Genomic DNA, 60,948 nt, shown 5'->3' on the forward strand with positions numbered 1-60,948 from the left:
GATTTGATAAAAAGGGGTTCACCTAATATGTGTGTTGGGGTATTTGCACGTGTTCGTGTGGTCATCTGTTTTAAGCATATTATTTACTTACTGTGCTGAAGTTCAGGTGTAGTGTAAGATGTTTCTTACATATTATTATGAACATTTTGTGTAAAAAAAGTTAACGATGGACATTATTTCTTGGCCATCTATTACCCCTGGACATATGACTCACTTTTGTAAACAATCCTTAGTTTGTTACCTGGACTACTAAGGGAATTGTAAACAGGTGCTATTAAGAATAAAACGTGTATGTGTTAAAATAAATCCACCAAACTCCTTTTATAAATAACCCATATATAATACAACAAAATGAACCCACATTTCATCTTAGTTGTAACCAACGTAACTTAACGTTGCTGACGTAGTTGACCAGTATTGAACTCGACAAAAGAAATACATATACAATATATATATATATATTAAGATTTCTCGGCGAGCTTCGCTTTGCGTCCTGTTTCTAAAGCTCATACAAATAAATTTTTATATTTTCCGACAATGTACATATATTGTTTTTATCCTGAAATGTACACCCAACACTTGAAACTTTAGTTGTTAAAATCTAAATCATTGTCTCTAATTTTTCAAAGAAATCGACATAGTTTAAACGCGGACCGCAAAGAGGACCCCAAAATGAACTGGTACGCAAAAAGAAATATCCACTTTACCGCTTGCTCAACATGGAAGCGGGGTAACAGGAGACTGTACAAGTACAAATATTGCAAACATTTATTTGTTTACCTGCTATTTGTACAATAGGCCTAGTTAGCTGATTGCAGGATAAAAAGAACTGTGCGCACGTTTAGAAGACATAAGAAGTTTAGCATAAACGTGTACTCGGGTGAATGATGGATAAACGTAACATAGATTAACTTTTTTCGGGCGTATTGCATTTCCGCTAATTTTTCAAAGTTCCAATACTACGTTTCCGGAAACTTAAAGTATACGTTTCCAGAAATTGTATTTATTACTTTTCCGGAAATTTACCTGGTAGTAAATTATTAATATTTGAATATATGTTAGATAAATTATTTATTTCATATTTTTATACAAAAAAGGTTTTGATCTTATATCTACAATATACTAGATACAAAAAAAATGAAAGTGTCACCTTAGTGAAAGATGATGATGTCGGAATCGTTATATTTTTATGTTTCACCAACTTGAAATGTCTATGATCGTCCATGTAATGAAAAAACTGATATTTTCACAGATGGCACAGTTAATTATTCGATATATGGGTGTAAAATGGTAACTACATTCCTCTTGTGTTTGCTTTACTTCCACTTTTTATCAAAATGTGGGATCTGCTTATTGATGTGTGCACTATCCGAAGACTAACTCTGCAGCCCGATGTAGATCATATTGACTTTGAATTGTCAATGCATACTGCTGTTACAAAAAATTTCATGCTGCTACAATCAGTTGTTGCAGGTTTCATTTAGGACAAAGTTCAAGGTACTGCTTAATTATTTTTTCGAAAAAGTAATAATTTATTTTTTTCGGAATCGTTACTATTTTTTCGGAAAAGTAAGGTATTTATTTCCGGAAACGTAGACTTTTTTTTGTGGAAACGTCATCTTTTTTTCCCGGAAAAGTAATGCCAATATGCGGAAACGTAAAACGCCGAATTTTTCCATATGACCTATGTATCATATCGGCTTATTGATCACTTTTATTTAGAAAATCTCTAAATTAGACCATCCGAGCATTAGTTGATAACTTAAAGTAAATTTTAAAAGTTTGTTTTTTAATTTTGAAACAATAAGTAGTAATAACATATTTTACGATGGAGACTTAACGGAGTAACCTTAACAAAATTGTCAAGAGGGATTTTTAAAAAGCGTAGTACATGAAATAATACAGTTACCTGTTTTCTTTTAATTTAAAATACCTTAAAACGAACAGAGTTGTTAATAATTTTTATTTAAAGTTCTGTTCCACTGTAGAACAAACGCATTTTATTCCATCCTAATGAATAGCTGGTGATAACTTATGAAAGAATCCTTTGGATATAAAATATGAATAAGGCAGAAGTTGCCTTCATTTTAAGCAATCTTGGTGTAATGTTTTCACTTGCAACGATTGGATTGCTGATAGCATCACAAATAAAGCAAAACTGGATATTATATGAATTTGTGATTAATGGGTCAACCCAAGCATTTATTGCAAGCGTTGGGATTATAACCATAACTTATACATTTACAACGACAGCGGATATCGGAATCTGGAATTATTATTTTTCAACCGTATCAGTCTTTTCCCATCAAGTTCCAGGTGTAGCAGAAGATGGAACTATAACTGGAACTAAAGATTCATCAACAAGTGGCTACTTTTCAGAAGGTAACAAATTACATAGAGTATGTATTATGAATTCTGTCTAGTTTTGGCATGCTCTTAATAAAAAAAGGAAAAAGAAAATAACGAAAGAGTTATTCTTAAAACAATAATTATACTCAGAAATCAAGGAAAGAAGAGGATAAAACTGCTACTAGAACTTTTAATCGAGATATATATAAAAAAAATTTTTTTTTAAGTTAACGAAATGAAACTTTCGGAAAGATATGTTACGTGGCCTATGGATCTAATTCATTATCCCACAATAATATTTCTTCAAATAACTTCAAATATTCGAAGAAATCTCTATATATATGAAAAATTGTTATCCGTGATAACACATTTTATTAATTCGTTGTGACGAATGAGTTGCATCCTTCATGTGCAATGTAAATAGGTTATAATGTGAAAAAAGTGTATCTTTCTTATTTTCTTGAACAGTGTTGTGCTTCATTTTTTATCGTTTTTGGTGGATGTGGTGTTAGTGTTTGGGAACACGAGGCTCAAAATCTTAAGACACATGCATTACTGTTTAAGAATATACAAGGAAGGGAACATTTTCTTACTTAATCCTTTTTAACTGAAAACACTGTGCAGTTCGAGTCAACGAAACTTCTTATAGGTAACGTTTCTTTTATGACAGTGTATTCTGGAGTGCTTTGAATGATTGAATTCATACAGTTCATATCTATATTAACCTACCCGACAAGTTGGGAAAGTTAAAAATATAACTTGAAATTTCATACTTATTGTTTGTGCTATAATCCGTACAGTATATTTAATCAGATCTGTTAGACCTATCATATAACCAAAATAAGACAATTATTGGCATTTTTCTTTTATTCTATAGAGTGCAAAAATATCCTGTTTTATCCGTTTGAAGTATTTAAAAGTCAATCTTACATTTTTTTTATCACAGCTCCGATAGTTGTGATCGTACATGCGGTCTGCAAGAATGATATCACTAGCACTGTGCATGGTTAAGAAACGGGGTTGAATCTTTCACGTAGAATAAAAGTTTTAGATCAGTTTTCCTTTGCAAGCGTATATTTTTTCTGTTCATAGTGATAATTTTGCAATTTTTGTACTGTTGTCTTGGTAAGGAAAAAGAACTTGTTTTGTTAATGTTTACTGCATTTAATATAGTGTTAGTTCAATGTTGACGTACATGTCCGTGGTATTTATTATGACGTCTTGTATTCAAACAAGCCCAAACTGAGAGATAACATGTATATCAACTAAAACAATTATTTGTTACGTTGATAAAGGAAAACGAATCATTGAACATTACCTGTGACATGTATCATTGGTTTACACTGTATGGATATGCGGATGATTATTTTATATTCTAAAATGACGTGCTTAGTCCGCTTTGTAAACAACAACTTGATAAAATTCTCGCGAGCAGACTCATAGATGTACATATTAATGGCTATTACAGTTTACCTCCCACGAAAACCGCATCTGTTGTAACCTATTTGCAAACACTATCTCGATTTCACTGTGTAAAAATTAAAACTGGAAGAACTACAGATCTGTTATTCTTATTCTAATGCATAACAAAATGAATTATAATGCATTAGAGTTTTGAAAATGTATAAAATTGAAATAAAATAAAACTCCGCAAAATTCCATGAATAATCTTGGTATAAACATGAAATACTGGAAAGTTTGTCAACATAATAGTACAAAACCAAAAGAGGTAGGGCCAGTTTACTATAAATGTATTACATCCTAAAGACCTTTTTTAAAGGTCTTTAAATCTGTACAAAAATCATCGCAGCTATACTTTGAGGGTGACACTGCCTGATGACGTATCATAGAAAAAAGCACTAACCCTTGAAAAATCCATTTGAAATAATATCAAAAAGGTAACATTGACAATGAAGACAGACAGTAAGAAGTAATAATAATTCTTGCATACCAAAATTTAAAGTAACACATATCCTTTTTTTTTATTTAAGAGGCAGTTAAAGCATGCAGAGCATTGGCAATTATAGCCACCATATCCACTTTTACTAATGTTGTTATCACAATTGGAACTCTAATAATGACAACCGAAAACGATTTGAAACTTAGACGATCAACAAAACCGGACATCGCAATATTATCCACGGCAGGATTTACAGGTAACAATAAGATATTAATATGTTGTATCCTTATACTAGTAATTAAATCCTTTTCGACTTGTAAGGCCTTCTGTTCGAAACAGGCGTAATGCTTATACTATACGATACGAAAGCTATATTTAGATTCGGTATAGTTACGATCTACAAAACATAAGCTCTATAGAACTTTTAACCGAATACATGCAAACATTTACAACAATATAAAAAGCATAATCATGCAAAAAATGATTTATTACATTATCTTTGATGTATGACTTTATATAGTGGAAGCTTTCTAAAGTTGATATAGATTAAGGGACATAACTCTCAAAGATCACTGGTGCGTTTATGACAACCATTTTTATACCTATATTCTAAGCCTCTATGTAAAACATATCATTTGAATAATGTTATGAGATGACAGAAAATAAATCGATAATTCGTATTTTTTGTATCATATGATATTTTAAAGCCAATATCACAGGTTAATCAAAAAGCGTTTAATATGTCCTTTAATGTGTGTTTTATTTACTAAATCTTTAAGACATGTTGTTTGTTTTTAACTTGTTCTTCTGGGTATAAACGCAACCATTGACATAGTTAACTTTGATTGAATAAAAGTATTGATCAAATTGATAGTTGATTTTATCTATATACCGATGCATTGAATTATTTAAAAATCAGTTTAATTTAGAATCAGTTAATTAACTATATATCACTGTTAGTCCAGCAGTCTGCTGATACTTTAGCTTTGGGAGGTAACACTTTTGTCTTGATCAAAACAGAGTGTTTTGAGACCTATGTCTACATGTATCGATATGGTCCTGCTAAAAATGAACATTCAAACTGATGAAAATAAGGAGATGTTGTATAATTGCTTATGAGACAATTATCCATAGACAAAAGGACAAAGTTAACAATTACAGGTTACTCAGTGTACAGCCTATAACAATGAGGAAAACCCATACAGTATAGTAAGCTACTAAAAGGCCCGGTATGACAACATATGTAAATGTCTTATACTACAATATTAAACGAAAAACAAAAATGACAGACATCAACCAACGACAACCACTCAGTCTGGTATACAGGTTCATAGTTTATAACAGGCACATAACACATGTAACGGGGTTAAAGATGTTTGCCCTAACCGGGGTCTGTAGTATGACAACACAATATTGGAACAAACTGAAAAATATGTATATAATGAACACTAAATTTTTCAATACCTGGACAAAATTATTTTAATCTACATTGACTTTTAAATATACGATTTTTACACATTCTTTATTTTTATTTTTTTCAGTTTTTACAGCTACATTAGCATTAATTGTTGTCCGAACCCAGTTTAAGGATGGTATGAGCATAGATACGTCCTTTTACATCGCTATAGCTGCGAATATCACGTGTGCGTTAGCGTTTTTCATGTTTGCTACAACATTCTTCCTTACACATAAATACGGTAAAAGATCTTCAATCTCCCAAGTTCTTCCTATTAAAGATGCCAAAGAACCAGTACTATAAGAAAATAGTGGACAGAAATTATAAGTCTTAAATATATACAGAAAGGACCGCTTTTGTTACTTGATTCTGTGATGTGTTACCATTGTTAAATTAAATTAAAGTTTTAACAGCTTCAATCAGACACAACCATATTTGTCAATACTATATGTGTAATGACGTAACTTTAACATCATTCACTTTATATATATAACCTTGTCCATTGGATAATTGAGAATTATACAAATAGCATATAATTCTTTTGAAATTTAGACCTACACTTATATCTCCAAATTTGTGGGAGCGAATTTTTGTCCTTCCTTAAAGCAGAAAAAGCTGATCTAACATTGTTGAGCTAAATATCAGACGAATAATGTGATTTGTATAATTCTGAATTATCCGATGCACAAGGTAATGTGTAGAGCTGTCATATCAACGGGGGCGAACACATTCAAAATCGCACGATGTTTAAACGGAGCTTGCTCACATGCATAAAGGTAAACATCTCTTGCTATGCACGCGACACTTGTTTCAAGGTGACAGTCACAATCGGAAATAAGTGTTAATGTCGGGGACAAAAATGTTAATGGTTCCATAGAACCCTGCGTCGCGCCTGTTATTGCTGTTGTAAGAATAAAACTGTAATGTTGACTGCCAAAAATTAATCAGTAGAATACGATTTTTTTTTTTAATTGAACTTTTTCTTCATATTCTATTTTTTGGTTTTGAAGTAGCTTATGTTAGAGTTTAGAACATTCCTTCAAGGTTTGACAAAGTTATTGATGCGCAGACAGTATGCAAATGATAACAGCAACAACGAAGGTCCATTTTTCAGTAAAAGTGAAAATTCAGAAAAAAAATCATTTTAACATTTTGCACTGCATACAGTCTTTTAAAAAATCTTCTGTCCAATTTTCGTAAAATCAATGTATCTTAATGTTAACTGCAAAATAAAACTAAGTCGTTTTATCAGTAAGATACGAATAAAAGAATAAACAAAAAATGATTATTATTAACAGAGTCATGGAAGTTTTAAAAAAACTTTAACCACAGAATGAACCTTAATGTTGACACCGACGACGGAATGTATGATTGTTCTCGCTTCCGACACAAAATGTCACAGGCACAACAAAATGGAAAAGGATACATAGAGCAAATTAAAACTAAAACTAAACTAAAAAAAAAGCAAAATAACAGCATCTTCAAAAGAAAAGAAGAACTAGAGGCTCTAAAGCCTGTGTTGCTCACCTAGGTCTATGTGTATAATCAACAATGAACTCTCTCAAACATTGTAGACAAGAATAAAATTCATGACAAAAAAATCTCATTTAAGGGCAATATCTCCTATGAAGATTGACAGTCTACTAAATTTATCGGAAAAATTTGACTTGTTTGTGGATCTTGACTTGCTGATCATTTTTGTTATTTAAAGTTTCTATTTATCTATTATAATTTTTTATCATATCAGGCAAAACGCAAAAAAAAAAGATAAAAGTCGTCGTTAAAGGGCAATACCTCTAATAAGGAGTCGTCGTAAAATTTCCTCCCTATTGTCTTAAATGATGACCTTGTCTTGCTGATCATTTTTGCTAGTTAATTAAGTTTCTATCTATCTATTATAATTTTCAAGATATAAGGCAAAAACGCAAAAAAATATGGTAAAAATCGTCATCAAAGGGCAATAACTCTCATTAGGATTCGACTGATGATTTCGACCATGCATACTTATTCATAGATCTTTTCTTGCTGATCATTTTTGCAATAAATTCTTTCGAGATAAATAAAGGCAAAAATGAAAAAAAAAATAATGATAAAATGTGTCATTTTAAGTCAATAACTCCTATAAGAAGTCGCCTGACAGTTTTGACGTCAATAACAATTGGTAGAGGTCAACATTCTGAACATATTCTTTATTTATAACGGTTTTCAAATAATAGACAAAAATTGCATTTTACCATTATGTCCCATTTTTAGCAATGTCGGCCATCTTGGTTGGCAGGCAGGGTCATCAGACACAGTTTTTAATCTAGATACCCCAATGATGATTGTGGATAAATTTTGTTCAGCAGTTTCAGAGGAGAAGATTTTTGTAAAAGTTAACGGACGATGGACGACGACGACGACGACGGATGACGGACGACAGACGCCAAGTGATGAGAAAAGCTCACTTGGCCCTTTTTACTTTAAAAATAAATAGCATTCAATACACGAGATTCCAATTTTGATTTTATAAATGAACTGAAAACGGTGGCGTACACGGGTCCTCAGGAAAGGTTAGCATTTTCTGCTCCATTAAACTCGTTGAGTCACTCCTGGCACAAAACTGGCATTGTGCTGGATAAACATAAATGGACATATGAAACTATGACAGAGTTAAAATGTCACAACTGAGTTAAGAATCCTGGCCACCATTTATATTCTTATATGATTTGCATATATACAAATACTTCAATGTGATTGGTCCGTAAGGATTATTCCTTTGTTTACACTCGATAGACCATGTTGCAGAAACTGCTTTCGTGACCCATTTCAACACTATTTCAATTTTACTTTGATTTATTCAAGCGCAATAAAAATCATTCGAATCCTGGGGTACCAAGAAATTTGAAATTGAAAGAACAAATAAGACATGTTTGAGTTGAGAAATATAAGTATTAAATACATTTTTAGAGGTTATTGATGTTTAAACTCGGCCTGTGACTGACTCACAAGAGTTAATCGATCAGTTTTATTCACATCAATAGTCTTTAAAAAAACTGTTAAATCCTATAAAAAATTAAACTTTCTGACGAGATACATTTTTTTAGTATGCGCGTCATATATATATGATACAGCTTTTGTAAAATGTATTGTTTTTATTACTTGGACAATCTTATTTGTCCCTAAAACTAAATTTATATTATAAAAGACAGCATAAGTAAATCAACAATGGGTATGCGATAAGTAAAATTGACATGCTTTGGTTTTTTTTTAATTTTTTTAAGCTTCTGGAAAACTGTTGAATGTTGAATATATCTATTTTTGTAAATGACATTTTGCATGTACTTTGTAATTATCATATGTTAAAGTGTGTCAAACTACAATGTAATTACTTTTATTGCTCAACATTCATTACTGTCAGAATTTCATTCCGTAATAATTTGTTTGTCAAATTTTAATCTTTAACAAGAATCTTCATATGACAAGTATATGAAAATTGTGGTGTAAACCCTGTATAACACTAGGTTATCCGTTCCACGTATTTAGACGTATGTGCATAAAATAACTTTTGTAAAAAATTACTTATATTCAAAATTATATTATAATCAAAGCAGCCTTTATTCGTTTATATAAACAACTATAAGCACTGCGTGCATGTAATAGCAAAGTCTTGAATAAAATACAGTGTGTATTTCATGGAAAGGAACATTCTAAAAGAGTGGCGAAAGATACCAAGAAGACATTCAAACTCATAAGTCGAAACTAAACTGTCAACGCCATGGCAAAAAAAAGAAGTAAAAAAACAAACAACAGTATACAAAACACATCATAGAAAACTAAAGGCTGAGCAACACACACCCAACCAATAACCGGGGGTGAACTTAGGTGCTCTGGGATTGTGGTTACGATGATTGGAACATATCCGTCGTCATCAGTGAAACAGATATTCCTTAACGATCAACCAACTCGTGATGGCGTCCGTAATATTTTCGAAGGGATGATTTCAACTTCACCACTTGAAACCCTTGTCTAATTAGCTTCCTTGTGAGCAGAAACCCTCTATCAAAAAATCATGAAAGGAAACACAAGCCCTGTAATATCGTATCAAATCATCTGTTTTGTCGTAAAGTTTTGTTTTCAACCGACCCTCATTGTCTAGATGTAAGTCATGATATGAGGCAGACTTAACTGTATTTGTTGTATCCTTTGTTTCAAGTTTCAAGTTCGATGGGATAATGCATTCAACATAGTCACCGAACTTTGAATTATTTAGTGATAGGACATCATCTATATAGCGGAAAGTGAAGTTAAAGGAAAATGCTAGCTTCTTATCATTTTTCCTAAGAAGCTCCTGTATGAAATCAGCCTCATACGAAGAAAGGAACAAGTCGGCAAGAAGAGGAGCACAGTTGGTTTCCATGGGTATGCCGATCATTTGTTAAATTGCTATGTTGTCAATTAAGAAATCCAGTATAATTATACCAGTAAAACATAGTCTGAAATAAACAGTATTTTGTTGTCCACAGGAACAGGAAGAATATAAAAGTATGTCCTTACCTGGTACTTGTATCCAATCGTTTTTTAGATAACATTGTCTGCGTTTTACAAGAGCTGTTGTATATCGCTACCGTGTATTCTAATGTACATACTTAGTCGCCTGAAACTGCAGTATAATCAGTATATTGTGTTGTCTTTCTAATTAACGTCAATTATTTTCATGATTGTGCTCACTTGTTTCCGTAAGCAAATATTTACATGCGCGATCAGTTCTTATCCTACAAATAACTGAATATTTCTGCCCTGCTGTCAGACGTCGTATGCACTCATTACAATAATCGCGGACGAGGAAGTTGGCGGGCAACTTCGAGCGAAATGACACAGCTGAATATGATAAGCAAATAAAGAACACTAAACACTGAGGGAAAACAACATGACATTATAATATTCAAGAACTATCATTTGGAACAGTAGTTGAACTTTGTAAAGTTGAATATAGAAAATATTTCACTGAAGGAGATGAACAATGTCCTATATTTATCTTACTAATCTTGGCTAATTTCAATGATTCGACGTTTGAAGATTTTATTAAATATGTGATAAATAGATTATAGCATGCCCTTTGCCACATCGGTCCTGGTATGATTCTCATACCCATATGCATATGAGCCCTTTACTTCCGCCTCGGGTTGATATGGGAGTCACTGTGTTTTCATAAAATAACATATTTGACTTAAATGACAATTTTACACATAGCTTTTGGACAAACTTATTTGACTTAAATGACAATTTTACACATAGCTTTTGGACAAACTAGATATGAGCAACAAACAATTATATTTTACAAACATAAACATCGGTATAAATACATTTTGTAGCAAAATACCTTCTTGGGTTAAATTGATGTTTACATATAAATTTTAATGACAAAATCTCAAAATTAAGCTATTTTGGCAGTTTATGAAATTGAACACTGCATTCAAGAAGTTTAAAGCCCTATTGCAAATATGCAAGTCAAATTTCAAAAATATAAATACTTATATCTGACAGATTATCTGAAGAATGTTATTTGATAGATTTATAATACTTTTAGATTATCGAATTGGAGGGACCAAAAAATGACCTTATAATACCTCCCCTTTGTTTGAAATATTTTGGCCTTACATTGTATATTAGTATGGTAATTAATTGTCCACTTTGATAACAAAATAAACATAGCTATATATTTTAGATCCAGGTGCAATACTATTATCTATCTCCTTATATAACTATAATACGAGATTTCTGCGTTCTATATTTTTTTTAGTTATACTGGTCTCCACACTTTTCGGAAGATTAGAGAATTTTTTTTATTGTGTTGTATCTCCACTATATGTAAGTAATACTTTGTCTAAATTGTTCAATTGATTTCAACTAAATACATGAGTAGTTCGCAGGAAATCATACATTGCAGAATTTGGGAATAATAGAGAATTCTAAAACCCATGGTCTATCTCCAATAGAAACACAGGACGTATGTATATTAAAACTAATTGTGTTATAGTGTTCAATCTCCAAAAAGATCTTTTATTTTTTTATTTTAGGTGATTTTTAATTCAAAATAAAAATTCACACCGAGTTGCCTTTAGTTTATATAAATTGGATTCCTACATTACTTTCTATTTCTTAGAACACAAGTTAGGATCTGGCTCCTACAACTTTATATTCGACTGGTTAATGTACAGCGGCAGATAGTTCGTGTTTGTGGAGGACAATATTGTACTATTAATATTTGAGATATCGCGTGATTTGCTTGGATTAGAAAAAGCAAATACCAATTTCTAAAACTTTGGGCTAGCATGGGGATCGAACCCATAACATCAAGTATGCGATGCGGGCACGCAGAATACATACTGTTTGAACAGCATTATTTATTCAACACTATTGAAAATGTCTCTTTCTCTCTCTTTCCAATTGAAGTGCATTGAAGATAAATTATATATACAATTATTACTACAAATTCTAATTCTAATCTAATTGATGTTTTGATCGTTTCGCCGATAGTACTTATTATCACTCAAAGTAATTATAGGTATAATTATGTATACATAAAATACAAATTTATAATTGTTACAGGTTTATAATGAATAGACCTTTGTGACCTGCACGATTTAAAATACATTTTCTAAGTGATCAATTCACAATAAATGAATGACACTGATACAGATTGTAGAATGTCACTTTGTTCCCTGATAAGAAAATTGTCAAAATTAGTATGTATAAATGAATAGATGTTTTTCTTTTAGAAATAAGTTTAATCTCCACTATTATCACTTCATTCATAATTACTTATTCTCCTCAAATTATGACTTTTCAAGGATTGTTTCTTTTATAAGTGCACTTTAAATCATTGTATGGTCAAAACAGGTAGTTGAAGTTCAACATACGGTTGTTTTGGGGGTTAACATACTTTTAATGTGTCAAGTAAGCTAAAAGAAGTCAATATTGAAAATAAGTTCGACGCTATTTATTACATTAGAGGTCGAAACGTTGCATATATTATGTTATTTAGACACGGAATGATTTAGAGCTGCGAATATTGTTTAGACACATGTCTTTTGTTATGTTGACTTCTAGATGTGTCGTTCGGTTGCTGTCTCATTCATGTTTACCCCAGGTCTTTTATTACTCTTGTTGTGTCAGTCTGTACCCATGCCGCATGATCATGATAAAGGCCAGACAATAATTGCAAGACTAGCAAAAGAGTTAAGGAAATTTGCAAATCATATGTGAAGTTTGTGTGTCGGTTCCCAGTTTACACATGTGAAAAAAAGATATGTTTACATAGGTAACGAAAATATTTCAGGAACATGGTCTATCGAAGAGTAACCCAAGGAAACAAATTCTAACGGACTAATCACATCCAAGTATTTGTAACTATGCAAATCATATAAGAATTATATTGGGATATGGCATTTCAGATATCCGTTGTCAAAAATTTGCGAAACAGATATTCCGTAACGGTCAACCAACACCTGTTGACGTCCGCAAAATTTTCGAAGGGAAGACTTCAACTTCATCAATTGGAACCCTTAGTTTAATAGCTTTCTTGTAAGCAGCAATCATCTATCAAGGAAATCATGATCGTAAACGCAAGTTCTTGAATATTGTATCAACTAGAAGATAGATACTCCATATGCAGGCGCTACTGGAACGTTGCTACATAGACATGGAAAGATCACAATTTGGACGCTGACACCATCTCTTTTATCCTAAATTTTGTTCTCAACCGACCCTCATTGTAAATTTCTAGATATAAGTCAAGATATGAACTGATTTTTATAGTTTGTTCTTATGTTGTACTGTTTCACCACTGTCTCGTGTTAGGGGGAGGGTTTGGCGGCGGCCAAAATGTTCAACACCGCCGCATTCTTTATGTGCATTTCCCAAGTCAGGAGCCTGTTGTTCAGTGGTTGTCGTTGGTCAATGTCTCTCATATTTGTTTTTCGTACATTTTTTTGTTATAAATTATTCCGTCAGGTTTTTTTCTCAATTGAATTGTTACACATTTTCCATGTCATGGCCTTTATATCCGACTATACGATATTGGTTTTTCTCATTGTTGAAGGCCGTTCGGGTTCCTATAATTATCTACACCCACTTCTTTGGACTCTGGTGGGAATAGTTGTCTCATTAGAAATTATACCAGATCTCCTAATTTTATATTAATTGTATCTGTTGTATCCTGTATTTCTAGTTCGGTTGGATAGATGCGTTTAACAATGTCATCAAAGTTTTTAGCGAGAAGACATCATCTATATAGCGGAACGTGAAGTAAACGGATCATGATAGCATCTTTGTATTCTTCCTTAGAAGATCCTATGTGAAATCTATCTCGTGTGAATAAAGGAACAAGTCGAGATGAAGAGGATCACAGTTGGTTCCCATGGGAATACCGATTGTTTGTGGAAAAAATGTCCTTCCAATGTAACAAATATTTTGAAAATCAAGAAATCAAGCATCTTGATGATGTCATTTTCAGAAATTTTATTTGTTTGAATCAGAGTGGTTATTTACAGATAGAATTGGGAATAGAAATGGGGAATATGTCAAAGAGACAACAACCCGACCAAAGAGCAGAAAACAGCCCAAGGCCACCAACGGGTCTTCTATGATTTAAAAGTATGATTTATCCAGCCTCAAAGAAGATATTTGTATCTACGTTTGGCATTCTTTTTTTAATTATTGTAGGACTAATTCTTTCAATTTTTCTTCAAGCTTTAAATGGGAAATACTTGTGTAAAAGGGTAGACTAGTCAACTGTTTTTTTTTATACTACTGCAAGGACAAGGAGAAAAAACTTAGATTTTATGTACTCTAACAGATCTTTGGTATTCACATTTGATTGACATCAACTCTGGAGTAGGTAGGTTCACAATAACTCTAAGGCCCAGCTTTGGTTGCTGATAAAATTTATGTTTATAGCTGAGAAAGAGTTTTCGTGGAGTTCTTGGAAGACCCAGCAATATAACGTTGTTTGTAAGGACACTTATGTAATTTAGATATTCAATAGAGTGATAGGAGATCCAGTTCTTCATCTTTAATCAAAATTCCAAAAGAACATAGAACAGGCATATGCTTATTTAGGATTTCCTAAAGAGAAGCTAAAGATACCAAAGGGATATTCAAACTCTTAAGTTGAAAACAAACCGACGATGCCACGGCAAAAAAAAAACGACAAAAAGACAAACAACAGTAAACAAAACACAACATAGAAAACTAAAGACTGAGCAACAAGAACAGCACCAAAAACCGGGAGTGATCTCAGGTGCTTCGGATGGGTAAGCCGATCCTGCTCCAAATATGGCACCAGTCGTGTTGATTGTGTAAGCATTAACCCGGTGATACGTCTAAATCAGTAGGTCACATTTGAGGAAAAGAGGACGGGATTATGATTACAACAATCGGAATTGGTAAGTGTCCTAGAGGCATATGTTGAGTTTCCTAGTGAATTGTCAATATCTAATTCCTTTGTCATGTGATTCAAACACAAACATGATGTTGTTTGTTTTTTTCAAATACTTTATAACTAAAGTAGACCATGACATACTTAAATAGAAATGATATTTCAAAAATCAGTCAAAAGAAAATTTTACTATTACTAAATGTAAAAAGTCGTAAAGTAGACAAAATAACCATAAAAATACAGCTATGCCTAGACTGAAAGAAATATCAAACTTCTGTGGTAGCTGATATAAGTATCACGTATCAGAAGACGACGGTTTCAGCTGATACGACTAAACTATTCTCCCAGTAAAAAGATATAATGTATTTGTTAATTTCAATTTGATAAAATTTTATCATTGTGCTTAAGTAAGATCGCCAATCACTTGTACAAATTTTACCGTAGACAGTTCGGATTTTTTATTCGGGCCTTTGGTATTTATCCTCTCGAACGTTTTATGCCTAAAATGCAAAATGTGTTTCTAAACTTTGAAAAGCGCTTCGGACGGATGAAATTTATAACGTGTTGTTTTCATTTTTTGTGTCACGACCGTAAGTTGTTCGTGAAATATGTGCTGTACGCCTGGCAATAATAGCATAGAATATAATAAAATAAGTAATAAAAAAAATGGTGTAGTCTGCTGTACAAGTTATATAGATTTCCAAAACGTTAGCAATATTTGAAGCAAAAATCATTGCATTTTCTGCTATGAACGTATCGATTTTAGACTGCATTAGAAAGAATTTATCACGTTCAATCAAGATAAAAATTTTGGGATCCCGAATATAAAAGTTAAAGATCTGGGTAAAATACAGTGATAGCGGTAAATTGTCAAAAATAATTTCGGTCAGTATGAAGTAAAGCAGGTAATTTTTCGTGACGAAAGAAACATTAATATTCAGATTGGAAATAAGAAATATCGAAATAGAATAGTATAAAAGATACAAAATCATAAATTGATAAAAACAACAAAAACAACCCCCTGAAAAACAAAAACAATAAATAATAAAAACAAACAAACAAACAAACCGCAACAACAAAAATAATAAAGCACACACAAATAAATAAACATCGAATAAAAACAGATACCCTAATGACACTTAATCAATCCTGAACTTTTTTTTTAATTGAGATATGGGTGAGAAAGAATTTAATACAATGTAAACAAAATACGTTGGGCATAGTTATATCAAGTGTTTCTTCTATGTTTAAAAAAAAATAAGAAAGGAAAAAAAATAGATATTTTAAATGTTTGGAATGCCACTTTGGTCTTTAACAAAATCCTTGCCAAAGTTGCATACTATAATTACTATAATAGGTGACTGTTGATTGTTTATAATTACCACTTTGTTGGTGTTTTTGTACTCAAACTGAAGTTTTAAAACTGCTTTTGTAATTATATCTTACTATATCGTCAAACATCTATTTGAAAATTTTAATTCTTTAATCTTATCCAGTAAAACGACGGACAGCAATCGTTATCTTTTTAAGTTACCCTCTCCTGATCCCCAATCCTACTCTTATTTTTGGTCGAGGATCGACGAAGATTGTCTTTTCGCCATATTTCTACAAAGTTTTAGTATCGTCGACAAAATGAAACACAACATTTACAAATAAATTGTTATCTCTGGATAATAGTTTAACATGCGGAGCATGGAAATTAATTTGATTATAACTGAGCGAGGTATAGGGAAGCCTCTGAGATAGATAGATCATAGTAATGTTCTTTAGTACACCCCGTGTCACAAAAAAAAACTTAGGCATGAAGAACTGGAGAACACAAAAGAAAGGCTACAGAAATTTTTAATTTCCAATTGACAAATAAATCAAGGCATGAATATTTGAACGACATTTAATTTATTCTATTTGTAACAAAATAAAACTATATGTTTTGATGATGAAATCTATTCGCAAAGGGTAACCACGTTACTTTAAGCACTTGTACATCATCTGTTCTTTGAAAGTAATGGACGTAGAATGGCTTTAAATTCAAGTACACTGTCCTCTCTAATAAACAAAATGCACTTGGCTACTTATTTCATGAATATCGGTCGGAAAGATTATCCGTGAACTTTGGTTGTTTGAACCCTTTGAAAAGATTAAGTTCTTCGAAAAATTTTGTTTCTCGGCATTCGGTTGTAGTTTTTAAATATGCAAAGTTAATTCATGGTTCTCTTACTGTACACCAGATTGGGTGCAAGCATAAAGAACTTATTTTTGCAAGTAAATGGACAAAAGATAACTTCAGCAAACGCCAGGTTTTATATGTGCATTACATACCTTGAAAATGAATATAGTGTATTGATAAGACATTTAAATAATATCGCACTTTAACTGAAGTTGCAACATTCAAATATGCTTTATATTAGATGTGAATAAAAAAAAGTGATTTTTTAGTTGTTCTTTATTCCTTAATCTTAATTTTTTTCAGTCCTTAATTGAAAAAATCTACTACAATTTATTTTTATTATATCTCTATATTTTTTTTTATGTTGACAATGTATTGACTGGTCTCATTTAAATTCATGGTTTACTGTACGACATATGTTCATATAATTTTATATATGTCATTGAGGACATCCTTCTCGGGTCGAGAAGAAGAAGCAAAAGAAATTGCGTATTTTCTCCCTTCAAAGTTTGTTTAGTTTTTCCAAACTCTAGTCCATTATCGTTCTAGATATTACTTGTGTACAAAACCAGAAGTACATTTCATTTTCACTTTACAAGGAAGACCAGAATAAGTGACATTCTGATATAATTTTCAAAATATCTTCTGAATTAATTTAGATTAATTTATGGTTAGATTTATTTACGGTCTTCTAAAATAAACATTGTTGAACAAGTTTTACAAATTTGTTACATTTGAGAAATAAGTTTGTAATCGTTAACCATGAAAATCGAAAAAGATCAATACTTTTGGCCTCTTAGCAATTTCACATTTCTTTCAGTGAATACGCAATATACTATTAGTCCTCGTTATTGATTTGTAACTTGTTCGAAGGAAAATTACAAAAAAAAAATGTGTCTCTTTAATTTGCCCTAAATTTTGTTTTTAATGACCATTGCACATGATGAAGGTGGCTCATTTTATGCAGAAATGTTGCCAGTGTGCACGTAAACGTTGTCGTAAAAGGAATAATTTTATCCTTAAGGATCTATTCTTCTGATGTTTCAGTCTCGTTGAAATCTTGTTCGGGAATTATTTCCAAAACATGTGATACAAGTGGAAAATATCGATGCATTTAAAAACTTTTATAATCAAACTAAAGTCTGTGAAAAAATTGCGTACTTACAATAAGTTTTTGAGTTCTGAAATCAATCTTCAAAATTTATGACCAATCCGGTCAGTGTCCTCAGCCAAAATGTTGAGAAATGGGGTGAGGGTTACAAAGAAATGATTTAACCAAAAATATGTGCATTCCATATCAATTATTTCTTTTCAAAAATCTTAGATATGTATTTTTTCAATCATTTATAACAAAGAAGTTGAAATAATATGCTTTTCAAGTTGTTCTAAAAGAAAAAGAGAAAAATCACAAATTTACAAAATTGACAGCAAGGTCAATTTGACACGAAAAAGCAACAAAATTATATAAAACTTTCTAATATTAACACCAACCTATAGTTTTTTTAAGTTAAATTTATTCAAATTGGTCCACTACATCTTTTAGTGATGGTATGAAAAAAAGTTTAATTGTGAAACTGTGATTTGTTCATGATAATAGCCCAAAAATGGGTAAAAATTGATGAAAATGGAAAAATCATTTAAAATGGGATACTTTCAAATGGCCGTAGCAAAAAAAAAAAAATTATTATATTTCTAACTCAGGAAAATTGATTGAAAAGTTTTATTTATTTTTTTGTTTGTATAAAAATAAGGAGATGTGGTATGAATGCCAATGAGACAACTATCCACCAAAGTTCAAATGAAGTGGATGTAAGCAATTATAGGCAACCGTACGACCTTTAATCTTATGCTATGTATTATACATATATAGATGATTTTCATGTATTTTCTATATGATTTAAAGCATCAAACGCCATGGGGGTAAATTGCTAAAGAGTAAAGACAGTTTTATTACTGGAAATGCATGCCTTGTTAGTATTTATCAGAACCTTCAACCTTAGTCACGTCCCCCTCCCAAACAAAAAAACAAAACAACATTTAGTGTGAATATTGATAACGATTTTTTTTTAACCAAGAAAAAAAAACTAAACTTAATAAAAACGGGTACGACACGAAACATGTTTGTAGGATTTGCAAGCTAGACTCAAGCTAGCAGCCACCCCGCCAATATTATTCCGCTAGCAGCAAGTTTTCAGATTTGTGACATAATTCTGTGTCAGTAGTATCAAAGATTATAAAATTAAGTTATATATTCATCTTGTAAACGGAAATAATGTCACAGTACAGTATAAATGTATATAATTATAAACCTAATATTTCAGTTTTAGAGGCTTCCATGAAATAATGTCCGCTCACAAGAGCAAAAGTTAATTTCATTTTTGAATTTTATCCTTGTGAAGTATTTCTACTGATTGTGTTTGATGCTCCAATCCGGATGTTGTATAGGAATATTGATCTTTACTGCGTCAGACTTTGGAAATGTTTAGGTCCATATATAATGGATAAATACTCTCTGTTGAACCACACTGATACCACAGGATAACAGACCGGACCGAATACGGGTAGGTACTATAACCTTATAATTTAATTGTCATGATATATTGTTACATAAGTATTTCCATAAACATGCAGTAAATACCTTTTTTCTAAATATATTTAAAAAAAAAACACGCACACGAATAAAGTAAAAAAATCATATTTGGTTATTATTTAGTTTAGAATCATTTTCAATAAGTTTGTATATTTGGTTTCTTAATAAACTTTTGCTTAAAATACAAAGATGTTATATCGACAAGCCTTTCAATTGATTGGAGACGGGGAATAATATTATGGTCCTTTTTAGAATAAATTTATACACTCATTGGTCTTAAAAGTAATCCACATTACCGGTAACAATAAGACTCCAAGAACATATGGTGAATTTGATTTGATACGTGTGTTTTAGTAGTGTCCGTCCTCAATATAAAGGTATGTCTTTTTATTAGTGTATAGTTGACGTTTATAAATCATATCGCCTCTTCTAATTTTTAATTTCAAATTGGACAATTATCATTCAAGTCTGATATTGAAGACTAATGTTTAAAAGATAAGTTCCCAAGAACGCTATATGAATACGAAATTTCCAGTAATTCTACATTATAAAAATATGCTGGAGTTTCAATTTTCAAACCGGGTCTCTAAAAATTCTTGAATTGTTTAATAAGTCCTAGCGAATAAACCGTGCCCACCGTTGCTCTAAATGTATGTCCGCATAGTTTATATGTCAAAGTCAAAGTCAAAGATTTTATTGATAAAAAATCCAAAATATGGATTGTCATCAACACACAAAGAACAATCATTAATCATTACAATCAATTATATAACAATACAGAACATAAAAAAAAAAGAAGAAAGAGGTGTATATATAAATATATAATGAGTATTTTTATTTTCCCCTTCTATCTATGTCTTATAATATCCATGATGATAATAGAATAATTCAGTTGTGAAATATTCCCTCAGCTCACAATGTAAAGTTCTTATGTTGTGCTGTTTCACCACTATACCGGATTGAATTGTTTCATATATTTTATGTCGGGGCCTTTTATAGCCGACTATTCGGTATGGGTTTTCTCATTGTTGAAGGCCGTACGGTTGACTATAATTGCTCACATCCACTTCATTTGAACTTTGGTGGATAGTTGTCTTATTGGCAATCATACCTCATTTCCTTATTTTTATATAGACCAAGATAAAGAATTTGAAATTTTTGAATCAAGGACAGTTCAAATTCTCTCCTGGATCTGACTGATTTTCTTTTCGTCTGACTTCTCAATTAAGTCACTTGCTCCAGGGTTTGTACTTTAGTATACTTATTGTTATGGTTAAAACATCTGGTGCTGATAAATACATGTATAAGATTTGAACTTTGTCGGAAATTGAAATCGATACACATGTACATTGTATATGCTCTTGCGTTCGTTTCTGAAGAGAGCCCCCAATTTCCCCTACATACTGCATACCACAGCCGGATTTTGTTTAAGTAATCAGATAGATAACTCTTATAGTTTTTTACTGAATCACACTCAGAAAATTATAGGAAAAATGTTCTACCATTTTTGACATTGAGAATGTTAAAGGGCATCAATATGTTATAAAAATTTAACGTCTTTCTATAATCTGAAAGTTAAATTTTCATTTTCCTTTGTGTGCTATATCAATGACCATTACTGGTTATTACGGTGCTTATTCAAAAGGTTTGTTCCATCTCTATATCAATCGACCAGTATATTTTCCAATTTGCAGTTTGCATAGTCGCTTCAAACTTATCAACTGCTGGATTTATTTGAGTCCATAGCTAGTCAAAGACTGTTAAAATTGTGAAACTGCAGTATAATGGTAAAAAATATATTCTTTCAATCCAATTCCAGTGTTTCACTCTCTTCCTGTTTATACATTGTAGGGATGATTGGACACGTTCTTATTAGGGACACAAGTTAAAATAAAAAGTATGACTTGGTTACGAAAATTACCATCTTAATTACAGTTTTTAACCCGTTGCATTTGTTTGCACCTGTCCTCAGTCAGGAACCTGTTTCAGTGGTTGTCGTTTGTTGATGTGGTTCTTAAGTGTTTCTCGTTTCTCGTTTTTTATATAGATTAGACCGTTGGTTTTCCTGTCTGAATTGTTTTACACTAGGCATTTTGGGGCCCTTTATAGCTTGCTGTTCGGTGTGAGCCAAGGCTCCGTGTTGAAGGCCGTACTTTGACCTATATTTTTTTACTTTTTAGACATTGTGACTTGGATGGAGAGTTGTCTCATTGGCACTCATACCACATCTTCTTATTTCTATTTATAATTAATTTGCTTTAAAGATTGTTTTATTGCTGTTTGAACTATCGCTTCATGTGTGTTATGAAAAGACAGTTGGAAAAAATATTGAAACATGATATTAAACGGAGAATCTTATTTGTGTTCGATGTTCAATAACCTGTCCTTGATTTTGCTGAAAAATTATCCCCCTTTGATGTCAGTTCTTCAGTTATTACTACAGGAAATTATATTCAAATTACAAGTACACGATAACTGTTTGTTAGAAAAAAAGCAATATTTTTTCCATCAGTAAAATTATGTTAAGACCATATTACTTATAAACTGTAATTATGGTGAAAGTTTTTGATATCCTAGTCATACTATTTTGATTTAACTAGTTTTCACGCTTTTTAAAAAGAAGTTGCAATTTTTTTTGGCCCAAATTATATTGTTTTTAGAACGTATACTTCAAAATTCTTTATAAAATATTTTCATTAAAAAAATAAATGTTTACTGTGTAAATACAAATAGCAATATCACATTAGATTTATATACACTTGATAACAATGACAGGATATTCTTCTGTCGGTTTTTATTTGAAAAATGCAGAAAAGATCAAAAGAAAAACAGATGTTAACAATATTGTAAAATACGATGACAAAATCATACTGGTTGGGTACTAACATGCTCCTGTGGGGGGTCAATGTTCCCGCTGCATTAGTGACATAACGGAAAACGCTCAAAGGCCATATATGTTTGTAGTCTAATTAAACTAATTTGAAATTGTGACCTATCAGGATTTGATAATGAAATCATACCCTTAAAATATCGCCTGAAAACCCCACCGACAACATAACTTAGTTGTGCTAAAATTAGATGCAACTATAGATTTTCGTTTTTCTATAACAAAGGTATTGCTGCTAAAAGTGACTGACTCTCAAATGATATTGACATTTAACATTTAGCACATAGAAACAAATCCTTTCTCCTAACCATATTATTTATTACACAATTTCTAGCAAACTTTATATATAAGGTGTTAACAAATATGGCATGACTCGAATATTCAAACCAGTATTCAAAATTGAATTGCAGCTATTCAAAGTTAAAGTTTTATTACATCATGTTCTATCTTTTAATTTAACCATATATCGCCATCTGCGTGAGCTTTCTGAAGAATAGCACTTAGCAAGGTTTATATCCTTTTTGATTATGCTTTCATCAGCACTTATATTCGTTGTTCATAGATCAAATATTTTTGAATTTATTCCATTCGATACAAATTTGATTTTTTTTTTACTTCTCAAAATCGAATATATTTTGAAAATGAAATTTTCTTACATACACACGAGAAGCATATTTTTCATTTGCAGGGAATGGTTTATTTACTTTTTGTTTTTAGTCATTCACAATTTTGGAAAAAGAAAATGGTTAAATTTCTAATTATTTATTCAAAGCATTATTACATTTTAAAGAAAGTCTGTCCTACTCATTAGAAAAACACGGAGTATCAGAGATTCTTAATTCACGATGCTTGATTTAATTTTTGATTTACATACAAAGATCTTTGTACTGATCCAGTTAAAAGAGAAGCGTTCTATTTCCAGTTTATATTAATTGAGCTTGTTCAGACGACCGTATATTGTTACAAGCTTGTTTAACTGCATTTACTATTTAATATAATTTGCTGCATGATCGATGCATTGTTAAAATATAATTATGTTCAATTCAATTCTTTTATTACTTTGAGCAAATAATGCTCATCAGTACAAAAACATGTAATATATATGCAAATACAATAATGATAAATAAATACATAATACATACATAACTGATAAATGAATACATCCGAGAAAAAAATGATCTATATTAAGTATTGGTTACTTATAACATGTCTTGTCTACGTTTAAATGCATGGAAAAGAAATTTACAAAGGTTACATATGTCTTTTACATTTTCTGTGCTCAACAACTGTATAAGCTTAAATGACGATGGACGCCTATAATAATATGGCTTACGTTCTCAGAATTAAGGTAGTGTACCAAGTCAAGAATACTAATTTTACTGCAAACTAATAAATTTCAACATTTGAAGTTAGAATTTCTCTTCAAATAACAGTAATTCTAACAGTTTACTTGTCATTGTATTTAGGTTTTACTTCAATCGGTATTAAATTATTGTTAAAAATAGTTTGAAATAAAAAAAGAAAAAATCCCCTACCACCCCCCAAAAGATATACGAAATAAAATTGATCATCTTTTTGATATATATCCTCTTTTGAAAATTTATCTGGTAACAGATGTCAACAATGACCAAGATGCTTAAGATAGACCTGAAGAATAAAAACCCAGGTGCATTTTTTTTGTCACAAATATTGCACAACTATTGGTGGTCACTGTATGATTAAATTGTGCTCAAGAACAGTTTTGGTGAAAGTTTTTTTTATGATCATCAATTTTTACATTTTTTTTTGTATAATTTCGTTGACCAAATGGTAACGTTAACTTACAAAAAAGAGAAATAGCACACTTGTTTAACTGATCCTTAAAAAGGCTATATTATTACTTTTGATTGGCTTATTCCTGTAATGTCCCTCCACATCAGGATAACATATATCAATTCCTCCTTGTTGTTAATTTCTGTTGCAGTTTCATAAGTGCTACCTTCGGAATTTTATGGTCTTTTGAGTCCCTTTGGTAAACGATTATAATTTACATATATAATCAAATTTACATTTAGAAATTGATTTAGCTGATCAAGAGTTATTATAGCATATGATTCTAAGTTAAAACAAATTAAATGTAATAAAAAGTACAAATTTAATAATTATTTTATTACATTTTCACGTAGGTTAATAAATATATTTGAACCACGTCTCGTTTCATCACCTAGCAGTTTTTAAGTCGTGGACGGTAAGAGCTGTAGCCGTAGTATTTAATTGCTTTTCATATTAAGAGACTGAAAAGTAGTAATGAGAACTATACTTAAAATACAATTTTAAGGTACTAAAGAGTACCAAGATTCGAAAATGTATACCATGAAATAGAAATGAAAACAGTTTAAATTGTCCATAAACTTGGTACAAAACTTAATTATATTATCGCGATATTCAAATATTGCCAAAAGGAGTTAAATTCATTAACCACCTGAATTGAGTTGATGATGGTGTAGATTTACAAATGATACAGTGATTGTCATGGAACATAAGTTGTATACAAAATAATGAACTCCAAAAGTGCATAAACTTTGTATAGACAATATCAAACAAAAAAATGGATATGGACCAACCATCAAATAGTCATAAAGTTTAATTGCATGAGATTATTAGAAAAATGTGATGTTGTTTTTAGAGACCGTACATTTAAATACGATCCGTGTTTCCAAATTGATGACGTCTTTACACCAAAATCTATTGGATGAGTACTGACTGATATTTTAGTCTTAGAAACATGATTTTTTATTAGTTGTTCTTGACTTTTAACTAGCTTTTAATGACTGCGAGATCTCTAAGATTAGTACTTTGTGTCTTAAGTCCGTTTGTTAGTTGTTTGTTTGTTATGTGTCGATTAGATGAGTCAAGCCTTTTCAACTGATTTTTATAGTTTGTTTTTTATGTTGTGCTGTTACACATGGCCACTATCCAAGGTCAGGGGGGATTGGGCCATAGCAAACATGTTTAACACCGCCATATTATGTATGTGTCTGTCCCACGTAGTCTGAAGCATGTAATTCAGTGGTTATCGGTCGTTGCCTTATATCATATTTGTTCTTCGTCTATTGTTTTGTACACAAATCAGGCCATTAGAGTTCTCGTTTGAATTGTTTTACTTTTGCAATGTCGACTTTTATAGCTTGCTTTGCAGTATGGGTTTTGCTCACTGTTGAAGGCCGTACGATGACCTATAGTTTCTAGTTTTTACGTCATTTGGTCTCTGGCGAAAAGTGTTCTCATTGGCAGGCTTACGACATCTTCTTATTATTACAGTACTTATGCTTTTAATATTCGCTCCATTCAAATTTGTATTATTAAGACTTTAACTTGTGTACCAAGAGGCTAATTGGACTGTGTGTTGTTTGTTCGTCTATTTCCTTCAGAGGTGTTGGAGTGGTCGTTGTGCTGTCCAGTATTAATGGTAATTCCTGTTATCCTTTTGATGTATTATTCAAGGATTCAATATGAAAGACAATCTCATTAGTTTCTGTTCTTACATCAAGATAAAAAAAAAAACAAGAACAGGTAATATTTTAGCCATTCTTTTTTCCAATTAAAATAACATGGCCGGAAATAAAAATTACAAAAAGACAACAATACAAAAAAAATATTACACAGAAAACGAACGAGCAACACGAACCCCACCAAAAACCGGGGTGAACTGAGGTGCCCCGGTAGGCTCAGCAGTTCCTCTTCAGCATGTGACTATGCAAGTATACGAAGCTTTTATAAATTTGAGGGACTTGGGCATTTTCTTATTGCATTATGATGAAAGGATAAAAAATATCTATTCCTAAAAGATAATATTTGTTTTGAAACCGCAGTATTCTATTCACTTTCTTCTGTGCTTCTTTTTTTTCTCTCGAATTAATCAAGGCAAATTGACTCCTATGGTTAATAAACAGTAATTGTGTGATGAATTTGTAATAAATATGTCAGAGGTGTTTTGAATCAAGGGATAAAGTGGCTATTATACCTTGTTAAGTAGTGGTTTCTCTGGGTTAACATAGAGTTAGTTAACCGATTATCCCTAAATCCATCAATGTCAATTTGTTTATTTCTCTCTAAAGCATTGTTACAACGTAAATTGTCAATTGTAAAGTTAATATCGAGGTATGCACATATTTTCATGAGGCATAGTTAAAAAAGTTGTAATAGTTCTCGCCGCGATATAGCGCTTTTACAGAGTAAAGCATACATCAATCAAGCAATCAGTTCATGAGGCATACACTAAAATAGGAATACAGTGTTAGCTTCTTTTTAAAATATACCATGGTAAAATATGTGTTTGACGGCTATCAGATATTTCATTTTCAAATCACCTAATCAATTTCCAATTTTACATGTTTTTGCCAAGAAAAAAATCTCTTAGTAATGACAAACGGTAGCCCTGCTTATCAGAATCTCTTCGAAAGAGAATACATTGATGTACGTAAGCTGTTACAATGTATGAACCCACATAATATGTCACGCATTTACAAAGTCAAAATTATTATAAACTCCTGCACAAAATACAACATGTTCACATCAACAAGGGTAGTTTGTCCTTCCTAGTAGTTGTTTCCCTTTGAAAACAACTATTTAAACGTAATACAAAATCGGGAGTTTGAAAATAGACTATCGTACAAGTCAAAATGTGGATACAGACTTCTCTTCAATCAATTATCCTCATCATTATGTTGAAAACAGTTTCACTTTTACATAAGCACATGTATCGGATGTTCTTGTTTCCTTCTTATTCAAAGTTAGATAGTTACATTGTACATCTTAACGATATGAAAAGCACTAGTAAAAATAATCAAAGAAGCATTTTGAAAATTGCATTGTATTTAAAATCTGACATAAAAACAAGTTAAATAGATATTATATATCAACAAATTTATACTGACTATGTTTATTAGCTTGACATTAACAAACTAACATTTGCTACATATGAAATTGCATTTGTTAGGGAATTCTATAAACAAAACTAGGCACAGAAAATAAATAAACCGAATTATTGAATTTGTTATAAAAAAAAATATAACTTGCACTATAGCTTATAAAGCTATTATACTGAAAAGGTGGTGTTGTCTGGAATGTTCTTATTAAAATGTAATTAGAGAATTGTAATATATCAAAATATAAGTGGTAATGATCCATTGACAATTTGAACATGCTGAACCAAAACATTTCTAATATAATTTCCTAATCCCGAGTTACTCATTAAACAAACGTCAGCACGGACAATGACATAAAACTACACTTATGGAGCTTGAATTTGATTTCCAATGTCTCGTGTCATGTACTGAATGACAAACGATATGAGGTAAATGTCAATGTAGATTGATTGACTGAGTGTTGTTTGCTTAACGTCCACTGGCAAATAGACAGTAAGCCAACATTATACAAAAATAAAACAAAATTCATCACTTGCATGGCACCAAGCCGGTAACATTATTTTTTTAATCGATTGCACATGTCAATGACTACGTATCTAATATGTTGGATGTGAATTCGAAACTGCCCGTAGGTTCCAAAGGTAAAGTTTTCAACTTATCATTCTTATTTTTTTACTATTAAATCTTTCATCTATTCATCTATTTTATCATCTGTAGCTTGTTTTCATCATTTTCTGATATATATAAGAACACAACATATACATGGTGTTAATTAGATAATTGTGGATTCCTTTATTTTTGTGGGTACCAATTTTCGTCGATTGATGAAAATTGTATTTTCGTGTATATTTTATATCGTGGTTTTGACAACGCCAGCATACACGCCTATAGAAAATTTGTACTCTGTTGAAGATTGAAATTCGTGGTTCACCTATACCAACGAGGTTCACGAAAATTGGTAGCCCACATATAATAATGAATCCACAGTACATCAAATGCATGTGAAAAACTGGTTTTTCAAATCTGCAGACTGTGTGACTTACAATGATTTATCATTTTAATGCTTATTATTTTCAGACATATACCCAAAATGGCTTGCCAAAAAGTATTATTTGTTTTAATGGCAGCAATGATAAGTTGTGTATACACGACAATGGGAATGAACACTATAGAAGTTAATTCAATCTTACCGTGCGAACCATGCAAACATGACGAACTTCCGCTTTGGCATTTTAAGAAAATGTCTCCGATTTGTGGACCATGCGGAGTATTGTTCGGAGCAGAATTTGAGTATTGTTGTATGTGTGATGAAGATGTCCGAAAAGACTGCATGGCAGCACTAAGAAAGTAAAACAAAAAGCCATGCGAACAATTTCAGCCTTATATGTCACAAAACCGTGTACGATTATAGTTATTAGTGCTTATGTGATGACGACAGCAATAGCAGACCAGAAGAAAAAGAAAAAAAAAACAGAAAGCAAGCTTTGAGATATCCATAGTTGAAAAAATAAATATGTTTTAAAGTTTATTTAACCTTGTTAGAAGTTGTTTGAGTTCCATTAGATCACCGCAGACCATTATATATTTATGTTTATGGAGATTTTCCCAATTTCAATGGCATCTTTGGGGAACCGCCGATTAAATCCATTGAAAGTGTACTGATTGATATTTAAGTCTTGAATATATGATTTTTTTGTTTGTTTGGCTTTGAACTAGCTTTCGGTAACTACCAGTACTCCCAGATCTGTATTTTGTGTCATAAGTTCTTTTGTTAGTTTTTTTTTTATTTGTTTTGTTTCGTTTTAATGAGTCAATGACCATAACGGTACATATTTTACTGCATTAAATGCGCATTTCCACAATTAATGTCTCTTCGGTGATGCTCGAACTCCGAAAAAAAAAAAAAATCCAAAACCAAAAAACAAACATTGAAGAGCTGATAAAACCGAAGAGCCCCCCCCCCCCCCCCCCAAAAAAAAAGAAAAGAAAAGAAATCCAAATCGCGACAAGGAGTCAGAATTATACAATCACAAGAGAGATACATCCCTTAATTTAAAATTATTTCGAAATTTCATAACAGCAAATTTGAATAAAACAATCAAGTATTTTTCAACTGATATAATTTGTTCTTATGTTGTGCTATTACACTATTGTTCCAAGTCGGTGAGGGTTAACTTATTTAGACGAAGCAGCCCCTTTTGTTCCAGAAGGGGATTTAATGTTTAATTCACTAAATAAATGATATTTAGAATATCTTTAAATTCAGTAATATCTATTTATATGTACATCATAAAAAATGACATTTATACAAAAAGTGCAAATGAATACAGAAGGGACAACGTAATTGGTACACCATTGTATACAGAAGAAATAACGATATAAGTACATACTTTACACAACGTACTCCTGTAGTGAGATACTAGACAACAAATCAACAAAAGGAGCATTATTATGTACATAATTTAAACATCAATCATTTAGACAACAATCTCCTTTGAAACTGGGCAACAATAATACAAACGGAACAGCACTAAAATACTGCCAAAAATGGCGACAAGTGTCTTCAACAATGAGCTGTATTGGTCACCTCTTCAGGCAAAATCAATACGGTACCCAGTAATGTGGTAATATCTAATATGTATTGAACTTAGTACATATGTCAAAAGTTTAGTATGTAAAAAGCAACGTGCAAAGTCATTCTGTATATACGGTCAAAACTATCTCTTTATAATTGTTATGCGTCCACAGCCATCTCTGGATTTGCCATCATCAGGAACACCCAACACCTGAAAAAACTGAAAGTCAAGGATGAATAGATAATTTAATACTTGAGAAGCTAGATGATGACTGAGGAGAATCAAAACGAATAGTCAAATCAATCTAAGGTCTTAATAATGTCTAAATTTATCAACAGTGAATTAAGAAAGGTTTGTCATAAATCATGTTGGTACTGAAGCACTGACGACTGACTACCACCATACCATCAGGGACTAACAGTCTACCAGCAGCAGTATTGGCACAGTTCTCGAAAATGAAAATAATTATAAATTTGGTGCGTCCATTTCGCTTTTCTGTGTATACCTTCACCAGGAAGGTTAAACCCAAATATTTGAAATTCAAAGATAAATAGATATTAGAAAGAGCTTTATGATAAAAAGGGTCATACATGAATAGCCAAATCTTACTGAGATCACCTTTGCCTGAGGTAGTTGGAAACTTAGTAGGCTAATATTTTCTACATTTATCAACGGAGAATATAAGAAAGGTGAATATAAGGTTCACAAACTGCTTGTCAAAGGTCTCCTTTTTTAGCAGTAGACTTTTGATTTTACAAGCAAACAAGACATTTAATAATATACATCAACCATTTGCAGACACTTAATTGTTATTTTTGTTTTTGCTGGTAAAGAGCGATGAGAAATCGATTTGATAGGTACTGACTTGGATAAAAAGAATTGTCTCAATTTGGCAACCCTCCCTAAACCTATTTTAAAGGTAAGTAAACAATAATCACATATCTCAACACTAAAAATAACAAAATTTTCAAATACTTGAGAAATATATTTATCTTGTAAAAAGTAAAACACTTTGTAGGGTAGTGCAAACTTTATGGACAAAAATAGCAATAGCAAATTTTATTTCAGCCTGCAACTAAGGGAAACATCACATTACATTTATATACCCCTTTACTGCTTAAACAAGCCACAATATTCAGAACAAGGAAGATGCATTGGGCAATATGAACTGCCATTGGAGTGATATCAGATTCCCCGAAAGACAGAGTACGTATGTCCTGCTTTGCAAATGATATCCGTATTATCATAGAGATTTCTTATTTGTAAAATGTTGTAAAAGAAAGAATATGAATAAGATTTTTGAAGCTTAGAAATTTCAGTCGTATCTTACTCATGCTGCTTCCTATAACCAAGTGGCCTAACTGACGGAACTACACACACCTTTTTCAATAAGGCTTCAATATTATGTTGCCTAGTATCCAAGGCAATTTATTTTTAGATCTAACATTGATGGGCTGCATTTAAGACAAACATTAATTCAATGCGTAGAAAATTTCTGTCTTAAAACTATGTCTTAATGTACTCAACATCCTATTCATGTATAAACATCCGACGTCATTAAACTTATATAAGTCAAACCCTTTGGTTTACATTGACTTGTAAGCAGTACGTTACAATAGACATACACAAACCAACCTATGGCAGTATCAGGTCTTCTTCACATTGCAGTCTTCGGCATTTTATTTTGTCGAATGCAGGTCATCTGTCAAACTAGTCCACCAACATTAACGGATGTGAGGAAAGATTTGCTCGACCTTGATTCATATGTTGACCATAAACTGAGAGCCATCAATACAAAGATACAACAAACAGCATGCTACAACCAAGGTATTTATTCATTTCTTTCTACAAAATGTCAAACAAACATGTATACATAAAAATAAGATACAAATGAACTAGACTTCCCACAATTAAAACTAAAACAGTATTTGCATTTTAATGCTGATTTACGTACAGTAATCATACGCGTACGGTTTATTTTTCATATTTTTCTCGGATCTCTTTACTAGCCGTATATTTTTTGTTTCCTTTCATATTCAATAAATGTATCAATTATTTTTAGCGCGATCTCTCTGTACTACGGTGTTCTCAGTAAATGTATGTATTTTCATGCCCTATCATTCTGTTAATATAGTGCTAAATTAACACCCCATTATGTCCAATTGTAATTTATTCCACTGGATGGCGAATATTAATCTTCCAAAGTCGATCATTAGAAAGCCTTCATTTGTATCTGGCATTTACAAATCTAAATGAGTAAATTATTTAAATTTTCAGGTCACTCGATAGTAACATTTCTAGCACGTCTGATTACTCCATCCTATGGCACTATTGCGGCTAAGGCTACTGTCAAGTTTGAAAAAACAACAGAGAATATTGGGAATGGATACGATAACAAAACCGGAATTTTTACAGCTCCAGTGATAGGTCTTTATCATTTCACTGCTTCAGCTAGACAAAGTCGGAGTGGATATTTGCACTTGGGATTGTTTAGGAATGACGAAGAAATGGCAGTCTCTGTTGGAGTTAATTACAATTCTCTAACAATTGGTGCAACATTTACACTGCAATCCGGCGATCGTGTTCACGTTGCGAACATATGGACAAAATCGTCTGGTATTGTTGGTGCTGGACAGTCATATTTTTCTGGTCACCTTGTACACATCATGTAAAGAAAAAAATATAAGTACATGATATGACGTTGTTTTTCCATCTTCTTTTATTTCAATTTGATGAAACCACAATAAACAAAAACCTACCTATTCAACAATATAATTAACAAAACGCCGTACAAACCATTTTCAAATAAGAAAATAAAAAGAAGCATTTTAGTCTTGCTTGAACGAATTCATAGAACAGTTTATTTATAACCTTTATCAATAGTTCCCTCCAGAATATCATATGGTCGTCCTCTTACCGGACGTGTTGAGCATGTGCGGCTTTTTTATGAACTATATGTATGCATGTATCCAATTTCTGTTTCAGCTACATGTATTCCGGATGAATACTTACAAAATTTACGTACATTTGATGATATCCATATCATCATCTGTTTTCATGTTTAGTATTTTTAGTTTTTGTAAAAAAAACAGTTACTCTGTTACTTCAGCCCAATGCAACTTTGGCGAGAGAGATCATTGCAGTGACATCAGCTATACCTTCATCGACCACGTCGATCTAAAACTTTACAACTCTATCTAAAATATTCATTGTTATTTTACACTCGTCAAGAATATGAAGGAAATATTTGACCGTTAAACCAAAGAAAAAAATAGATGTTATTTATCAGCAACTGGGCGAGTTTGGAGCAGTTGAATTAACTCAGTTCTTTATTGATTTTTCACTTCATATGATAGACATTAAACTATGACAGTGTCTAGACATTGGTGATATATGTTTACCAATAAAAATATTTAATTATTTTAGTTGTTTCATCTTCACGCAATGATATGTCATATTCTCCAGTGTACAGTTGTATGTTATCTCCATTTTGCTGTTAATAAAAGAAGATACGAAATATACATCAATACGACAGCAACCCAGCGACACACATTTTAAAAAATGGTATATTCTAAATTAAGTTTTAATATTCAATTTATGGAAATGAACAAACAAACAACAAATATCTAAGCAGAGGTACGTACAATGTATGATTCGCCAAAAGTTTCTTTAAATATCATTTCATTACCAATTGTAATGATTAATGTACACTTTGATATTTCGTTCCTGCAGCACATTTTTGCTATCGTAAAAAATGATAAAAATATAAATAATCATACAACATGACATCTAAATGTCATATACCATATAACGCAAATCAACTTAAGTATAGTACATTTTTTAAGATCACTTCGACGATAAGAAAGTTCATCCACTTTTTACTTTTCATACATCATATTGTTCTTTGAAATTAAACGATTAAAGTGTTTACAATCTTTAAATATTGAAATACAAAATAAACTATTGTTAGATTAAAGAAAATGTCGACCAGTAGTGCTAAATCATTGCCTAAATATGTCATTTCGAGCTTTAAACATGCGTTTAAAATTAATCGACCCAATTTTTATGATCAGTTGTAAAGTTTAAATGATATTTTAAGTACTTACTTGATATACACAATGTAGGCCTAAATTGCAAAATGTCCCTTTGGCTTATACTTTTTATAAAAGAGATGCAAAAGATACCAAAGGGATATGAAAACTCGTTTGTCGAAAAAAAACTGACAAAGCCATGGCAAAAAAAAAAACAAAACGAAAAACGACCAAAAGACAGACAACGGTACACAAAACACGACATGGAAAACTAAAGACTTAGCAACAAGAACCCCACCAGGTGCTCCGGAAGAGTATGCAGATCTCTGCTCCACATGTGGCACCCGTCGTGTTGCTCAAGTAGGTACAAACCCGGTGATAAAAGTCTAATTCGGTAGGTCATTTTCGAGGAAAAGAGGACGGGATTGTGGATACGACAATTGGAACATATTCGTCTTCATTTGCGAAACAGATAGATATTCCATAACGGTCAACCAAAATTTTCGAAGGGATGATTTCACAACTTTGAAAGTTTGGTTTAATAGCTTCTTTATAAGCAGCAACCGTCTATCAAGGAAATCAATATACGAATTTTTGTTTGTTTAAAGCTGTAAATAGTTCCATCTAATATCGTTAGACATATTATACGTTCACAATTGAATACATCTAGCCTTTGTTAGTCTTGTGTGTGTGTTTTTTTTTTAATTTATTTTGGTTAATTTATATGTTTCGGTGTTGAGTGTGACGTCCATTTTCACTGAACTAGTATACATTATTGTCTAGGGGCCAGCTGAAGCCCGCCTCCGGGTGCGGGAGTTTCTCGCTGCGTTTAAGACCCATTGGTTACCTTAGGCTGTTTTCTACACTTTGATCGGGTTGTTGTCTCTTTGACACATTACCCATTTCCATTCTCAATTCTATCTAATAAGACTACATTACCACTAAGTAAATGTGGGTTGTAATCAGCTAAGTTTCTAAAACTTATTGTGTATTTGTATATATTGCCTTTACCTGAAAAAATAGTATTATTATTATTATCAAATTTATATTGTATAAGATGTATTTAATTTCATATGATAATATTGTTTACACTAGTTTTTTATAGCATGATTTTCTGTTTACCCTAATTTGTTGCCGGCTAAGTGTAAGGGGAAAAACACCAAGTTAAAGTTTAGGTTACAATGAAGTAATTATTTACTTAGGCGACAATGGAAGCCTTTTTTGGGTCCTGCGTTTTCACTATAAAAGATCCGTTGATAAAAATGTCAAATTCTGAATTATCAACACCTTTCGGTGTAAATCAAACTACAAAACACATATGGTGCCGCAGCTTTTTTAATAGAAAAATGGCATTTTTAAGGGTACTCAACAGTTCCAGAATTTTCGAAATAGTATAAATCAAGAACACCCCTTGCATAATTTGGCACAGAAAATGTTGCTCGTCACAAAGAGTTTCCTCTAAATTTCTCGCTATTTCTACACCAATGGCCAACATTCATTTCTCACCATTTCAATTTTTATTTCTGATTACCAGGGCAGCAGAAAATAAATTTACCTCTGCCTATTATCTAAATCTAGGTGGCGCCAGTCATCTTTAATCCTTACTTGACAGTAGGAATGCGCAGTGATTATTTTATTACTAAGAAATGATAACAATTGTTGCTGCAAAATATGTAATGGTGCTTAAATTTCTAGAATTTTTAAAGGGTATTTATCAAAGTTTCAATTTCTTCAAGTTTTAAGTGAATCTGCAATGTAAACTGCAGAAGATTAATTTAGTAGCTGGTCCAAATTTTATATTTGATTATAATGAGGAAGTGAAAAAGTGAATGAAGTGACCATATTCAGACTGAAAACGGTTTTATTACAATCTTAAATGCCGGTCACGGCCTTTCAAATATTCACTAAAAACCATATAGAAGGTCTCAAATATGATATTGGAATAGATATATATTTGGCAGTTAAATTAAGAAATAGAAAATTTTGAACTTTCATGAAGATTATATTGTATGGTCCTAAAAGGGGGAGCAGATAAGTGATGTTCCATTCCATATCTAGTACGTTTGCTTTCAGTGACTGCAACCATTTTTTGACACGGTATTGTCTTATATCATTTGTAGTTTGTACTTGTATTTTGATCTATTATATCATTATAAAGTTGAGTACTTTTCATGTACTAATTTATATTGTACATTTTCATGCACCTGTTTTATTCCATTGAACGACATTAAAATGGAAAAGGGTCGAAGTCTAAAAACGCTAAAGTATGTCGTTATGAATGTCTCAAATCAGGAACCTCGTCGGTGGTTCCTTTTGGTTATATATCTTAATTTTTTGTCATTTGGGGAGTTTAGTTATAATAGAAGATTTTTTGGTAGTCTCTGTTCAAATTTATTCGAAACTAGTTTTTCGATACGGGGCTATAAAGAAGTTGACGACAGACAGATGCCATTTGTTGAAGATCGTATGCGGCCCTCTAGGTGCCTTTTTGGTGCTTACTGTGACGTTTTTTTTTACGTCTCATTGATGTATATTCACATTTTCTTTCATTCATGTCTCAATTTATTCTTTTAATTCAATACTGTTCAGAAATAAAACAACTATCATTTGATGTACTAGAAAAACTGTCAAGAGATTTAAAACAACAATATCTAGTAACTAAATATGTTTTCTGTGTGCTGCAATCTAATTAATCTCTTCATAATTTTCACTTCGTCCTGATCTATGTAAAACACTAAATGACTGTTGTATAACTTGATTTGTAAAATTTAATGAACATTAATGTCTTATGTCTAGTTTAGAGTAACATGTAACAATACTGTGGTTTTAATATAAAGTAACATTTTCCATTTCTTCCAAATCGACATATTCATCTGGAGTATCAGTCTGCATGGAAGGATCACTTTGAAAATTATTCACGAAATTTTTAATTACACTTGGAGTATGAAGATCAAAGCCAACTACATCGAGCGCATTCATATCTATAGGACTGGCTATGGTGTATTCATTGTCGGTCATACCAACAACAATAAGATGGTACTCATCGATAGCCACGAATTGCATGTATCGTTTGAGCATCTCAGCTGGATGCATATGTCCGCAACTGGTTAAAGAGTCAGTGAGAACAATAATAACATCAAATCGTTTTTTTCTGCTAGCAGCCCATTTAAATGGAACAGCCAAGTCTTCGCTGACTCTTGTTGACGGTTGTTGACATCGCCGTTTGACCTGTGCAATCTTAGAAGAAATAGAATCTAAATTATCGCCCCTGGCTATATTACTGATACATGCATCTTCTATAGAATCAGCAAAGATAATGACTTCTACCTCCTCCGTGTTTACGGTTGAAAGAACCATGACAGCAGCTGCTTCGCACGCTTTTATAGACGATCCGCAAATATTTTTCTGCATACTTTCCCCAACGGAAACAGCCATCAAGTATGAATGTCCTGGTGATGGACATATTTTGGTTTGTTTCTCAAATGCCTCTTTCAGTGCATTTACGATCTGTGTGTTTGGTGTCCACACCAACCTCCTCGTTTGTCCATGTCCTTTTTCGTAATGTCGCAAAGCAATAAGAATTGTCAAGGGGTGAATCTTTGGACATTTTAGCTCATCACTGTTCAACTGATCGAGTCTTTGTAGAATAATTTTGATCCACAAGCCTGACGATGTATTTATGTTTGGATCCATCATTCCTAAACTAGTTATTTTACCTAGATTGCGGAGCATAGCGGTAAATGGCATTGTTCGTAGGAGTACCTCCCAAACAAGTATATTATTTAAGAATCGAGTAGGAATATGTTCCCTCGATAAATGGTAATTTGCTATTAGACTGCGGATTTCTTCAACATCGTTACATCGTTTTGCTCTCTTGGCCGCGTCTAGAAATTCACTGATACTAGCTTGATTTGGAGTATTGTTTACAGTTATATTCTCGCCAAATATATATTCTATGATAAGTCTGATATCCGTAGTTTTGGGGTGAACGTGAGCCAGACGAACTGCATCACGGTGCGTCCAACCGTGACGGCGTTTGTACTTCGTAACAAGATAGGCCAATTTCTTTGCGCTTTTATGATTCTGTGGATCTTCAGACTTGAAACTATTGTACCAGTTACTGATGCCCATGCGATGAGCCCTGCCCCATCCACTGGCGATTTCAGACAATTCTTCGCAATATTTAACAAACTGAAAAAGGTGTGTAGGAATACGGCAAACGTCGTTTAATATTTCATAAGCAGATTGTTTAGTCTTTATATCATTACTTCTTGCGCATATGGCTAATGCGTACAGTGTTGTGTCATGCTTATATGCTCTTCCTTGGGTGCTGACATCCCGAATACATTTGATTACCTCTGATCCCCTACCATCCTGTATGAGCCTAAAATAAAGGATCATACATGTATAATTGAATGCAAGTAGTCCATGTTAGATTGGCAAGTTGTCCATTGATAGTAAATATTTGTATTTTCAGTAAATAAATGGAATATTGATATATGTACTGTACACATTATACGGTACAAATCAATGATACATATTGGAAAAATACATTTACGATAATGAAGGAGATATATGGGTTAAAACTAAAACTAAAACAGTATTTGCATTTTAATGCTGATTTACGTACAGTAATCATACGCGTACGGTTTATTTTTCATATTTTTCTCGGATCTCTTTACTAGCCGTATATTTTTTGTTTCCTTTCATATTCAATAAATGTATCAATTATTTTTAGCGCGATCTCTCTGTACTACGGTGTTCTCAGTAAATGTATGTATTTTCATGCCCTATCATTCTGTTAATATAGTGCTAAATTAACACCCCATTATGTCCAATTGTAATTTATTCCACTGGATGGCGAATATTAATCTTCCAAAGTCGATCATTAGAAAGCCTTCATTTGTATCTGGCATTTACAAATCTAAATGAGTAAATTATTTAAATTTTCAGGTCACTCGATAGTAACATTTCTAGCACGTCTGATTACTCCATCCTATGGCACTATTGCGGCTAAGGCTACTGTCAAGTTTGAAAAAACAACAGAGAATATTGGGAATGGATACGATAACAAAACCGGAATTTTTACAGCTCCAGTGATAGGTCTTTATCATTTCACTGCTTCAGCTAGACAAAGTCGGAGTGGATATTTGCACTTGGGATTGTTTAGGAATGACGAAGAAATGGCAGTCTCTGTTGGAGTTAATTACAATTCTCTAACAATTGGTGCAACATTTACACTGCAATCCGGCGATCGTGTTCACGTTGCGAACATATGGACAAAATCGTCTGGTATTGTTGGTGCTGGACAGTCATATTTTTCTGGTCACCTTGTACACATCATGTAAAGAAAAAAATATAAGTACATGATATGACGTTGTTTTTCCATCTTCTTTTATTTCAATTTGATGAAACCACAATAAACAAAAACCTACCTATTCAACAATATAATTAACAAAACGCCGTACAAACCATTTTCAAATAAGAAAATAAAAAGAAGCATTTTAGTCTTGCTTGAACGAATTCATAGAACAGTTTATTTATAACCTTTATCAATAGTTCCCTCCAGAATATCATATGGTCGTCCTCTTACCGGACGTGTTGAGCATGTGCGGCTTTTTTATGAACTATATGTATGCATGTATCCAATTTCTGTTTCAGCTACATGTATTCCGGATGAATACTTACAAAATTTACGTACATTTGATGATATCCATATCATCATCTGTTTTCATGTTTAGTATTTTTAGTTTTTGTAAAAAAAACAGTTACTCTGTTACTTCAGCCCAATGCAACTTTGGCGAGAGAGATCATTGCAGTGACATCAGCTATACCTTCATCGACCACGTCGATCTAAAACTTTACAACTCTATCTAAAATATTCATTGTTATTTTACACTCGTCAAGAATATGAAGGAAATATTTGACCGTTAAACCAAAGAAAAAAATAGATGTTATTTATCAGCAACTGGGCGAGTTTGGAGCAGTTGAATTAACTCAGTTCTTTATTGATGTTTCACTTCATATGATAGACATTAAACTATGACAGTGTCTAGACATTGGTGATATATGTTTACCAATAAAAATATTTAATTATTTTAGTTGTTTCATCTTCACGCAATGATATGTCATATTCTCCAGTGTACAGTTGTATGTTATCTCCATTTTGATGTTAATAAAAGAAGATACGAAATATACATCAATACGACAGCAACCCAGCGACACACATTTTAAAAAATGGTATATTCTAAAATAAGTTTTAATATTCAATTTATGGAAATGAACAAACAAACAACAAATATCTAAGCAGAGGTACGTACAATGTATGATTCGCCAAAAGTTTCTTTAAATATCATTTCATTACCAATTGTAATGATTAATGTACACTTTGATATTTCGTTCCTGCAGCACATTTTTGCTATCGTAAAAAATGATAAAAATATAAATAATCATACAACATGACATCTAAATGTCATATACCATATAACGCAAATCAACTTAAGTATAGTACATTTTTTAAGATCACTTCGACGATAAGAAAGTTCATCCACTTTTTACTTTTCATACATCATATTGTTCTTTGAAATTAAACGATTAAAGTGTTTACAATCTTTAAATATTGAAATACAAAATAAACTATTGTTAGATTAAAGAAAATGTCGACCAGTAGTGCTAAATCATTGCCTAAATATGTCATTTCGAGCTTTAAACATGCGTTTAAAATTAATCGACCCAATTTTTATGATCAGTTGTAAAGTTTAAATGATATTTTAAGTACTTACTTGATATACACAATGTAGGCCTAAATTGCAAAATGTCCCTTTGGCTTATACTTTTTATAAAAGAGATGCAAAAGATACCAAAGGGATATGAAAACTCGTTTGTCGAAAAAAAACTGACAAAGCCATGGCAAAAAAAAAAACAAAACGAAAAACGACCAAAAGACAGACAACGGTACACAAAACACGACATGGAAAACTAAAGACTTAGCAACAAGAACCCCACCAGGTGCTCCGGAAGAGTATGCAGATCTCTGCTCCACATGTGGCACCCGTCGTGTTGCTCAAGTAGGTACAAACCCGGTGATAAAAGTCTAATTCGGTAGGTCATTTTCGAGGAAAAGAGGACGGGATTGTGGATACGACAATTGGAACATATTCGTCTTCATTTGCGAAACAGATAGATATTCCATAACGGTCAACCAAAATTTTCGAAGGGATGATTTCACAACTTTGAAAGTTTGGTTTAATAGCTTCTTTATAAGCAGCAACCGTCTATCAAGGAAATCAATATACGAATTTTTGTTTGTTTAAAGCTGTAAATAGTTCCATCTAATATCGTTAGACATATTATACGTTCACAATTGAATACATCTAGCCTTTGTTAGTCTTGTGTGTGTGTTTTTTTTTTAATTTATTTTGGTTAATTTATATGTTTCGGTGTTGAGTGTGACGTCCATTTTCACTGAACTAGTATACATTATTGTCTAGGGGCCAGCTGAAGCCCGCCTCCGGGTGCGGGAGTTTCTCGCTGCGTTTAAGACCCATTGGTTACCTTAGGCTGTTTTCTACACTTTGATCGGGTTGTTGTCTCTTTGACACATTACCCATTTCCATTCTCAATTCTATCTAATAAGACTACATTACCACTAAGTAAATGTGGGTTGTAATCAGCTAAGTTTCTAAAACTTATTGTGTATTTGTATATATTGCCTTTACCTGAAAAAATAGTATTATTATTATTATCAAATTTATATTGTATAAGATGTATTTAATTTCATATGATAATATTGTTTACACTAGTTTTTTATAGCATGATTTTCTGTTTACCCTAATTTGTTGCCGGCTAAGTGTAAGGGGAAAAACACCAAGTTAAAGTTTAGGTTACAATGAAGTAATTATTTACTTAGGCGACAATGGAAGCCTTTTTTGGGTCCTGCGTTTTCACTATAAAAGATCCGTTGATAAAAATGTCAAATTCTGAATTATCAACACCTTTCGGTGTAAATCAAACTACAAAACACATATGGTGCCGCAGCTTTTTTAATAGAAAAATGGCATTTTTAAGGGTACTCAACAGTTCCAGAATTTTCGAAATAGTATAAATCAAGAACACCCCTTGCATAATTTGGCACAGAAAATGTTGCTCGTCACAAAGAGTTTCCTCTAAATTTCTCGCTATTTCTACACCAATGGCCAACATTCATTTCTCACCATTTCAATTTTTATTTCTGATTACCAGGGCAGCAGAAAATAAATTTACCTCTGCCTATTATCTAAATCTAGGTGGCGCCAGTCATCTTTAATCCTTACTTGACAGTAGGAATGCGCAGTGATTATTTTATTACTAAGAAATGATAACAATTGTTGCTGCAAAATATGTAATGGTGCTTAAATTTCTAGAATTTTTAAAGGGTATTTATCAAAGTTTCAATTTCTTCAAGTTTTAAGTGAATCTGCAATGTAAACTGCAGAAGATTAATTTAGTAGCTGGTCCAAATTTTATATTTGATTATAATGAGGAAGTGAAAAAGTGAATGAAGTGACCATATTCAGACTGAAAACGGTTTTATTACAATCTTAAATGCCGGTCACGGCCTTTCAAATATTCACTAAAAACCATATAGAAGGTCTCAAATATGATATTGGAATAGATATATATTTGGCAGTTAAATTAAGAAATAGAAAATTTTGAACTTTCATGAAGATTATATTGTATGGTCCTAAAAGGGGGAGCAGATAAGTGATGTTCCATTCCATATCTAGTACGTTTGCTTTCAGTGACTGCAACCATTTTTTGACACGGTATTGTCTTATATCATTTGTAGTTTGTACTTGTATTTTGATCTATTATATCATTATAAAGTTGAGTACTTTTCATGTACTAATTTATATTGTACATTTTCATGCACCTGTTTTATTCCATTGAACGACATTAAAATGGAAAAGGGTCGAAGTCTAAAAACGCTAAAGTATGTCGTTATGAATGTCTCAAATCAGGAACCTCGTCGGTGGTTCCTTTTGGTTATATATCTTAATTTTTTGTCATTTGGGGAGTTTAGTTATAATAGAAGATTTTTTGGTAGTCTCTGTTCAAATTTATTCGAAACTAGTTTTTCGATACGGGGCTATAAAGAAGTTGACGACAGACAGATGCCATTTGTTGAAGATCGTATGCGGCCCTCTAGGTGCCTTTTTGGTGCTTACTGTGACGTTTTTTTTTACGTCTCATTGATGTATATTCACATTTTCTTTCATTCATGTCTCAATTTATTCTTTTAATTCAATACTGTTCAGAAATAAAACAACTATCATTTGATGTACTAGAAAAACTGTCAAGAGATTTAAAACAACAATATCTAGTAACTAAATATGTTTTCTGTGTGCTGCAATCTAATTAATCTCTTCATAATTTTCACTTCGTCCTGATCTATGTAAAACACTAAATGACTGTTGTATAACTTGATTTGTAAAATTTAATGAACATTAATGTCTTATGTCTAGTTTAGAGTAACATGTAACAATACTGTGGTTTTAATATAAAGTAACATTTTCCATTTCTTCCAAATCGACATATTCATCTGGAGTATCAGTCTGCATGGAAGGATCACTTTGAAAATTATTCACGAAATTTTTAATTACACTTGGAGTATGAAGATCAAAGCCAACTACATCGAGCGCATTCATATCTATAGGACTGGCTATGGTGTATTCATTGTCGGTCATACCAACAACAATAAGATGGTACTCATCGATAGCCACGAATTGCATGTATCGTTTGAGCATCTCAGCTGGATGCATATGTCCGCAACTGGTTAAAGAGTCAGTGAGAACAATAATAACATCAAATCGTTTTTTTCTGCTAGCAGCCCATTTAAATGGAACAGCCAAGTCTTCGCTGACTCTTGTTGACGGTTGTTGACATCGCCGTTTGACCTGTGCAATCTTAGAAGAAATAGAATCTAAATTATCGCCCCTGGCTATATTACTGATACATGCATCTTCTATAGAATCAGCAAAGATAATGACTTCTACCTCCTCCGTGTTTACGGTTGAAAGAACCATGACAGCAGCTGCTTCGCACGCTTTTATAGACGATCCGCAAATATTTTTCTGCATACTTTCCCCAACGGAAACAGCCATCAAGTATGAATGTCCTGGTGATGGACATATTTTGGTTTGTTTCTCAAATGCCTCTTTCAGTGCATTTACGATCTGTGTGTTTGGTGTCCACACCAACCTCCTCGTTTGTCCATGTCCTTTTTCGTAATGTCGCAAAGCAATAAGAATTGTCAAGGGGTGAATCTTTGGACATTTTAGCTCATCACTGTTCAACTGATCGAGTCTTTGTAGAATAATTTTGATCCACAAGCCTGACGATGTATTTATGTTTGGATCCATCATTCCTAAACTAGTTATTTTACCTAGATTGCGGAGCATAGCGGTAAATGGCATTGTTCGTAGGAGTACCTCCCAAACAAGTATATTATTTAAGAATCGAGTAGGAATATGTTCCCTCGATAAATGGTAATTTGCTATTAGACTGCGGATTTCTTCAACATCGTTACATCGTTTTGCTCTCTTGGCCGCGTCTAGAAATTCACTGATACTAGCTTGATTTGGAGTATTGTTTACAGTTATATTCTCGCCAAATATATATTCTATGATAAGTCTGATATCCGTAGTTTTGGGGTGAACGTGAGCCAGACGAACTGCATCACGGTGCGTCCAACCGTGACGGCGTTTGTACTTCGTAACAAGATAGGCCAATTTCTTTGCGCTTTTATGATTCTGTGGATCTTCAGACTTGAAACTATTGTACCAGTTACTGATGCCCATGCGATGAGCCCTGCCCCATCCACTGGCGATTTCAGACAATTCTTCGCAATATTTAACAAACTGAAAAAGGTGTGTAGGAATACGGCAAACGTCGTTTAATATTTCATAAGCAGATTGTTTAGTCTTTATATCATTACTTCTTGCGCATATGGCTAATGCGTACAGTGTTGTGTCATGCTTATATGCTCTTCCTTGGGTGCTGACATCCCGAATACATTTGATTACCTCTGATCCCCTACCATCCTGTATGAGCCTAAAATAAAGGATCATACATGTATAATTGAATGCAAGTAGTCCATGTTAGATTGGCAAGTTGTCCATTGATAGTAAATATTTGTATTTTCAGTAAATAAATGGAATATTGATATATGTACTGTACACATTATACGGTACAAATCAATGATACATATTGGAAAAATACATTTACGATAATGAAGGAGATATATGGGTTAAAACTAAAACTAAAACAGTATTTGCATTTTAATGCTGATTTACGTACAGTAATCATACGCGTACGGTTTATTTTTCATATTTTTCTCGGATCTCTTTACTAGCCGTATATTTTTTGTTTCCTTTCATATTCAATAAATGTATCAATTATTTTTAGCGCGATCTCTCTGTACTACGGTGTTCTCAGTAAATGTATGTATTTTCATGCCCTATCATTCTGTTAATATAGTGCTAAATTAACACCCCATTATGTCCAATTGTAATTTATTCCACTGGATGGCGAATATTAATCTTCCAAAGTCGATCATTAGAAAGCCTTCATTTGTATCTGGCATTTACAAATCTAAATGAGTAAATTATTTAAATTTTCAGGTCACTCGATAGTAACATTTCTAGCACGTCTGATTACTCCATCCTATGGCACTATTGCGGCTAAGGCTACTGTCAAGTTTGAAAAAACAACAGAGAATATTGGGAATGGATACGATAACAAAACCGGAATTTTTACAGCTCCAGTGATAGGTCTTTATCATTTCACTGCTTCAGCTAGACAAAGTCGGAGTGGATATTTGCACTTGGGATTGTTTAGGAATGACGAAGAAATGGCAGTCTCTGTTGGAGTTAATTACAATTCTCTAACAATTGGTGCAACATTTACACTGCAATCCGGCGATCGTGTTCACGTTGCGAACATATGGACAAAATCGTCTGGTATTGTTGGTGCTGGACAGTCATATTTTTCTGGTCACCTTGTACACATCATGTAAAGAAAAAAATATAAGTACATGATATGACGTTGTTTTTCCATCTTCTTTTATTTCAATTTGATGAAACCACAATAAACAAAAACCTACCTATTCAACAATATAATTAACAAAACGCCGTACAAACCATTTTCAAATAAGAAAATAAAAAGAAGCATTTTAGTCTTGCTTGAACGAATTCATAGAACAGTTTATTTATAACCTTTATCAATAGTTCCCTCCAGAATATCATATGGTCGTCCTCTTACCGGACGTGTTGAGCATGTGCGGCTTTTTTATGAACTATATGTATGCATGTATCCAATTTCTGTTTCAGCTACATGTATTCCGGATGAATACTTACAAAATTTACGTACATTTGATGATATCCATATCATCATCTGTTTTCATGTTTAGTATTTTTAGTTTTTGTAAAAAAAACAGTTACTCTGTTACTTCAGCCCAATGCAACTTTGGCGAGAGAGATCATTGCAGTGACATCAGCTATACCTTCATCGACCACGTCGATCTAAAACTTTACAACTCTATCTAAAATATTCATTGTTATTTTACACTCGTCAAGAATATGAAGGAAATATTTGACCGTTAAACCAAAGAAAAAAATAGATGTTATTTATCAGCAACTGGGCGAGTTTGGAGCAGTTGAATTAACTCAGTTCTTTATTGATGTTTCACTTCATATGATAGACATTAAACTATGACAGTGTCTAGACATTGGTGATATATGTTTACCAATAAAAATATTTAATTATTTTAGTTGTTTCATCTTCACGCAATGATATGTCATATTCTCCAGTGTACAGTTGTATGTTATCTCCATTTTGATGTTAATAAAAGAAGATACGAAATATACATCAATACGACAGCAACCCAGCGACACACATTTTAAAAAATGGTATATTCTAAAATAAGTTTTAATATTCAATTTATGGAAATGAACAAACAAACAACAAATATCTAAGCAGAGGTACGTACAATGTATGATTCGCCAAAAGTTTCTTTAAATATCATTTCATTACCAATTGTAATGATTAATGTACACTTTGATATTTCGTTCCTGCAGCACATTTTTGCTATCGTAAAAAATGATAAAAATATAAATAATCATACAACATGACATCTAAATGTCATATACCATATAACGCAAATCAACTTAAGTATAGTACATTTTTTAAGATCACTTCGACGATAAGAAAGTTCATCCACTTTTTACTTTTCATACATCATATTGTTCTTTGAAATTAAACGATTAAAGTGTTTACAATCTTTAAATATTGAAATACAAAATAAACTATTGTTAGATTAAAGAAAATGTCGACCAGTAGTGCTAAATCATTGCCTAAATATGTCATTTCGAGCTTTAAACATGCGTTTAAAATTAATCGACCCAATTTTTATGATCAGTTGTAAAGTTTAAATGATATTTTAAGTACTTACTTGATATACACAATGTAGGCCTAAATTGCAAAATGTCCCTTTGGCTTATACTTTTTATAAAAGAGATGCAAAAGATACCAAAGGGATATGAAAACTCGTTTGTCGAAAAAAAACTGACAAAGCCATGGCAAAAAAAAAAACAAAACGAAAAACGACCAAAAGACAGACAACGGTACACAAAACACGACATGGAAAACTAAAGACTTAGCAACAAGAACCCCACCAGGTGCTCCGGAAGAGTATGCAGATCTCTGCTCCACATGTGGCACCCGTCGTGTTGCTCAAGTAGGTACAAACCCGGTGATAAAAGTCTAATTCGGTAGGTCATTTTCGAGGAAAAGAGGACGGGATTGTGGATACGACAATTGGAACATATTCGTCTTCATTTGCGAAACAGATAGATATTCCATAACGGTCAACCAAAATTTTCGAAGGGATGATTTCACAACTTTGAAAGTTTGGTTTAATAGCTTCTTTATAAGCAGCAACCGTCTATCAAGGAAATCAATATACGAATTTTTGTTTGTTTAAAGCTGTAAATAGTTCCATCTAATATCGTTAGACATATTATACGTTCACAATTGAATACATCTAGCCTTTGTTAGTCTTGTGTGTGTGTTTTTTTTTTAATTTATTTTGGTTAATTTATATGTTTCGGTGTTGAGTGTGACGTCCATTTTCACTGAACTAGTATACATTATTGTCTAGGGGCCAGCTGAAGCCCGCCTCCGGGTGCGGGAGTTTCTCGCTGCGTTTAAGACCCATTGGTTACCTTAGGCTGTTTTCTACACTTTGATCGGGTTGTTGTCTCTTTGACACATTACCCATTTCCATTCTCAATTCTATCTAATAAGACTACATTACCACTAAGTAAATGTGGGTTGTAATCAGCTAAGTTTCTAAAACTTATTGTGTATTTGTATATATTGCCTTTACCTGAAAAAATAGTATTATTATTATTATCAAATTTATATTGTATAAGATGTATTTAATTTCATATGATAATATTGTTTACACTAGTTTTTTATAGCATGATTTTCTGTTTACCCTAATTTGTTGCCGGCTAAGTGTAAGGGGAAAAACTCGAACTCTTCTTTTTTTCCCTAAAACACCAAGTTAAAGTTTAGGTTACAATGAAGTAATTATTTACTTAGGCGACAATGGAAGCCTTTTTTGGGTCCTGCGTTTTCACTATAAAAGATCCGTTGATAAAAATGTCAAATTCTGAATTATCAACACCTTTCGGTGTAAATCAAACTGCAAAACACATATGGTGCCGCAGCTTTTTTAATAGAAAAATGGCATTTTTAAGGGTACTCAACAGTTCCAGAATTTTCGAAATAGTATAAATCAAGAACACCCCTTGCATAATTTGGCACAGAAAATGTTGCTCGTCACAAAGAGTTTCCTCTAAATTTCTCGCTATTTCTACACCAATGGCCAACATTCATTTCTCACCATTTCAATTTTTATTTCTGATTACCAGGGCAGCAGAAAATAAATTTACCTCTGCCTATTATCTAAATCTAGGTGGCGCCAGTCATCTTTAATCCTTACTTGACAGTAGGAATGCGCAGTGATTATTTTATTACTAAGAAATGATAACAATTGTTGCTGCAAAATATGTAATGGTGCTTAAATTTCTAGAATTTTTAAAGGGTATTTATCAAAGTTTCAATTTCTTCAAGTTTTAAGTGAATCTGCAATGTAAACTGCAGAAGATTAATTTAGTAGCTGGTCCAAATTTTATATTTGATTATAATGAGGAAGTGAAAAAGTGAATGAAGTGACCATATTCAGACTGAAAACGGTTTTATTACAATCTTAAATGCCGGTCACGGCCTTTCAAATATTCACTAAAAACCATATAGAAGGTCTCAAATATGATATTGGAATAGATATATATTTGGCAGTTAAATTAAGAAATAGAAAATTTTGAACTTTCATGAAGATTATATTGTATGGTCCTAAAAGGGGGAGCAGATAAGTGATGTTCCATTCCATATCTAGTACGTTTGCTTTCAGTGACTGCAACCATTTTTTGACACGGTATTGTCTTATATCATTTGTAGTTTGTACTTGTATTTTGATCTATTATATCATTATAAAGTTGAGTACTTTTCATGTACTAATTTATATTGTACATTTTCATGCACCTGTTTTATTCCATTGAACGACATTAAAATGGAAAAGGGTCGAAGTCTAAAAACGCTAAAGTATGTCGTTATGAATGTCTCAAATCAGGAACCTCGTCGGTGGTTCCTTTTGGTTATATATCTTAATTTTTTGTCATTTGGGGAGTTTAGTTATAATAGAAGATTTTTTGGTAGTCTCTGTTCAAATTTATTCGAAACTAGTTTTTCGATACGGGGCTATAAAGAAGTTGACGACAGACAGATGCCATTTGTTGAAGATCGTATGCGGCCCTCTAGGTGCCTTTTTGGTGCTTACTGTGACGTTTTTTTTTACGTCTCATTGATGTATATTCACATTTTCTTTCATTCATGTCTCAATTTATTCTTTTAATTCAATACTGTTCAGAAATAAAACAACTATCATTTGATGTACTAGAAAAACTGTCAAGAGATTTAAAACAACAATATCTAGTAACTAAATATGTTTTCTGTGTGCTGCAATCTAATTAATCTCTTCATAATTTTCACTTCGTCCTGATCTATGTAAAACACTAAATGACTGTTGTATAACTTGATTTGTAAAATTTAATGAACATTAATGTCTTATGTCTAGTTTAGAGTAACATGTAACAATACTGTGGTTTTAATATAAAGTAACATTTTCCATTTCTTCCAAATCGACATATTCATCTGGAGTATCAGTCTGCATGGAAGGATCACTTTGAAAATTATTCACGAAATTTTTAATTACACTTGGAGTATGAAGATCAAAGCCAACTACATCGAGCGCATTCATATCTATAGGACTGGCTATGGTGTATTCATTGTCGGTCATACCAACAACAATAAGATGGTACTCATCGATAGCCACGAATTGCATGTATCGTTTGAGCATCTCAGCTGGATGCATATGTCCGCAACTGGTTAAAGAGTCAGTGAGAACAATAATAACATCAAATCGTTTTTTTCTGCTAGCAGCCCATTTAAATGGAACAGCCAAGTCTTCGCTGACTCTTGTTGACGGTTGTTGACATCGCCGTTTGACCTGTGCAATCTTAGAAGAAATAGAATCTAAATTATCGCCCCTGGCTATATTACTGATACATGCATCTTCTATAGAATCAGCAAAGATAATGACTTCTACCTCCTCCGTGTTTACGGTTGAAAGAACCATGACAGCAGCTGCTTCGCACGCTTTTATAGACGATCCGCAAATATTTTTCTGCATACTTTCCCCAACGGAAACAGCCATCAAGTATGAATGTCCTGGTGATGGACATATTTTGGTTTGTTTCTCAAATGCCTCTTTCAGTGCATTTACGATCTGTGTGTTTGGTGTCCACACCAACCTCCTCGTTTGTCCATGTCCTTTTTCGTAATGTCGCAAAGCAATAAGAATTGTCAAGGGGTGAATCTTTGGACATTTTAGCTCATCACTGTTCAACTGATCGAGTCTTTGTAGAATAATTTTGATCCACAAGCCTGACGATGTATTTATGTTTGGATCCATCATTCCTAAACTAGTTATTTTACCTAGATTGCGGAGCATAGCGGTAAATGGCATTGTTCGTAGGAGTACCTCCCAAACAAGTATATTATTTAAGAATCGAGTAGGAATATGTTCCCTCGATAAATGGTAATTTGCTATTAGACTGCGGATTTCTTCAACATCGTTACATCGTTTTGCTCTCTTGGCCGCGTCTAGAAATTCACTGATACTAGCTTGATTTGGAGTATTGTTTACAGTTATATTCTCGCCAAATATATATTCTATGATAAGTCTGATATCCGTAGTTTTGGGGTGAACGTGAGCCAGACGAACTGCATCACGGTGCGTCCAACCGTGACGGCGTTTGTACTTCGTAACAAGATAGGCCAATTTCTTTGCGCTTTTATGATTCTGTGGATCTTCAGACTTGAAACTATTGTACCAGTTACTGATGCCCATGCGATGAGCCCTGCCCCATCCACTGGCGATTTCAGACAATTCTTCGCAATATTTAACAAACTGAAAAAGGTGTGTAGGAATACGGCAAACGTCGTTTAATATTTCATAAGCAGATTGTTTAGTCTTTATATCATTACTTCTTGCGCATATGGCTAATGCGTACAGTGTTGTGTCATGCTTATATGCTCTTCCTTGGGTGCTGACATCCCGAATACATTTGATTACCTCTGATCCCCTACCATCCTGTATGAGCCTAAAATAAAGGATCATACATGTATAATTGAATGCAAGTAGTCCATGTTAGATTGGCAAGTTGTCCATTGATAGTAAATATTTGTATTTTCAGTAAATAAATGGAATATTGATATATGTACTGTACACATTATACGGTACAAATCAATGATACATATTGGAAAAATACATTTACGATAATGAAGGAGATATATGGGTTCAAGACTGGATCTAGTCCTCAAGAACCTGTGAGCAGTATCATAGAATTGAGAATGGAAACGGGGAATGTGTCAAACAGACAACAACCCGACCAAAGAGCAGAAAACAGCATGAGGCCGCCAATGGGTCTTCAACGCAGCGAAAAAATTCCGCACGCACCCGGAGGCGGGCTTTAGCTGGTCCCTAAACAAGAATGTATACTGTATACTAGTTCAGTGAAATGGACACCACACAAAACTCAGAAACATATAAATAAATCAAAATTTAAAATAAAATGCTCCGCTGGGGCGCAGATTGATACGACTGCAGAAGGTCGAACCCTGAACAGTTGGGGCAAGTATGGACACAACATTCAAGCTTGATACAGCACTGAATTTGGATTGTAATTAAATATTTGACACAGCATAGGTTTTTTAATTTACCTATTCAAACCATATCATTATTATTTGCTTTTATATATAAATCAGAAATCATAAATAACCAATTTAAAATGGAAAATTTTAAAGAAAAAAAAATCCCCCCCCCCCCAATTTTTTGAACCCCCTTATGATTCATCACCCCCAAACTCAATCCCAGCCTTCCCTTTGTGGTATAATACCTTGCAGTACAATTTCAGAGAGATCCATACACTTGAACACAAGTTATTGTCTGGAAACTAGAAAAATGCTTGTTTTTTTGCCCCTTTTTGGCCCCAAATTCCTAAACGTTTAGGGCAATTACTCCCAAACTCAAACCCAGCTTTCCCTTTGTGATATAGAACATTGCAGTACAATTTCATAAAGATCCATACACTTATACACAAGTTATTGTCCTGAAACTAGAAAAATGCTTGTTTTTTTGCCCTTTTATGGCCCCTAATTCCTAAAATTTTGAGGGAATCACCCCCAAAATCAATCCCAGCCTTCCCTTTGTGGTATGGTACCTTGCAGTACAATTTAAGAGAGATCCATACATTTGAACACTAGTTATTGTCTGGAAACTAGAAAAATGCTTATTTTTGGCCCCTTATTCCTACACTTTTTGGGCAATTACCCCCCAAACTCAATTCCAGCTTTCCCTTTGTGATAGATATGGAACCTTGTAGTACAATTTCATAAAGATCCATACACTTACACACAAGTTATTGTCATGAAGCTAGAAAAATGCTTGTTTTTTGCCCCTTTTTGGCCCCTAATTCCTAAAATTTTGAGGCAATTACCCCAAAATCAATCCCAGCCTTCCCTTTGTTATATGGAACCTTGTGATACAATGTCAGAGAGATCCATACACTTACACACAAGTTATTGTCATGAAACTAGAAAAATGCTTGTTTTTGGCCCCTTTTTGGCCCCTAATTCCTAAAATCTGAAGGCAATTACACCCAAAATCAATCCCAGCATTCCCTTTGTGATATGGAACCTTGTAGTACAATGTCAGAGAGATCCATACACTTACACACAAGTTATGTCTGGAAGTTACAAAAATGCTTATTTTTGGCCCTTTATTCCTTAACTGTTGGTACCATAACCCCCAAAATCAATCCCCACCTTCCTTTTGTGTTATTGAACCTTATGGTAAAATTTCATCGAGATCCATTCACTTATAATAATTTCATTGAGATCCATGCTCTTATAATATACTAGATTATGGAGTGTGTGTCCGAGCGAGAACTTCTCTAGTTCATTACTTTAGGAATATTTATCAAAAAGTAGTTGGTCGGGTTGTTGTCTCTTTGACACATTCCCCATTTCCATTCTCAATTTTACTTAAACTAAAGTTAGAGTACGAAAACTAATGTGTCTTCGGACGACGACGACGACGACGACGCCAACGTCATACCAATATACGACCACAAAAATTTTTTTGCGGTCGTATAAAAATACACAAGTCATAGTAGGTATGGTGCATTTCAGGGTATATAACTGCAACAATAAACAGTTTACAGTGTTTTTTTTAAGTTCATTTAAGATTTTCACAAAGGTTAAGATAAGGGAAGATAAGATAATAACTACTTCAGGCACAAAAGGTTATTTTACCAAACATGTTATTTAATGCCTCTTAAAAATAAAAATAAAAGAAGTAGGTCAAATATAAAGGTCATGGTCGCTTTTAATGGAGCACACCATAATAGTCTTGATGATGATGATGGATGGCTGCTTAACGTCCAGCGGAAAATTAAATGCACATTCAGGACAGGAACATGTTCATGTGATATGAATATTAACCTTGCTTTATACTAAACCGACACGCTCATTCGTATTTTTAACGTGTAACAATCCGCAGGTAGACATGTCCCCCTACCCGGACACATTTTTCTGACTCGGAGCCGACCAGTCTTTGCTGTTATTCCTTAATGTCGCATGCTTAGCGGAGAAGCAGCAAATAACAATTTTAAAGTTTTTGGTTTTAGAACCTTGACCTCACGCACCCGCAGCGACCACGCTATCATGAGACCATCGATGAAAAGTTATAAGAGCAGATGTTAATAGTATTGAGCTGATACTAGTAACATTGAGAAATTACATAGCGTATGATTATCAAGACAAAGATTTTGAAAGTACAACTATAATTATGATGATAAAGGTCAAAAGGTATGTCCAGTATTATGCAAAACACCATATTGATCATCTCAACTATTTTAAGAAGCATGTCAAATGATTACAAACTAGACATGAACATAAAAGGAAAAAGAAAAAGAATTCAAAATGTGATTATAAATTTCAAATTATAAAGTATTCCTAACAGTTAAGCTTGTGTACAATGGACTGCAATTTAGTATATTGAACGATATGGAGTACCCACGGAGGAAAAGTTTGGTTAATTTGATCCCCTAGAACCCTTCAAATAAAGAAAAAACCTCCGGAGGCACAGTTAAAAAAGGAGGGCTTCCTTTGAACTAGCTGGTCTGGTTAGCAATTTCAAAATTAAATTATTGATGAACTAGTTTTATATTAGTTTTTCCATTGTGAACCCTTAAAGTCGGGGAAAATCTTTTTTGTGACTCAATTATTAAAAGGAAGGCTTAGATTCTCCGGACTCATCCAAATTTGGTTGGTCTGAGGGAATCTGTGAGATAATAAAATGAGAAAACTATCATTTTATTTTCATCCTTTTGAGTCTCTATAAGAAATGTAAGAAAAAATAAGACTCCTTTCGGGCAGAGGCTAAACTAATCCAGCCTTACCCTGTCGGATTGGAATGCAATCTTTCAATTACTTAGCATGCTACTGGAATCTTTGTTTATTCATTTGTATTTGTATCTCTTAACATGACATAGGATTGTATTGTAATCCAAACCGTCATTTTGGGCCTCTTTTAATACTATTTATATGTCCCCATGTATTTTATCACAAGTATAAATCTGTTTGAGTTCTGTAAAAATTCAAAAATAAAATAATAAAAAAATCATCAGTTCCTATTTGGTAGCTGAATTTATATCCAATTATTTTTTAAATGTTATCTGAAACTCAATTTTTGCTGCAATGTTTTGTCAATCGTTAAATCGTTAACCACCGATCCTTTACCTTTTGTAAAGGGGCATGGATTTTTTTCTCACTACAATCGATTTTGTTGACTTTATCAAAACCTATTTAATATACCATACAGGAGTATCAGAATCTGAAAAGCAACGTAGTATTTATTTCCCCCCTTATTTTCAATGGAAAGAACTATTTTTTGGACTTCCTTTCTGGAGATAATATAACTATTTTTCTTCAGATATTTTAGAAGCAAACAATTAATTTTTAAAGAAACCGTCGCCCCTCACCCCCACCAGAGATGAACTTTTATTCCCTAGCCACCTTATACCGAGGGAGATATATATTTTTAATTTATGATCACACCAGACATTTCATAGTCACTTTCAGATTTAAACTGTAATGTATACAATTGTAAATGGAACACCTGACCAACATGACCAAGTGCTGTCTAGATCTTTTACCTGTTACTTTGATGATATTTTTCAACATTAGACATTATCACACCGGGTATCCCGATCCGATATCCGCGGAGGGATCCGATGTAAGGGTTTAATTTTATACTTTATTTCTTACTATAAACTTGTAAATGTTGCTTTAATACCTATACTTTTTATTTATTTATTCCAGTATGGCTGTCCTTTGTCTGAAACCCCTCAGTGGTCTTTTAAGTATATTTGTGTTTTTGACCTTCAGTTAATTTGGAATTGATTGCATTTCTTTGATAGTCTCCATAATGTTTCTTAAATTTATTTCTAACTATTTTAAACTTTGGACGACTTAAGATTTTTACAAAAACAAAAGTAAAAAAAAATATTAATGTGTATTGTTGAGCCACACAAAAAAAAAACAGTCCAAAGGTCAGCTAAAGGTCTATCATTTCTTCAGCTAAATTACACAATATAATGTTGACCTCGAGGTGTCTTTAAGTCTTTATGTTTTTGTTTTGGTGTTCTGCTGACTCACTGACGTATATTCCCTATCTTTATTTTATTGGCAGTCACCGACCCTCCATTATTTGTGGGTTTTTTTTTTTTTTAGTTTTTTTTTTTTGATAAATTGTTTGATTCTAGATTTTAATAAAAATGTTTTACAGACAGCTGTTTCAGATGTGACAGGTTTTTTTTCCATTGAAAACTAGGAAAGAAATATTTCAACATTGCGTTTCAAAAAAACAAATTTGTAACTTCTTGTTTATATTGAAAATAAACGCTTGTCCCAAGATAAAGACCCATGCCTCTCCGTCCCCGGACACACACGATGAATTATCGGTGCCTTAAGTTTTTAACTAAACTATGTTGGTTTGGCTTTATTTGAATTCTTTTATCTTTTTTTATTGCATAGGCTTAAATACATCTTCGTTCATATTACATGTATTAGAAAGGGCTTTCCATACCTTTTAAAGTTTTAAAAATAGAAAATCTGAAAATGACTAATTTATGCTATATTTTTATATCACTGTAGCCTAGGCTTGTTTCAAAGGCACTCTACACTCTACCATTAGAATGTGTTGACGTGAAAAGAATATAAACTTATCTTATAATATGTATACATGTCACTAATACACAAATATTTTACCTGTCAATAAACTTAACGTTGGCCCGACAGAATTCTGTGTGTTGTGTATTTGCCCTGTAAACCCTATCGTTGACTCCTAGACATAGGAACCGAAGCAGACTCTCCAGGTCTGAGATTGGGTAAGAGTATCCTCCACTCGTATTCGGTATTTGTCCTACTAAAGGTTGTGATTGCGAAACAATTTCCTGACTCGGTGGATCGACTTCCATTTTTAACTTATGTTGATGTATGGGGAGCCATTGGTAAAAGTATATATCGTGCTATATGCCCTATATGTATGTTTATATACATGTTTATATATTTTTAGTGGAACTATAGAAAGGATTAAATGATTGAAGAACTTTTTGATTGAATATAGTCTAATTGAAAAAAATATTTTATAAAGTATGTTTATACGTAAAGCAAATTCAATTTCAAATGTTTATTGCCATGTTAACTTTAAACAATAAGTTTGTGACAAAGTACATAATGATATGAAAATAAGGAGGTGTGGTATGGTTGCAAATGAGACAAATATCCACCAATGTAAGTACAAATTCATTTATATAAGTATTAAAAGGGGGTCTCATTGGGGGGTTCTGATCCCGGATCGCGCTTACTGTTTTGTCAGATTCCCGTATCCCGCTTACACTATGTATGTAAGCAATTCTCATTTTTTTGTAATTTCCCGTGTCCCGCTAGACTTTATTTCCCGTTTTCACGGCACAATAATTTGACTTTCACGTGTCACGCTTACAAAAAATCGGCAATCCCGGGTCGCGCTTAGACCCCAATGAGACCCACTTAAAATTCACACATATCTATCCTAAATTGAGATAAATTGTATAGCTTTCCAAATACCGTTTCGATTCCTAACATCACTGAAGAGGCATTAATTGTCGAAATCCGGATATGGTTTACAAAAACCTTTGCACCTTTTGTTTGCGGTATACCATCTTTTCCGCAAGTTTATTGTTTTCTGTTTAGTATTTAATTGATAATTAAGATCCATTTATTACATCGGTTATCCGTTTATTTGGCAATCGCCAATGGCAGTCAGCAGGGTTTAAGAACATTTGTTGTTCGACCTGTTAGTCAAATGCGTTTTGTTAAAATATACTTTTTCACTTTTTTGGTCTTTTGGAAAATGTTGTTTGTGCTGTATTTAGACCCCTCTACCAAGAAATTTGTTTTGCATGCACACGTATAAAAATTGCGGTTTTTATCCAACGCGATCATAGGTTTGAACGTTGTTTTCAATTTAGACTTGTTTATATTTTTTCGTTTGGGCTTGTATTATATTTGCCTTCGGGTTTATATGATCCGTTCATCCTATTTGGACTCTTTCAAAATTCAAGAGTCTATCCTAAATTGAGGTAAATTATATGGCCTTCCAAAAACCGTTTCGATTCCTAACATCACTGAAGAGACATTAATTGTCGAAATCCGGATATGTTGTACAAATTTTTGCACCTCATGTTTGCGGTATACCATATTTTCCGCAAGTTTATTGTCTTCTATTTGGTAATAAATTATTATAAGATCCATTTCGTTACATCTGGTGGTCCGTTTATTTGGCAATCGCCAATGGCAGTCAGCAGGGTTTAAGAACATCAGTTGTTCGACCTGCTAGTCAAATGCGTTTTGTTAAAATATACTTTTTCACTTTTTTGGTCTTTTGGAAAATGTTGTTTGTTCTGTATTTAGACCCCTCTACCAAGGAATTTGTTTTGCATGCACACGTATAAAAATTGCGGTTTTTATCCAACGCAATCATAGGTTTGAACGTTGTTTTCAATTTAGACTTGTTTATATTTTTTCGTTTGGGCTTGTATTATATTTGCCTTCGGGTTTATATGATCCGTTCATCCTATTTGGACTCTTTCAAAATTCAAGAGTCTATCCTAAATTGAGGTAAATTATATGGCCTTCCAAGAACCGTTTCGATTCCTAACATCACTGAAGAGACATTAATTGTCGAAATCCGGATATGGTGTACAAATTTTTGCACCTAAGTTTGCGGTATACCATCTTTTCCGCAAGTTTATTGTTTTCTATTTGGTAATAAATTATTATAAGATCCATTTCGTTACATCTGGTGATCCGTTTATTTGGCAATCGCCAATGGCAGTTAGCAGGGTTTAAGAACATCAGTTGTTCGACCTGCTAGTCAAATGCGTTTTGTTAAAATATACTTTTTCACTTTTTTGGTCTTTTGGAAAATGTTGTTTGTGCTGTATTTAGACCCCTCTACCAAGAAATTTGTTTTGCATGCACACGTATAAAAATTGCGGTTTTTATCCAACGCGATCATAGGTTTGAACGTTGTTTTCAATTTAGACTTGTTTATATTTTTTCGTTTGGGCTTGTATTATATTTGCCTTCGGGTTTATATGATCCGTTCATCCTATTTGGACTCTTTCAAAATTCAAGAGTCTATCCTAAATTGAGGTAAATTATATGGCCTTCCAAAAACCGTTTCGATTCCTAACATCACTGAAGAGACATTAATTGTCGAAATCCGGATATGTTGTACAAATTTTTGCACCTCATGTTTGCGGTATACCATATTTTCCGCAAGTTTATTGTCTTCTATTTGGTAATAAATTATTATAAGATCCATTTCGTTACATCTGGTGGTCCGTTTATTTGGCAATCGCCAATGGCAGTCAGCAGGGTTTAAGAACATCAGTTGTTCGACCTGCTAGTCAAATGCGTTTTGTTAAAATATACTTTTTCACTTTTTTGGTCTTTTGGAAAATGTTGTTTGTTCTGTATTTAGACCCCTCTACCAAGGAATTTGTTTTGCATGCACACGTATAAAAATTGCGGTTTTTATCCAACGCAATCATAGGTTTGAACGTTGTTTTCAATTTAGACTTGTTTATATTTTTTCGTTTGGGCTTGTATTATATTTGCCTTCGGGTTTATATGATCCGTTCATCCTATTTGGACTCTTTCAAAATTCAAGAGTCTATCCTAAATTGAGGTAAATTATATGGCCTTCCAAGAACCGTTTCGATTCCTAACATCACTGAAGAGACATTAATTGTCGAAATCCGGATATGGTGTACAAATTTTTGCACCTAAGTTTGCGGTATACCATCTTTTCCGCAAGTTTATTGTTTTCTATTTGGTAATAAATTATTATAAGATCCATTTCGTTACATCTGGTGATCCGTTTATTTGGCAATCGCCAATGGCAGTTAGCAGGGTTTAAGAACATCAGTTGTTCGACCTGCTAGTCAAATGCGTTTTGTTAAAATATACTTTTTCACTTTTTTGGTCTTTTGGAAAATGTTGTTTGTGCTGTATTTAGACCCCTCTACCAAGAAATTTGTTTTGTATGCACACGTATAAAAATTGCGGTTTTTATCCAACGCAATCATAGGTTTGAACGTTGTTTTCAATTTAGACTTGTTTATATTTTTTCGTTTGGGCTTGTATTATATTTGCCTTCGGGTTTATATGATCCGTTCATCCTATTTGGATTCTTTCAAAATTCAAGAGTCTATCCTAAATTGAGGTAAATTATATGGCCTTCCAAAAACCGTTTCGATTCCTAACATCACTGAAGAGGCATTAATTGTCGAAATCCGGATATGGTGTACAAATTTTTGCACCTCATGT

General features: G+C 32.8%; 2 protein-coding genes and 2 long non-coding RNA genes across 7 annotated transcripts; 3 read left to right on the forward strand and 1 right to left on the reverse strand.

Annotated features, from left to right (window-relative positions):
- The first annotated feature begins 1,982 nt into the window (after positions 1-1,982).
- Positions 1,983-6,124, forward strand: LOC127705907 (uncharacterized). The gene is made up of 3 exons (XR_007984085.1): positions 1,983-2,382; positions 4,341-4,505; positions 5,791-6,124. It is a non-coding gene; the product is annotated as an uncharacterized LOC127705907 (long non-coding RNA).
- A 13,639-nt stretch (positions 6,125-19,763) lies between these two features.
- On the forward strand, positions 19,764-29,205 carry LOC127705908 (uncharacterized). Its single transcript, XR_007984086.1, has 2 exons — positions 19,764-19,854; positions 28,755-29,205. It is a non-coding gene; the product is annotated as an uncharacterized LOC127705908 (long non-coding RNA).
- A 2,603-nt stretch (positions 29,206-31,808) lies between these two features.
- LOC127705903 (heavy metal-binding protein HIP-like) lies at positions 31,809-40,381 on the forward strand. Of its 2 annotated transcripts, none has more exons than XM_052210268.1 (2): positions 31,809-32,080; positions 32,531-33,674. In XM_052210268.1, exons 1-2 carry the CDS (start codon positions 31,891-31,893, stop codon positions 32,923-32,925), a joined length of 585 nt encoding a protein of 194 aa, XP_052066228.1. In that variant the 5' UTR covers positions 31,809-31,890; the 3' UTR covers positions 32,926-33,674. The 2 variants fall into 2 exon arrangements, 1 of the variants encoding a protein (XP_052066228.1); XR_007984084.1 differs by lacking the exon at positions 32,531-33,674 and adding an exon at positions 39,238-40,381 and having other exon boundaries at positions 31,935-32,080.
- On the reverse strand, positions 36,840-57,564 carry LOC127705894 (RNA-binding protein RO60-like). 3 transcript variants are annotated; one of them, XM_052210259.1, is made up of 2 exons: positions 57,340-57,564; positions 36,840-38,668 (listed from the first exon to the last, which is right to left on the reverse strand). In XM_052210259.1, the coding sequence occupies exons 1-2, from the start codon at positions 57,546-57,548 to the stop codon at positions 37,111-37,113; spliced, it is 1,767 nt and encodes a 588-aa protein (XP_052066219.1). In that variant the 5' UTR covers positions 57,549-57,564; the 3' UTR covers positions 36,840-37,110. The 3 variants fall into 3 exon arrangements, with proteins under 3 accessions (XP_052066219.1, XP_052066218.1, XP_052066217.1); XM_052210258.1 differs by lacking the exon at positions 36,840-38,668 and adding an exon at positions 43,547-45,375; XM_052210257.1 differs by lacking the exon at positions 36,840-38,668 and adding an exon at positions 50,281-52,109.
- Between the last annotated feature and the right edge of the window lie 3,384 nt (positions 57,565-60,948).

Source organism: Mytilus californianus, unplaced genomic scaffold (assembly GCF_021869535.1).
Source record: "Mytilus californianus isolate M0D057914Y unplaced genomic scaffold, xbMytCali1.0.p SCAF_6, whole genome shotgun sequence".
Lineage (NCBI taxonomy): Eukaryota > Metazoa > Mollusca > Bivalvia > Mytilida > Mytilidae > Mytilus > Mytilus californianus.

Bases quoted from the DNA above. Each gene is read 5' to 3' on its own strand.
- LOC127705894 (XM_052210259.1), bottom strand. From the start codon at position 57,548: ATGGAAGTCGATCCACCGAGTCAGGAAATTGTTTCGCAATCACAACCT. The intron at 38,669-57,339 runs GTAAAATATTTG...CCTTTATTTTAG, and splicing joins AACGTTAAGTTTATTGACAG to GCTCATACAGGATGGTAGGG.
- LOC127705903 (XM_052210268.1), top strand. From the start codon at position 31,891: ATGGCAGTATCAGGTCTTCTTCACATTGCAGTCTTCGGCATTTTATTT. The intron at 32,081-32,530 runs GTATTTATTCAT...TTAAATTTTCAG, and splicing joins AACAGCATGCTACAACCAAG to GTCACTCGATAGTAACATTT.